Below are 71,541 nucleotides of genomic sequence, written 5' to 3' on the forward strand. Positions count from 1 at the left end.
GCCCTCGGGTAGCTGGACAATCCCAAGGTTCCCGCGGCGGGACCTGTTCTCCTGATCTTCCACCTTCCCCTTGAGCTCGGTTGTTACCAACCTCGCCCTCAAATGAGGTGGTCCGATCGCTCGAGTCGCTGGCTGCTTTCTCCAGGTCCCGCACTGTCGCTTCCTGGTCTCCAGTCTCCTCTCCGTTCTTCGTGATGGGGGCCGGAGTGGTCTCTGTGGCTGACATGACGTCTTCCTTCACAGAGTCCCTGTGTTTTTGGAGCTCCATTAAGAGAAGCTCCAGCCACTGCTCCGTCAGTGGGTGGGCCGGCATTTGAGTTGGCGATCCTGCTCCGTCTGCCATGTTCTGCTCCACTTCACTCCGCACGTGTCCTCGCTCGGAATCCTCCTGCCTCCGCCACTGGTCCGAACGCATTTCCTTGGATGGTTGTTAGTTTGGGGGGGGGTGAGAGTGCAGAAGATTTTTTTTTGTTACTTTGGTGTCTGATTTCTGGCTTAAAAAGGGCCTAAATAGGGGGGGGGGGGGGACAGTGGTTAGCACTGCTGCCTCACACCGCCGAGGACCCGGGTCACGGTCCGTGTGGAGTTTGCACATTCTCCCCGTGTCTGCGTGGGTTTCGCCCTCACAACCCAAAGATGTGCAGGGTGGGTGGATTGGCCACGCTAAGTTGCCCCTTAATTGGAAAAAAATAATTGGGTACTCTAAATTTATTTTTTTAAAAGATCCTAAATCGAAATTCCCAAGGGAGAGGCACCTTTCGTGTAACCGCTCGCCCCATCGCCACGACCAAAAGTCCTTGATTGAAGTATTTAATAAGCGTTTGTTAGAGGTCGTGGGTTTAGAAGGTGCTATGGAGACTTGGTGAGTTTCTGCAGTGCAGCTTGTAGATGGGACACACGGCTGCCACCGTGCACCCGACGGAGTGGTGAATGGACTGCCAATCAAGTGGGCTGCTTTGTCCTTGACTGAGCTTCAGTTTCTGCTGGGATGGAGAGAGGGAAGTGAGCGGCGAGAACATGACAAACACATTGGAAAGAAATAAGAGAAACAGGATTCCAGCATTGGTTAGTGTCGCTCCATACATACTGAACAATTTTATTTAAAATGAAATTTTAAAAATTGAAGGAAGATTTAACCATCTACTTCCAAGCTCTTAAAACAGTACTTTGATTCATAATTAACTTTCTGTATTGCTTCTGTAAGGCATTTGTGAGGCCCAATAAAGTCAGCCATTCACACCCTTGGTTTTGTTCCCTAACCCATAATATTGTCAATGGAGTTAGTTATCCAGAATCAACAACATAGCAGGGAGAGAGAGAGACAGGCAGAGAGAGAGAGAGAGAGAGAGACCGAGAGGATGGGGAGGCAGACAGAGAGAGAGAGGGAGGCAGACCGAGAGAGAGGGAGGCAGACCGAGAGAGAGGGAGGCAGACCGAGAGAGAGGGAGGCAGACCGAGAGAGAGGGAGGCAGACCGAGAGAGAGGGAGGCAGACCGAGAGAGAGGGAGGCAGACCGAGAGAGAGGGAGGCAGACCGAGAGAGAGGGAGGCAGACCGAGAGAGAGGGAGGCAGACCGAGAGAGAGGGAGGCAGACAGAGAGAGAGGGAGGCAGACAGAGAGAGAGGGAGGCAGACAGAGAGAGAGGGAGGCAGACAGAGTGTGAGGGAGGCTGACCGAGTGTGAGGGAGGCAGACCGAGTGTGAGGGAGGCAGACCGAGTGTGAGGGAGGCAGACCGAGTGTGAGGGAGGCAGACCGAGTGTGAGGGAGGCAGACCGAGTGTGAGGGAGGCAGACCGAGTGTGAGGGAGGCAGACCGAGTGTGAGGGAGGCAGACCGAGTGTGAGGGAGGCAGACCGAGAGAGAGAGGGAGGCAGACCGAGAGAGAGAGGGAGGCAGACCGAGAGAGAGAGGGAGGCAGACCGAGAGAGAGGGAGGCAGACCGAGAGAGAGAGGGAGGCAGACCGAGAGAGAGAGGGAGGCAGACCGAGAGAGAGAGGGAGGCAGACCGAGAGAGAGAGGGAGGCAGACCGAGAGAGAGAGGGAGGCAGACCGAGAGAGAGAGGGAGGCAGACCGAGAGAGAGAGGGAGGCAGACCGAGAGAGAGAGGGAGGCAGACCGAGAGAGAGAGGGAGGCAGACCGAGAGAGAGAGGGAGGCAGACCGAGAGAGAGAGGGAGGCAGACCGAGAGAGAGAGGGAGGCAGACCGAGAGAGAGAGGGAGGCAGACCGAGAGAGAGAGGGAGGCAGACCGAGAGAGAGAGGGAGGCAGACCGAGAGAGAGAGGGAGGCAGACCGAGAGAGAGAGGGAGGCAGACCGAGAGAGAGAGGGAGGCAGACCGAGAGAGAGAGGGAGGCAGACCGAGAGAGAGAGGGAGGCAGACCGAGAGAGAGAGGGAGGCAGACCGAGAGAGAGAGGGAGGCAGACCGAGAGAGAGAGGGAGGCAGACCGAGAGAGAGAGGGGGGCAGACCGAGAGAGAGAGGGGGGCAGACCGAGAGAGAGAGGCGGGCAGACCGAGAGAGAGAGGCGGGCAGACCGAGAGAGAGAGGGGGGCAGACCGAGAGAGAGAGGGGGGCAGACCGAGAGAGAGAGGGAGGCAGACCGAGAGAGAGAGGGAGGCAGACCGAGAGAGAGAGGGAGGCAGACCGAGAGAGAGGGAGGCAGACCGAGAGAGAGGGAGGCAGACCGAGAGAGAGGGAGGCAGACAGAGAGAGAGGGAGGCAGACAGAGAGAGAGGGAGGCAGACAGAGAGAGAGGGAGGCAGACAGAGAGAGAGGGAGGCAGACAGAGAGAGAGGGAGGCAGACAGAGAGAGAGGGAGGCAGAGAGAGAGAAGGAGGCTGACAGAGAGAGAGAGAGGGAGGCAGACCGAGAGAGAGAGAGGGAGGCAGACCGAGAGAGAGAGGGAGGCAGACCGAGAGAGAGAGGGAGGCAGACCGAGAGAGAGAGGGAGGCAGACCGAGAGAGAGGGAGGCAGACCGAGAGAGAGGGAGGCAGACCGAGAGAGAGAGAGGGTGGCTGACAGAGAGGGAGGCTGAAGAGAGAGAGGCAGACAGAGAGAGAGAGAGAGAGAGAGACAGGCAGACAGACAGAGAGAGAGGCAGAGACAGAGAGAGACAGGCAGAAGACAGGCAGACAGACAGGCAGACAGACAGGCAGAAGACAGTGAGAGAGACAGGCAGAGAGAGACAAGCAGACAGAGATAGAGATGGAGAGAGAGAGATAGAGAGAGAGAGATAGAGAGAGAGAGATAGAGAGAGGTAGACAGAGATAGAGAGAGGTAGACAGAGAGAGAGAGAGACAGACAGAGAGAGAGATAGACAGAGAGAGAGAGATAGACAGAGAGAGAGAGAGACAGACAGAGAGAGAGACAGACAGAGAGAGAGACAGACAGAGAGAGAGACAGACAGAGAGAGAGACAGACAGAGAGAGAGACAGACAGAGAGAGAGACAGACAGAGAGAGAGACAGAGAGAGAGATAGGCAGAGAGAGAGATAGGCAGAGAGAGAGGGATAGGCAGAGAGAGAGAGATAAGATAGACAGAGAGAGCATGGAAGGTGTACCCTGAAGCCAAACTGGACTGATTCTGACTGTAACCCTGGCAATCCCAGCGATGCCCTGCGCGTACTCACTGCGGTATTTGTAAACCACGACTCTCCAGACACAGCATGTCTGTGAGGACCGTGCTCCCCCCCACCCCCCACCCTGCATGGGGCAATCAGAAACAACATGAGAGTGGTACCCAGTGGAGCTAGTTTCCATTCTCGACCTGCCTGGCTGAAAACTGTACATTCAGCTATCGATCCCTTTACTTATTCTTTTACGATCTGTTCAGTTGGTGTGGATATTTATTATCAGTTACTAGCACAGGACCTTCGGCCCATTGTGTCCACATTGAAAGAGTGATCCAATTAGTCCTCCTTCCGCTCTCACTCTGTCTCCATAACCCTGAAAACGCCCTCCTTCCGCTGCAGAAAACTCTCACTGACCCCCAGGCCTCTGGTTCTTGACCCCCGGCCACTGAGCCCCCCCCACACCCTGGAAACAGTTTCTATTAGTCATCTTGAACAACTCTCTCAAATCTGCTGTGACCTTCTCTGCTCAGAGGACGACAACTCTGCCTTCCCTACTCAGTGTGTCGGGCTGCTGACGTGCCTCCGTTAAGTGTCGCCCTGAGTATTCACCAACAATTTCTTGGACAGTATAACGGGGCCACTCACTGAGAAAATACGTCAGAGCTGGGAAAAGGTGGAAATCATTAAAACACCACAATTGCATTTGGACATGCATGTGCAAAATGTAACTTCCCAATGAAACAGAGAAAGCACCATCCGGCTCTTTGCCTCACTGTGTAACTGAGGAGATACACTTGCAAAGTCTGAAGGTTTACAGTTTGCAATAGAAGTCACCGGCGCCAGTTCCTCCCAGCAAGTCAGTGGTCAAATAGGTGTGGTACTGAGCCAAGCCGTCCCATAATATCCTGAGCGAGCCGGAGCCATGGCTTGCAGGGGGGGGGGGCGGACCCGGGTCAGGGGTTATTGTGTGTGTTTGCGGGGCGGGGGGGTCAGGGGTTATGGTGTGTGTTTGTGAGGGGGGGGCAGGGGTTATTGTGTGTGTTTGCGGGGCAGGGGGGTCAGGGGTAACTGTGTGTGTTTGTGAGGGGGTCAGGGGTTATTGTGTGTGTTTGCGGGGGGGTCAGGGGTTATTGTGTGTGTTTGCGGGGGGGTCAGGGGTTATTGTGTGTGTTTGCGGGGGGGTCGGGGTTATTGTGTGTGTTTGCGGGGGGGTCAGGGGTTGTGTGTGTTTGCGGGGCGGGGGGGTCAGGGGTTATGGTGTGTGTTTGTGAGGGGGGGCAGGGGTTATTGTGTGTGTTTGCGGGGCAGGGAGGGTCAGGGGTTATTGTGTGTGTTTGTGAGGGGGGGCAGGGGTTATTGTGTGTGTTTGCGGGGCGGGGGGGTCAGGGGTTACGGTGTGTGTTTGTGAGGGGGGGCAGGGGTTATTGTGGGTGTTTGTGAGGGGGTCAGGGGTTATTATGTGTGTTTGCAGGAGTGGTCAGGGGTTAGTGTGTGTGTGTTTGAAGGGTGGGGGAGGGTCAGGAGTTATTGTGTGTGTTTGCGGGCCAGGGGGGTCAGGGGTTACTGGGTGTGTTTGCGGGGCAAGGGGGTCAGGGGTTATTGTGTGTGTTTGCGGGGGGGTCAGGGGTTATTGTGTGTATTTGCGGGCCAGATGGGTCAGGGGTTATTGTGTGTGTTTGCGGGCCAGGGGGGTCAGGGGTTACTGGGTGTGTTTGCGGGGCAAGGGGGTCAGGGGTTATTGTGTGTGTTTGCGGGGGGTCAAGGGTTATTGTGTGTTTGCGAGGCGGGGGGGGGGTCAGGGGTTATTGCGTGTGTTTGAGGGGGGGGTCAGGGGCTATTGTGTGTGTTTGAGGGGTGGGGTTCAGGGGTTATTGTATGTGTTTGCGGGGGGGGGGGGTCAGGGGGTTGTGTCTGTTTGCGGAGTGGGGGGGTCAGGGGTTGTGTCTGTTTGCAGGGGGGTCAGGGGTTAGTGTGTGTGTTTGCGGGGGGGGTCAGGGGTTATTGTGTGTGTTTGCGGGGGGGGAGGTCAGGGGTTATTGTGTGTGTTTGCGGGGGGGTCAGGGGTTATTGTGTGTGTTTGCGGGGGGGTCAGGGGTTATTGTGTATGTTTGCGGGGGGGGGGTCAGGGGTTATTGTGTTTGTTTGCGGGCGGGGTCAGGGGTTATTGTGTGTGTTTGCGGGGGGGTCAGGGGTTAGTGTGTGTGTGTTTGAAGGGTGGGGGAGGGTCAGGAGTTATTGTGTGTGTTTGCGGGCCAGGGGGGTCAGGGGTTACTGGGTGTGTTTGCGGGGCAAGGGGGTCAGGGGTTATTGTGTGTGTTTGCGGGGAGGTCAGGGGTTATTGTGTGTATTTGCGGGCCAGATGGGTCAGGGGTTATTGTGTGTGTTTGCGGGCCAGGGGGGTCAGGGGTTACTGGGTGTGTTTGCGGGGCAAGGGGGTCAGGGGTTATTGTGTGTGTTTGCGGGGGGTCAAGGGTTATTGTGTGTTTGCGGGGCGGGGGGGGGGTCAAGGGTTATTCTGTGTGTTTGCGGGGTGGGGGGGTCAGGGGTTATTGTGTGTGTTTGAGGGGGGGTCAGGGGCTATTGTGTGTGTTTGAGGGGTGGGGTTCAGGGGTTATTGTATGTGTTTGCGGGGGGGGTCAGGGGGTTGTGTCTGTTTGCGGAGTGGGGGGGTCAGGGGTTGTGTCTGTTTGCAGGGGGGTCAGGGGTTAGTGTGTGTGTTTGCGGGGGGGTCAGGGGTTATTGTGTGTGTTTGCGGGGGGGAGGTCAGGGGTTATTGTGTGTGTTTGCGGGGGGGTGGTCAGGGGTTATTGTGTGTGTTTGCGGGGGGGTCAGGGGTTATTGTGTATGTTTGCGGGGGGGGGGGGTCAGGGGTTATTGTGTTTGTTTGCGGGCGGGGTCAGGGGTTATTGTGTGTGTTTGCGGGGGGGGTCAGGGGTTATTGTGCGTGTTTGCGGGGGGGGGGTCAGGTGTTATTGTGCGTGTTTGCGGGGGGGTCAGGGGTTATTGTGTGTGTTTGCGGGGGGGGTCAGGGGTTATTGTGTGTGTTTGCGGGGGGTCAGGGGTTAGTGTGTGTGTTTGCGGGGGGGTCAGGGGTTATTGTGTGTGTTTGCGGGGGGGGGTCAGGGGTTATTGTGTGTGTTTGCGGGGGGGGGGGGGTCAGGGGACACTCACATTTTCTTGGTGTGGCTGGTCAGGTGGTGCATGGTCAGATCTTTCTTCAGTTTGAACTTGTCACCACACAGGGTGCAAGCATGGAGGTGAACATCAGTGTGACGCTCCAGCGACTCCCCGTCTCCAAACACCTGGAAACACACCTCACAGATCACCTCTCTGCCCACCAGGTGAGACACCATGTGCCGCAGGTGGTCATGCTTCCGGTAGCTGCCCTGGCCGCACCTGGGGCAGACGTAGCGGGCATCGCCTCGGTGCATGTCGAGGTGGAGGCGGAGAAGGCGCTCCCGCAGGAATTCTTTGCCGCAGATCTGGCAGGCAAACTCCTTCTCCTTGGTGTGGGTGCTGAAGTGTTCTCGAAGGTGGCACCGCTGGTAAAAGGCCTTGCCACAGAGGTTGCAGACGTGCTTCCGCCTGTCGACCCGCTCTGACGAGGCCTCGCGGGCAGGCTGGCCGAACATGCAGCGGGAGACGTGCTCGACCCACAGCTTCTCCTGGTCGAAGGCGCGGGCACACTGCGGGCACTGGAAGCTGCGGCCCGCGTGCCGGTACATGTGCTCCTGGAGTTGCCACCTCTGCTTGAAGCTTCCTCCGCACACCTGGCAGGTGAACCTACTCGCTTCATGCCCTGGGACCGAGGGCGAGGGATCCTCAGCGTGCGCCGTAGCCGAAGAGGGGAGCAGCTCCCCTCCAGCCTGCCAGGTGTACAGCGTGTCGTGCGATCCCAGGCATCGCTCAGCGTGTTCCTGCAGGCGACCCCCTTTCACCAGGATCCGGCCACACTTGCCACAGGCGCACACGCTCTCCACGTGATGCGCCACATAGTGTGCAGAACGCTCACTCTCGGGTAGTGCCACCCCACACAGCTCACAAGCTGGTCCCAGGGGACTGCCCCCTTCCCCCTGTGGCTCCATCTTCAAGGCACCTTCCAGCCGGTCCTCCTCCTCCTCTTCCTCCTCCTCCTCCTCCTCCTCCTCTTTCTCCTCCTCTTTCTCATCCACTGTCCAGCCGGAGAGACCCTTGATCTGCTCCGCAGCCCGCTGGTGGCTGCTGCCCACAGCTGCCCTTCTCTGGGTGGGGAAGCTGCTGTAGAGTTTGCCAGCTTCCTCAAAAGCCATTCGGTCTTCCTTCTCCTCGTCAGACAGCTCGCCATCATCCACCACCTGGACCACAGTAATGTCACGCAGGTCGACAGCTGCGGTGTCCTCGGGCTCCGTCTTCACCAGGTTGGTCGTCGGGTCCCGGACGTCCCCTTTAGAGTCGGTGTCGTTTTCAGAGCTCTCCTCAGTTGGGACCTCAGAGGAATCTGCCTGTCCCCCGGGGCCTTCCTCGCCTATCTGCTCAACCTTGTCGGAGCCGCTCTCCTCCGCCCCGCCGTCAGTTCGGGGAGGTGCGCACCTGCTGTTGCAGGTCAGCGCATGCTCGTTGAGGAGCTTCTCACAGCTGAAAACAAAGCCACAACAGTCACAGGTGTAACGCTTCCCAAAGCGCTGGTGCAGCCTGCCCTTCAGGTTGCTCCGGCCCTGCTTGCGGGGAGGGCTGGGGGGCTGACTCCTGGGCTGGTGCTCCACGCTGGAGGGCAGCAGCGGGAGAGGGGGCAGGGAGGGCGGGGGGACAGCACAGACTCTGGGTACCTCGGGACTTGGTTCCCTCCGAGGCCTCTTGGTTGCCTCCAGCGGGTCATGGTACATACGGACCCCGAACATCATGGAGTCTTTGGGGTGGGCAAAACCCAACGGCGGCGAGTGGGCGGGCGCTCTGTGGCTCTCCTGAAGCTCGTCCAAGCTCTTTGGCACGTGGTAGAACTGCAGGAAAGTCATGGCTGATCGCAGCTCCTCAAAGTCAGAGGGGACGCCGACTAGCCTGCCCAGGTACATGATCTGCAGGATGAGGTCGAAGCACTCAGCGCTGATGTTGACATTGCTCAGACTGAGGTTCCCCGTCAGTTGCTGCTGGCTGATGAACATCATTCGGAAATAGGAGCTGCAGGCAGTCAAGACCGCCCTGTGGGCTCGGAAGTAAATGTCGTTGATAATGATGCAGCAGTCGCACAGGAAGCCCCATTCCCTCTGGTTGTTCAGTTGCTGGAGGACATATTCACTGTGGCTCAACCTTGGCATCCTGGATCACCAACCCCAATCAGACTCCTAGGAGGAAACAGAAATGTGGATCAGTGAATAGTAAAGCGCAGGAAGAGTCCATTCAGCCCATCGAGTCTATACTGGCTCTTTCAAAGAGTCTCACTCCCCTGCTCTTTACCCATTCCTTTACAACATTTAACATTTAGGGCGGCACAGTGGTTAGCACTGTTGCTTCAGAGCAGGGTCCCAGGTTCTATTTCCGGCTTGGGTCACTGTCTGTGCGGAGTCTGCACGTTCTCCCCGTGTCTGTGTGGGTTTCCTCCGGGTGCTCCGGTTTCCTCCCTCAAGTTCCGAAAGACGTGCTTGTTAGGTGAATTGGACATTCTGAATTCTCCCTCAGTGTACCCGAACAGGCGCCGGAGTGTGGCGACTAGGGGATTTTCACAGTAACTTCATTGCAGTGTTAATTTAAGCCTACTTGTGACACCAATAAAGATTATTATTATGACCTTCAAGTGTTTATCCAATTTCCCTTCAACGGCGATGATTTAATCCGAATTCGTAATCCTAAACTCGAGCTCTCAAACCTGCCACTCCGGCTCCATATCAAACTTCCTCAACATCTCATCTGTGGATCCCAACCTTTTCCAGTAAAAGCACATCAACATGCAAAAGGTTTCTGAAGTTACCGGCCATGTAATTTAAGGTTAACAGTCACCGTTTCACAAATCAGGACGAATAGCCCAATCCCCTTTGTAAAGTTCACAAAAAGGATGTCAGTGGTTGAGAATTGAATAAACTCAACCTGACAGCATCGGATCGGTGAACTTCAACAGAAAATGCATCTGCCCGTCAACTTTCATTCTGCAAATTAACAAATTAAACTTTGCAATGTATTGTAATCATTGGTACACTGAAATGTTCAATCCCTTTATTATTTTATCCCCTATTTTTACTTTTAATGATTGTCTACAACGGATTAGGATTAATTGCATAATTGCATCTTCATTATTCAGCATTGCTACCCATGATAAGTTTCAATAAACCAAATTATCCAACAAATTCTGTTGAGATGAGCTTCGTTTTGCTGGTGGGGCTAGAAGGCTGCACTTTCCAACAAAAAATAAAAAACACTGTGCTCTAAATAAACCAGTTGCCGAGGTGCAGTCACGGCATGGTGCCGATAATACTTTCGATCGAGGAACAGGTTTTTGTGATTGTGACTATGATCGATCCTAAAACAGCATCGCGAGAATGATTAACGCATTCAGAATAATGTTTCATGAGAATCAATAACCTCAACTGTCTTAATTCTACCCAACTCAGGGTAAAGTTGGTGTGAAAGATGACTTCACCGACAACATTATGGTAAGTGAAAAATTCCATTTATCACAATATTTGGTTTTATTTATTTATTTTTAAATTTAGAGTATCCAATTATTATTTTTCAATTAAGGGGTAATTTAGCGTGGCCAATCCACCTACCCTGCACATCTTTGGGTTGCGAGGGTGAGACCCACGCAGACACGGGGAGAATGTGCAAATTCCACACGGACATTGACCCCGGGCCGGGATCGAACCCGAGTCCTCAGAGCCGTGAGGCAGCAGTGCTAACCACTGCGCCACCATGCCGTCCCTAATATTGGTTTTAAATCAAAGAGCATTCTTTCAGCTTTGTCTAAATTTCGTACGACCTTTTCCCACAATATTAATATGGTTCCTCATTCTTACATTTTCTTTTTGGAAACGCTAATCCATAGTTGGTACAAATTGATGCAAAAACATGAATATTCATACACCGAAAATACATAGGAGAAAAAATGTTTTAAAAATGCAATAATTCTCAATTCGGACTAATTGAACTTGGATTTTTTTTCTATTGATTTAACAATTTGTATTATATATGCAAATTATACATTCGCCCAGAAACACTCATCATTTAATAACATTTGGTTTCAAAATGCCAAATTCCCATCTGGTCACTCCCAATATTTTCAGCACTGACTGTCCTCCTACTCTACTGCTGAATATATTAACACCGAGACAGTCAGACTTTGGGGCTCTTTGAGGAAATCAAGGGATAAGAGGAGTGGTTGGGAAAACGGCGGTATGGCTGAAGATTAGTCACGATCGTACTGAATGGTGGAGAAAGCTCGAGGGGCCGATGGTCTAAAGCTGCTCCTATTGCTTATGTTATTTATATCCCAAAAGTCTGATTAATGCTTTTGAAGTCCAGCATTTTCCCTCTTATGACGCGGCGCTCCCTCAGCACTGATACTCCGAGGGCGCGGTGCTCCCCCAGCACTGACCCTCCGACTGCACGGCGCTCCCTCAGCACTGACCCTCCGAGGACGCATCTCTTCGACAGCACTGACGCTCCGACAGTGCGGCGCTCCCTCAGTATTGACCCTCTGACAGTGCGGCGCTCCCACAGCACTGACCCTCCGACAGTGCGGCGCTCCCTCAGTATTGACCCTCTGACAGTGCGGCGCTCCCACAGCACTGACCCTCCGACAGCACGGCGTTCCCTCAGCACTGACCCTCTGACAGTGCAGCACTCCCTCAGCACTGACCCTCCGACAGTGCGGCATTCCCTCAGCACTGACCCTCCGACAGCGCGGCACTCCCTCAGCACTGACCCTCCGACAGCGCGGCGTTCCCTCAGCACTGACCCTCTGACAGCGCGGCGCTCCCTCAGCACTGCCCCTCCGACAGCACGGCGCTCCCTCAGTATTGACCCTTCGACAGCGCGGCACTCCCTCAGCACTGACCCTCCGACAGCGCGGCGTTCCCTCAGCACTGACCCTCTGACAGCGCGGCGCTCCCTCAGCACTGCCCCTCCGACAGCACGGCGCTCCCTCAGTATTGACCCTCCGACAGCACGGCGCTCCCTCAGCACTGCCCCTCCGACAGCACGGCGCTCCCTCAGTATTGACCCTTCGACAGCATGGCGCTCCTTCAGTATTGACCCTCCGGCAGCGCGGCGCTCCCTCAGCACTGCCCCTCCGACAGCATGGCGCTCCTTCAGTATTGACCCTCTGGCAGTGCGGCGCTCCTTCAGTATTGACCCTCTGACAGCGCGGCGCTCCCTCAGCACTGCCCCTCCGACAGCACGGCGCTCCCTCAGTATTGACCCTCCGACAGCGCGGCGCTCCCTCAGCACTGCCCCTCCGACAGCACAGCGCTCCCACGGCACTGACTGTTCGACAGCGCGGCGCTCCCTCAGCACCGACCCTCCGACAGTGCAGCGTTCCCTCAGCACCGACCCTCCGACAGCACGGCGCTCCCTCAGTATTGACCCTCCGACAGCAGGGCGCTCCCTCAGTATTGACCCTCCGACAGTGCGGCGCTCCTTCAGCACTGACTCTCCGACAGTGCAGCGTTCCCTCAGCACCGACCCTCCAACAGCACAGCGCTCCCACGGCACTGACTCTCCGACAGTGCAGCGTTCCCACAGCACTGCCCCTCCGACAGCACGGCGCTCCCTCAGTATTGACCCTCCGACAGCAGGGCGCTCCCTCAGTATTGACCCTCCGACAGTGCGGCGCTCCTTCAGCACTGACTCTCCGACAGTGCAGCGTTCCCTCAGCACCGACCCTCCAACAGCACAGCGCTCCCACGGCACTGACTCTCCGACAGTGCAGCGTTCCCACAGCACTGCCCCTCCGACAGCACAGCGCTCCCACGGCACTGACTGTTCGACAGTGCGGCGCTCCCTCAGCACTGACTCTCCGACAGTGCGGCGTTCCCACAGCATTGCCCCTCCGACAGCACAGCGCTCCCACGGCACTGACTGTTCGACAGCGCGGCGCTCCCTCAGCACTGACTCTCCGACAGTGCAGCGTTCCCTCAGCACCGACCCTCCGACAGCACGGCGCTCCCTCAGTATTGACCCTCCGACAGCAGGGCGCTCCCTCAGTATTGACCCTCCGACAGTGCGGCGCTCCTTCAGCACTGACTCTCCAAATGCGCGGCGCTCCCACAGCACTGACTCTCCAACAGCGCGGCGCTCCCACAGCACTGACTCTCCAACAGCGCGGCGCTCCCACAGCACTGACTCTCCAACAGCGCGGCGCTCCCACAGCACTGACTGTTCGACAGTACGGCGCTCCCACAGCACTGACTCTCCAACAGCGCGGCGCTCCCACAGCACTGACTGTTCGACAGTACGGCGCTCCCACAGCACTGACTGTTCGACAGCGCGGCGCTCCCACAGCACTGACTGTTCGACAGTACGGTGCTCCCACAGCACTGACTGTTCGACAGTGCGGTGCTCCCACAGCACTGACTGTTCGACAGTGCGGTGCTCCCACAGCACTGACTGTTCGACAGTGCGGTGCTCCCACAGCACTGACTGTTCGACAGTACGGTGCTCCCACGGCACTGACTGTTCGACAGCACGACGCTCCCTCAGCACTGACCCTCTAACAGTGCAGCGCTCCCACAGCACTGACCCTCCGAGGGCGTGACGCTCCCTCAGCACTTACCCTCCGACAGCGCGGCGCTCCCTCAGCACTGACCCTCCGAGGGCACGGCGCTTCCTCAGTACTGACCCTCCGAGGGCACGGCGCTTCCTCAGTACTGACCCTCCGGCAGCGCGGCGCCTCCACAGCACTGACCCTCCGACAGTGCGGCGCTCCCTCAGCACTGACCCTACGAGAGCAATTCTGATTTTGCTCCCCATTTAAACCAGAGTGAACTGCACTCTTATATACTTGCTCCTTCCCGACGTGCTGGTTTTCAAGCTCACTGCCCTCCCTGCCTCTGGCTTTAGATAATAAAAGGGTGATGTCAGCCTGGATCAAGAGTCTAACTAAAAAAACGACAGCAGTATTCTTGTACTCCAGTGACTTGTTTAATTGTCCACCACCATTCACGGCTGGATGTGGCAGGACTGCAGGGCTTAGATCTGATGCGTTTGTTGTGGAATCGCTTCGCTCTGTCTATTACTTGCTGCTTATCCTGTTGGTACACAAGTAGTCCAGGTTGATACCTCATTTTTCGCTCTGCCTGGTATTGCCCCTGGCATGCTCTCCTGCTCTCTTCATTGCACCAGGTTGGTGCCCAGGCTGGGTGGTAATGGTAGAGTGGGGGATATGCCCGGCTATGAGGTTACAGATTGCGGTTGATACAATTCTGCTGCTGCTGATGGCCCACAGCGCCTCATAGATGCCCAATCTTGTTCGAAGTCAATCCCATTTAGCATGGTGGTAGTGCCACACAACACGATGGAGGGTACTCGCAATGTGAAGATGGGATTTTGTCTTCACAAGGACTGTGCGAAGGTCACTTCTACCGATACTGTCATGGACAGATTCATCTGCTTCAGGCAGATTGGTGAGGATGAGGTCAAGAATGTTTTTCCCAATCACAGTCTCGGACCATGCCCCGCACTGGGTGGACCTGCGGCTTAGTGAGGAGAGAGGGCAGCGCCCGCTCTGGAGACTGGATGTGGGGCTGCTGGCGGACGAAGAGGTTTGCGGGCAGATTAACAGGAACATCCAGGATACCAGGAAATAAACGATACGGGTGAGGTAGCAGCGGCAACGGTTTGGGAGGCTCTGAAGGCAGTTGTCAGAGGGGAGCTCATCTCAATTCGATCCCATAGGGAAAAGAGAGAAAGAGCAGAGAGGGAGAGACTGGTGAAGGAGATACTCCGAGTGGACAGGAGATACGCGGAGGCCCCCCGAAGCGGGGCTACTGAGGGAGTGGCGGAGTCTGCAGGCGGAGTTTGAACTGTTGACCACGGGGAAAGCAGTAGCATAGCTGAGGAACGCAATGGGGGGGGGCAGTCTGTAAGTACGGGGAGAAAGTGAGCAGAATGCTGGCACCCCAACTGCGAAGGAGGGAGGCGGCCAGGGAAATCGGGGGAGTAAAGAATAAGGAGGGTAACATGGTCTTGGATCCGGGGGGGGGGGGGGGGGGGGGTGAACGGAGTCTTTAAAGTGTTCGAAAGTAAACTATACGAGTCGGAGCCCCCGACGGGAGCGGAAGGGGTGAGGCAATTTTTCGACCAGTTGAGGTTTCCAAAGGTGGAAGAGGACCTGGTGGAGGGGCTGGGGGCCCCGATTGAATTGGAGGAGATTGTCAAGGGTATAGGGGCATGCAATTGGGTAAAGCCCCGGGGCCGGACGGTTGCCAGGTAGAATTTTATAAGAAATTTTCGGAAATACTGAGCCCACTCCTGATGAGGACCTTCAATGAGGCTAGAGAGAAAGGAACCCCCCCCCCCCCCCCCCCCCACAATGTCACAGGCCTTGATCTCACTCATTCTTAAACGAGAGAAGGACCCGGAACAATGCGGGTCATACAGGCCGATTTCGCTCTTAAACGTGGATGCCAAATTGCTAGCTAAGATTCTGGCCACAAGAATTGAGGATTGCGTCCCAGGGGTGATAGAGGAAGACCAGACTGGGTTTGTTAAAGGCAGGCAACTTAATACCAATGTTCGGAGACTTTTGAATATTATTGTGATGCCCTCAGAGGGAGGGGAGGCGGAGGTGGTAACAGCGATGGACGCAGAGAAAGCCTTTGACCGGGTGGAGTGGGAGTATCTGTGGGAAATGCTGGGGAGGTTCGGGTCTGGTGAGGGCTTTATTGGCTGGGTGAAATTGCTGTACCAGGCGCCTGTAGCAAGTGTATGTACAAACCGGCTGAGGTCGGGGTACTTCAAGCTTTACCAGGGAATGAGGCAGGAGTGTCCCCTCTCTCCTGCCCTAGCTATAGAACCGCTAGCTATGGCGCTGAGAGTCTCGAGGAACTGGCGGGGACTGGTTCGGGGGGGTCTCGCTATACGCGGATGATTTGCTCCTGTACATTTCGGACCCTGTGGAGGGGATGGGGGAGGTTCTGCGGATTCTGAGGGATTTTGGTAGTTTTTCAGGGTACAAACTGAACATGGGAAATAGCGAGTTGTTTGTGATCCAGACCAAGGAGCAGGAGAGACTGAAAGAGCTGCCGGTCAGGATGGTAGAGAAAATATTTTGTTACCTGGGTATACAGGTGGCCAGGAATTGGGATGCCCTGCACAGGCTCAATCTGACCCGGTTGGTTGAGAAAATGGAAGGGGACTTTAAAAGGTGGGACATGCTCCCACTGTCATTGGCGGGGAGGGTACAGACCGTGAAAATGACGGTCCTCCCCAGATTTTTGCCTCCCCATCTTCATCCCTAAGGCCTTTTTTAAGCGGGCGAGTAGGATCATTTTGGGCTTTGTGTGGGCGAATAAGACCCCGCGAGTAAGGAGATCGCTGTGGAGCGCAGTTGGTTGGCACTGCCGAACTTTCATAACTACTGCTGGGCAGCCAATATAGCCATGATTAGGAAGTGGGCCATGGGGGGGGTGGGGTCAGCATGGGAGCGGCGTCATGTAAAGGTACTAGTCTGGGAGCTTTGATAATGGCTCCTTTGTCGTTCTCGCCGACCCGCTACTCCACAAGTCCGGTGGTGGTGGCGACACTGCAGATCTGGGGACAGTGGAGGAGGTACAAGAAGGTGGAGGGAGCGTCGGTCTGGACCCCGATATGTAACAACCACAGGTTTGTCCTGGGTAGGATGGATGGTGGGTTCCAGAGCTGGCAGAGGGCAGGCATCAGAAGGATGGGGGATCTGTTCATAGACGGAAGCTTTCCCAGTTTGAAGGCGCTAGAGGACAAATTTAATCTGCCACCATGAAACGCCTTTAAATATCTGCAAGTATGAGCCTTCCTGAAAAAACAGGTAGCGGCCTTTCCGACACTACCGCCACTGAGGATACAGGACAGGGTGGTCTCCGGCACCTGGGTGGGAGAGGGGAAGGTGTTGGATATCTACCAGGAACTACAGGAGGCGGAGGAAACCCCCGGTGGTGGAGCTCAAGGGCAAGTGGGAGGAGGAGCTAGGTGAGGAGTGGGAAGTGGGTCTGTGGGCAGAGGTCCTGGGCAGGGTTAATTCCTCCTCATCATGTGCCAGGCTCAGTCTAATTCAATTTAAGGTGGTCCACCGGGCACACATGACGGCAGCGTGAATGAGCAAGTCTTTTGGGGTAGAAGACAGGTGTACGAGGTGCAAATGTTTTGGGCATGCCTGGAGCTTAGAGAGTTCTGGCAGGGGTTCGCGAGAGCAATGTCCAAGGTGCTTAGCACAAGGGTGGTGCCGAGTCCAGAGATAGCGATCTTTGGAGTGTCAGAAGGCCCGGGAGTTCAGGGGGCGAAAGAGGCCGACGTCTTGGCCTTTGCCTCCCTGGTAGCCCGGAGACGGATCTTATTAATGCGGAGGGACTCGAAGCCCCCGAGTGTAGAGACTTGGGTTAACGACATGGCTGGGTTTCTCAGCCTCGAGAAAATAAAGTTTGCCTTAAGAGGGTCTACGCTAGGGCTCTCTCGGAGGTGGCAGCCGTTCGTCGACTTTCTCGGGGAAAATTAAAATGTCAGCAGCAGCAATCTGTATGGGGGGGGGGGGGGGGGGTGTGAGTGCTTCATTGGGATGGTGTGGGAAGACTGAGTCGCGTGGGGAAATGTCTATTTAATTCTTATTGTATATTCCCTTTTTGCACTATGTTAATGTTCGCTCTATTTTGTTTTGTTATTATTGTTACTACTGTTTTATTATGAAAAATTCTGCAAAACCTTATTGAAAACATTTTTTTAAAAAAGAATGTTTTTCCCTCTTGTTGGTTCCCTCACCTCCTACTGCAGTCCCAGTCTAGCAGCTCTGTCCTTTAGGACCCGGCCAGCTCGGTGTGTGGTGGTACGACCGAGCCACTCTTGGTGATGGACATTGAAGTCCCGGCACCCAGAGCACATTCTGTGCCCTTGCCACCCTCTGTGCTTCCTCCAAGTGAAGTTCAACATGGAGGAGAACGGATTCCTCAGCTGAGATGGGGAGGGGCATGCGGTAACCAGCAAGTGTGTTCCTGAGATGGGGAGGGGCATGTGGTAACCAGCAAGTGTGTTCCTGAGATGGGGAGGGGCATGTGGTAACCAGCAAATGTGTTCCTGAGATGGGGAGGGGCATGTGGTAACCAGCAAGTGTGTTCCTGAGATGGGGAGGGGCATGTGGTAACCAGCAAGTGTGTTCCTGAGATGGGGAGGGGCATGTGGTAACCAGCAAGTGTGTTCCTGAGATGGGGAGGGGCATGTGGTAACCAGCAAGTGTGTTCCTGAGATGGGGAGGGGCATGTGGTAACCAGCAAGTGTGTTCCTGAGATGGGGAGGGGCATGTGGTAACCAGCAAGTGTGTTCCTGAGATGGGGAGGGGCATGTGGTAACCAGCAAGTGTGTTCCTTGTCCCCGTTTGACCTGGTGCTGTGAGATTTGCCGGTATTTATATATTGCCTTCCATGTATGAAAATGGCCAATAGTCATTTACTGGAGCATGATCAGACAAAATCTGACACCAATCTACATTTAAGGAGTTATTTGAACAAGGTTAGAGCATCATGGGAACAGGAGGAGGCCATTCAGCCCTTCGAGCCTGCTCTCCCATTTAACGTAATCATGGCCGATCTCACACTCACCAAGTCCACTTTCCTGCCTTCTCTCCATAACCCTTAATTCCCGACTGATTAAGAACCTATCGATCACGGCCTCGGAAATGTTCAAAGACTCGGCCTCCGGAGCTTCCTGGGGTAAAGAATTCCAAAGGTCGATCAAAGGGATAACTTTTAAGGACTATAATAAAGGCAAAGGTTTACGGAGGGAATTCCAAATTTCTTTGGTCGAGGCAGCTAAAGACACGGCCACCAATGGTAGAGGAGGTAAAATTGTGGATGTTCAAGGGGAGCGCAAATATTTTGATGCTTTGAGGTTGGAGGAGAAGACAGAAATCGCAAAGGGCGAGACCGTGGAAGGGTTTGAAAGGCTGAGTCCAAAAAATCAAGGTGTTGCTTAAGCAAGTGCCAATGTGGGTGAACGTGCACAAGGAATTTGGGTAACTGAGACTTGGTGCAAGGTAGGACACAGGCTCAGGGGTTCTAGATGTATCTGTCGCTGCATGATAAGCCTCGCTTGGGGGAGCGATGTTGGGGGTGGGGGGGGGGGGGGAACAAGAGCATGTGGGTTATTTGCTGATATTTCTCAAAGAGCATGTCCACCTGCGTGACCTCCTGTTCCAAACCTGCACCTCATTTTAGCTACACACAAAGCCCAACCAACCACCACGGTCACAGGCAGCTACAGTCAACATTGGGGGAATGGAGTGTCGCTGGGTTAAACATTCCCGGCTCACATCAACCTGCCCAATGTTAGCCAAGGGCAGTAGGATTAAACTCTAAACCTCAACCAGCAAGAGACGGAGTGTGGCCAAGACACCTCTGACAGAATCATTATACTACAGAGTCAATCTGGAGAATTCAAGCCACAGCTTGGTGTCCAGAAATTAACAAAATATTCCAGCCAAGACTGAACTGGTGATTTATCAAGGGTTCGCATCACTACCTTGTTTTTGCATTCAATCCCGCTGACCTTTTACAATCTGCCCTACTCCCAGAGACAGATAATTGCTTCACAGAACATGCAAATCAAATGGGATCGAACCCAACGCCTGGGGGCTGTAACAACTGGAGCAACTTTGTCATCTCCCAAATGCTCCCTAACACACAAGATTTCCTCCGATCACAAGGGTATGAGATGCAACCCTGTAGAGGGGGGACACCCAATACCCTTGCTGGATGAGACACCATCCAGGGAAAGGCATCCCACTCTATAAGCACCCCATCCATCACCGTCAACATTCAATCCCTCCAACCGACACAAAGTGTCAACCGTGTGTACCATCCAAAAGATGCACTGCGGGAATTCACCAAGGTTCCGATAGCACACGGACATACAAATTAGGAGTCAACCACGTGGCTACTCGAGTCTGCTCGACCATGGGTGGTCTGATTCGAACCTCAACCTCACATTTCTGCCGACCTCCCGATAACCTTTCACCCACTTGCTTATCAGGAATCCATTTAACTCTGCCTTGAGGATATTCAAGCAATCTCCTTTTGAGGAAGAAAATTCTAACGTCTCTCAGCCTCAAGAGAAAAACTGTTTTCCTCACCTGTGTTTTAAATGGATGACCTCTTACTTTTACACGGTGACCCCACCAGAGGAAACAGCCTCTCCACATCCACCCTGTCAATACCCCTCAGGATCTTGCACGTTTCAATCAAGTCCCCTCTCACTCTTCTAAACTTCAGCCGATACAAGCCGAGTCTGTCCGACCTTTCCTCATTAAAAAACCCACCCATTCCTGGTATTAATCTAGTAAACCCTCTCTGAACTGCTTCTTTCGGATGCACTTCTTTCCTTAAATAAGGAGGCCAATACTGTACACAATACTCCAGATGTGCTAAAGAGGAACATAGGAATTAGGAGAAGTCAGCAATTCACCCGTTCAAGCCTGCTCCGCCATTCAATCAGATCATGGCTGATCTCTTCCTGGTCTCAAATCCACCTCCCACCTGTTCCCCATATATCTTTCACCAGTTTAAAAAAAAAATCAGAAATATATCAATCTCCTTCTTGAAACCATTTGATGACTCCGATCCCACCGCACGCTGGGGCAGTGAGTTCCAGAAATTCACCACCCTCTGCAAGAAGTAGTTCCTCCTCAACTCAGTTCTAAATCTACCGCCTCTCAACCTATACCTGTGACCTCTCGTTCTAGATTGCCACACAAGGGGGAACATTTGGTGTAAGTTGACTTTACCAATCCCTTTTTAGTATTTTATATACCTCGATCAGATCCCCTCTCATCCTTCTAAACCCCAGCGAATACAAGCCCAAAACTGTTTAATCTCTCCTCGTACGCCAACCGCTTCCCCGGAATCAATTTGGTGAACCTCCTCTGAACTTCCTCCAATGTCACCACATCCTTCCTTAAATAAGGAGACCACAACTGGTCTCATCAATGCCCTGTATAACTGAACTCAATACTTTTGTGATCAATTCCCCTCGCAATAAACAATAACATTCTATCAGCTTTCCTAATTACTTGCTGTACCTGTGTCCCGGCCTTTTGTGATTGATGCACTGGGACACCCAGATCCCTCTGCATCTCAGAGCTCTGCAATCTCTCACCATTTAGATAAGAAGCTTCTCTTTTATTCTTCCTGCTAAATGGACAATTTCACATTTTCCCACACTATACTCCATTTTCCAGATCTTTACCCACTCATTTAACCGATCTGTGTCCCTTTGTAACCTCCTTATGTCTTCTTCACAATTTACTTTCCTACCTATCTTTGTGCTGTCAGCAAATTTAACAACCATACCTTCAGTCCCTTCATCCAAGTCATTTCTATAAATGGTAAACTGTTGAGGCCCCAGCACTGATCGGTATGGCTCACCACCTGTCACATCCTGCCAAGCAGGCAGTGACCCATTAATGCCAACTGTTTCCTGTTAGCCAGCCAATCTTCAATCCATGTCAATATCTTGTCCCTACACCATGAGCTTTTATTTTCCACAATAACCTTTGATGTGGCATTTTATCAAATGCCTTTTGGAAATCTAAGTACAGTGCATCCACCGGTTCCCTTTATCCACAGCACATGTGACTCCTTCAAAGAACTCCAGTAAATTGGTTAGACACTATTTCCCTTTCACCAAACCATGTTGACTCTGCCCGATAGCCTTGAATTTTTCCAAGTGCCTGGCTATAAAATCCTTAATAATGGCTTCTAACATTTTCCCTATGGCAGATGTTTGGCTAACTGGCCTGTAGCTTCCTGCTTTCTGTCTCTCTCACTTTGTGAATAAAATATGAGTTACATTTGCTATTTTCCAATCTAATAGAATCTCTCCTGAATCAAGGGAATTTTGGAAAATTAATGCATCAACTATCTCATTGGCCACTCCGGTTTCCTCCCACAGTCCAAAGATGTGCAGGTTAGGTGGATTGGCCATGATAAATTGCCCTTAGTGTCCAAAATTGCCCTTAGTGTTGGGTGGGGTTACTGGGTTATGGGGATAGGGTGGAGGTGTTGACCTTGGGTTGGGTGCTCTTCCCAAGAGCCGGTGCAGACTCGATGGGCCGAATGGCCTCCTTCTGCACTGTAAATTCTATGATAATCTAACCCTACACCTCCACCCTATCCCTGCAACCCCGCAACCCCATCTAACCCAAGGGCAATTTATCATGGCCAATCCACCTAACCTGCACATCTTTGGACCGTGGGAGGAAACCGGAGCACCCGGAGGAAACCCACGCAGACACGGGGAGGACGTGCAGACTCCGCACAGAAGTGACCCAAGCCAGGAACCGAACCTGGGACCCTGGCGCTGTGAAGCAACTGTGCTAACCACTGTGCTACCCTGCTGCATGCGGACAAGAAATGCTTGAAAATAAAGATCACCAAACGTGCCCAGTCAGGTTTCACGAGGTGCCTCAGCCATCGCTCAGATGTGGTGTGGGCAAACCATTGACTGCCGACCATCCCACTGGGTTTCCTCTTACTGGTTAGGTACCATAGTGAACTTACTGAAATATCCAAAATGGAGATTTTCCCCAGCAGGAAACCTGCTCCATTCTCTCTTTTAAAGAAATATTTCACCAAACCATTACGGTGCAGAAGGAGGCCATTCGGCCCATCGTGAATGCACCGGCTCTCCAAACGAGCATTATAACTTAGTCCCATTCCCCTGCCTTTTCCCTCAACCCCTGCAAATATTCAAATAATCATCTAATGCCCTCTTGAAAGCCTCGACTGAACCCGCCTCTACCCCATTTCCAGGCCGTGCATTCCAGACCCCGACCACTCGCTGGGTGAAAACGCTCTTTTTCTCACATCACATTTGTTTCTTTTGTAAATCATCTGCATCCTTGTTCTTGATCGTTTTACGAGTGGGAACAGTTTCTCCACGTCTACTCTGTCCACCCCCGTCATGAATTTGAGCACCTCGATCAAGTATCCTCTTAGTCGAAGACTTCCGGTGACGGCGGGCGGGAGGCGGCCGCACAATGGAGGGCTCCCGTTCGGGAACGGCATTTTCGGGGCTTTAAGCCCGGTCCCAGGGTCCACGGAGGCAGCCGAAGCAGGGAGAAGGCACAGAGGAGGCACAGTGAAGGCACAGTAAGAAAATAAAAATGTCGAGGGTGAGTAAAAAAAACAGCTGAAGGTCTGTCGGGGGGTGGAAAGGTCACCACGGGGTTACCAAGGAAAATGGAGGCTGGAGCACCAGGGAAGGCCGCATTGCTTACGGCTGAAGAAATAACTAAGGTGATGGCTGCGGAATTTGAAAAGCAGTTGGCGCAGATTGTGAAATGCATGGAGACGGTGAGGAAGGAGATGAGGGAGGTTTTGAGTGCGCTGGTGGAGGAGGCGGTTTCCCCGGTGAGGACGGAGGTGGCGAGCGCAGTGGCGGAGGTGCGAGAGCAAGGGGAGGCGCTGAAGGAAGTGGAGGAGACGTTATTGCAGCACGGTGATCAACTTGCCTCGATGGGGAAAGAGATGCGGAAGGTGATGGACACTAACAAGGATCTGCAAGGAAAAATGGGAGACCTGGAAAACAGATCCAGGCGACAGAATTTGAGGATTGTGGGGCTGCCCGAAGGAGTTGAAGGACTGAAGCCGACTGAGTATTTTGCCGCGATGCTGGCAAAACTATTGGGGGAGGGGGAGGATCCCTCCCGATATGAACTGGATCAGGATCATCGGTCGTGGAGGCCTGTACCAAAGGCGAGTGAGTCGCCAAGCGTAGTGACTCTGTGCTTCCGTAGGTACAGGGTGAAGGAGAAGGTCCTGAGCTGGGCCAAGCAGAAGCGGGTGGTGCAGTGGGCTGGAGCTGGTATACGTGTATACCAGGACTTTATGGTGGAGCTGGCAAGGAGGCGGGCTGCCTTCAACCGGGTGAAGAGGGCACTGTACATTAGCAAGGTGACGAATGTGATATAAAATAGTTACTTTAAAGATATTAGTTAATGTAATGTAGAAATAAGCCACTTTGATTCTGGCAGGTAGAGACAAAGGGATTTGAGACCGCATGGAAAAAGCAGGAAGAGGTGTGTCTATGAGAGCGATGCTGCATTGATAGAGGCCGGAGAAAGGGATTGGAAGTGAGCCAATCAGAATAGATCAAACAAGTCAGGAGGGACATAGGATGACCTATGGGTGTCGAGTATGTGAAACTTGATGCCATTTGAATGTATGAGTACTGATCTCTTTGTCTGGGACCTTCACTTAGTTCCCGGGACTGCAGACAGCAACATGTTGTCTGTATCACTGTGGACTAGGTAGCTTGCAAGCTGAATAAAATAACTTCTTTTTACTTGCAAATCCATCTCGACTTTTATTGAGGCCAGACTGACAGAGAAAGAAATTTGGGAATCAACAAAGGTGCAGTGCGGCATTGTATATCCAGCGAAGCTGAGGGTGACTTACAAGCTCAGGGACTTTTATTTTGGAACGGCGGAAGCAGCGGAGGAGTTTGCGAAAGCAGAAGGACTGCGGCAGAACTGACAAATTGAGGAATGGCCATGTGCCGATGTAACCTCATGACTGTATTTTCTTCTTTTTTGTATCACTGCGCGCGGGTGTAGAGGATAAAGGAGCCAATGTTGTATACATTTGGACAAGGGAAGGGACGGGACTTTCACTCGAAATGAGGGCTCTTTGGGGTGCAGGTGGATATGCGGGGTGTGTCTGCTAAAAGGGGATCGTTGGGCTTTCCTAGGGCCGGGCAAGGGGAGAGGGACCCGGGTGGGGGCCTCCACGCTGGCCGGTTTAAGCCGGCCAGTGAACGGGAGTGAGGTGGGGGGAGGGGCTGCGGCCATCGGAGCCTGGCAGAACAGGGTCCGAGTGGTCTAGCCGGGGTGGAAAGTTGGGGGGAAGGAACCGAGGTTGGGAGGAGGAGTTTTACAAGAGGCAGTGGACGGAAGGAGCTGGAGACTTTGGGGGGGGGGGGTACAACACTGGGGTATCATGTACGGTACTCTTTCAGAGGCTGGATGGCGTTGGTTGGGGAGGTGGGTGGGGGGGTGGAGAGCTGTGTAAATTAAGCGTGACTACGGGTAATCCCTGATTCCTTTTTGTCATTTGTTTATGTAAACATGCGGGTTGAGGTTTGGGGGTTGGTGGGTAGATGGGATCGTTGTTATTATGGGGATTAACATATCTTGCTCATTATTGTTTATTGTTGATGGATGTAAATGTGGGAGAAAACGTGAAAAAGGAGAAAAACATTTTTTTTTTAAAAAAAAGTTTCCTCTTAGTCTGGGGTGGCACGGTGGCGCAGTGGTTAGCACTGCTGCCTCAAGGCGCCGAGGGTCCGGGTTCGATCCCGGCCCCGGGTCACTCTCTGTGTGGAGTTTCAAATTCTCGGGTCACTGTCTGTGTGGGTCTCACCCCCACAACCCGAAGATGTGCAGGGTAGGTGGATTAGCCACACTAAACTGCCTTCATTGGGAAGAAAAATAATTGGGGCCTCCGAGTTGAAGGTTTAAAAAATGTTAGTATCCTCGCAGCCTTCCTCTCTCCAAGAGAGGAAGTCCCAACCTCCCCAATCTATCCTAACATCCCTAGAACCATTCTTGTAAACCTCCCCTGAACGCTCTCCAATGCGTTCACATCCTCCCTGTAGTGTGGCGCCCAGAACGTTCATGTCATCTGTCAATGGTCTTCTTACCAAAATGCATCATCTCACTTCTCTGGATTGTACTTTATCTGCTTTATATAGATACGCATCCCGAAGGTATGAGCACCACTTGCAAAGGGCACCATTTGTGGCCTATCTCTGGGTGACGTACGGGAGAGGCTGCTGGGTAATTCGAAAATGGTGTTTGTAAATCCCTGCCTGCCCTCGCCTCTCCCTATCCCTATCACTGTAACCTCCTACACCCCCACCACCCTCCGGGCTCCACATCCCTCCCCTTCTAACCTCCTGGAGGCTCCAATTTTAAATCACACTACCACTGGTGGCATCAGCTCCTGGGCCCCTAAATCTGCAACTCTCTCCATTTCTCTATCTCATTTTCTTCTTTTAAGACCAACCTTTTCACCAAGCACGTGGTCTCTGACCTAATGTCTCCCTACGTGGCTCAGTAATAAATTGTCTGATATTCGCTCCAGTGGGGCACCTGGCATTATTTTATACAGCACTGTTAACATAGTACATGCAAGTTGTTGGGGCTGGTTCAGCACAGGGCTAAAGAGCTGGCTTTTAATGCAGACCAAGGCAGGCCAGCAGCACGGTTCAATTCCTGTACCAGCCTCCCCGAACAGGCACCGGAATGTGGCGACTAGGGGCTTTTCACAGTAACTTCATTTGAAGCCTACTTGTGACAATAAGGGATTTTCATTTCATTTTGTTTCATTTCGTTATTGTTGTCTTGAGAATAATCCATATTGTCCAGAACTGGACATACAGGACTAGACCGGCTAAGCATGGCCCGAAAGGACATTAGTGAACAAATTGGATTTTTACAACAATCCAATAACTTCATTAACATTTCGACATGATTCACTTATGAGAAGTGGGCGTCGTTGGTTAGGCCAGCATTTATTGCCCATCCCTAGTTGCCCTTCAGAAGGTGGTGGTGATCTGCCTTCTTGAACCGTTGCAGTCCTTGACGTGTAGGTACACCCACTGTGCTGTTAGGGAGGGAGTTTCAGGATGTTGCCCCAGCGATAGTGAAGGGGCAGCCGATATATTTCAAAGTCAGGGTGGTGAGTGACTTGGGAGGGGAGCCTCCAGGTGATGGGGTTCCCAGGTATCTGTTGTCCTTCTAGATGGTAGTGGTCGTGGATTTGGAAGTTGCTGCCTCAGGAACCTTGGTGAGTTACTGCAGTGCATCTCGTAGATGGTCCACACGGCTGCAACTGTGCGTCGGTGATGAAGGGATTAAATGTTTGTGGAAGGGGGAGCAATCAAGCGGAGCTGCTTTGTCCTGGATGGTGTTGAGCTTCTTGAGTGTTGTCGGAGCTGCGCTCATCCAGGCAAGTGGAGAGTATTCCATCACACTCCTGACTTGTGCCTTGTAGATGGTGGACAGGCTTTGCGGGGTCAGGATTCCTGGTCTTTGACCTGCCCTGGTAACCACAGTATTAATATTCTCTCTTTCTTGTCTTCCTTAATATATATTAACCTCCCCCCCCACCCCCCCCATCTTATCAACCTTTCCTTACCCTTTCTCCTCTTTGCTTCCCCCTTTCCCTCCCCCCACATCTACATCTATCAGTTTACCCTCTGATGTTAGTTTCTCTGCTGTTTGGCCTTTCACATCTTTTGTTCTCTCTGGGGACTGCCATTAGCACTCTGTTCCCTTGGTTTCTGTGGCTATTAGCACAATTGTTCCCTTGGTCTCGGTGTATTAGCACTCTGTTCCCTTGGTTTCGGTGGCTATTAGCACTCTGTTCCCTTGGTTTCTGTGGCTATTAGCACTCTGTTCCCTTGGTTTCTGTGGCTATTAGCACTCTGTTCCCTTGGTTTCTGTGGCTATTAGCACCCCGTTTCCCTGGGTTTCCGTGGCTATGACTCATCTTTCATTCTCACTCCACAGTATAAATATTTCCCACTTTCTCTGTCTGTTACTTTTGACAAAGGGTCATCCAGACTCGAAACGTTAGCTCTTTCCTCTCCCTACCGATGCTGCCAGGCCTGCTGAGACTTTCCAGCATTTTCTCTTTAGTTTCAGATTTCAGCATCCGCCGTAATTTGCTTTTATTAATATGGCTAGTCCAGTTCAGTTTCTGATTAATGTTAACCCCCAGGAGGTTGATTGTGGGGGATTCAGCGATGATAATGCCATTAAATGTGAAGGGGCAATGGTTATATCCTCTCTTGTGGGAGATGGTCATTGCCTGGAACTTGTGTGGCGCGAATGTAACTTGCCCCTTGTCAGCCCCGAGCCTGGATATTGTCCGGGTCTTGCTGCATTTGGACAGGGACTGCTTCATTATCTGAGGAGTCGCGAATGGTGCTGAACATTGTGCAGTCACCCGCAAACATCCCCACTTCTGACCTTATGATGGAAGGGGGTCATTGATGAAGCAGCTGAAGATGGTTGGGCCTCGGACACTACCCTGAGGAACTCCTGCAGTGATGTTTGTACTGCCTCTATGCAGGGTCACTTGCAAGGCTGCCATCAAGACCATTATTCTGAGAAACAGGATCTACAAGCATTTAGAGAGGCAAGGACTGATTCGGGGCAGTCAGCATGGCTTTGTGCGTGGAAAATCATGTCTCACAAATTTGATTGAGTTTTTTGAGGGGGTGACCAAGAAGGTAGATGAGGGCAGTGCAGTAGACGTTGTCTACATGGACTTTAGCAAAGCCTTTGACAAGGTACCGCATGGTAGGTTGTTGCAGAAGGTTAAAGCTCACGGGATCCAGGGTGAGGTTGCCAATTGGAATCAAAATTGGCTGGACGACAGAAGACTCACTACCCTCTGAGTGAAGAAATTGCCCCTCTGGGCCCTTCTGAATCTCTCCCCTCTCACCTTAAACCTATGCCCTCTAGTTTTAGACTCCCCTACCTTTGGGAAAAGATGTTGACTATCTACCTTATCTATGCCGCTCATTATTTTATAGACCTCTATAAGATCACCCCTAAGCCTCCTACGCTCCAGGGAAAAAAGTCTCAGTCTATCCAGCCTCTCCTAATAATTTGAACCATCAAGTCCCGGTAACATCCTAGTAAATCTTTTCTGCACTCTTTCTAGTTTAATAATATCCTTTCTATAATAGGGTGACCTTGAGGGTGGTTGTAGAGGGTTGTTTTTCAAACTGGAGGCCTGTGACCAGTGGTGTGCCTCAGGGATCGGTGCTGGGTCCACTGTTATTTGTGATTTATATTAATGATTTGGATGAGAATTTAGGAGGCATGGTTAGTAAGTTTGCAGATGACACCAAGATTGGTGGCACAGTGGATAGTGAAGAAGGTTATCTAGGATTGCAACGGGATCTTGATCAATTAGGCCAGTGGGCCGACGAATGGCAGATGGAGTTTAATTTAGATAAATGTGAGGTGATGCATTTTGGCAGATCGAATCAGGCCAGGACCTACTCAGTTAATGGTATGGCGTTGGGGAGAGTTATAGAACAAAGAGATCTAGGAGTACAGGTTCATAGCTCCTTGAAGGTGGAGTCGCAGGTGGACAGGGTGGTGAAGAAGGCATTCGGCATGCTTGGTTTCATTGGTCAGAACATTGAATACAGGAGTTGGGACGTCTTGTTGAAGTTGTACAAGACATTGGTACGGCCACACTTGGAATACTGTGTGCAGTTCTGGTCACCCTATTATAGAAAGGATATTATTAAACTAGAAAGAGTGCAGAAAAGGTTTACTAGGATGCTACCGGGACTTGATGGTTCGAGTTATAAGGAGAGGCTGGATAGACTGGGACTTTTTTCCCTGGAGCGTAGGAGGCTTAGGGGTGATCTTATAGAGGTTTATAAAATAATGAGGGGCATAGATAAGGTAGATAGTCAACATCTTTTCCCAAAGGTAGGGGAGTCTAAAACTAGAGGGCATAGGTTTAAGGTGAGAGGGGAGAGATTCAGAAGGGCCCAGAGGGGCAATTTCTTCACTCAGAGGGTAGTGAGTGTCTGGAATGTGCTGCCAGAGGTAGTAGTAGAGGCGGGTACAATTGTGTCTTTTAAAAAGCATTTAGATAGTTACATGGGTAAGATGGGTATAGAGGGTTATGGGCCAAGTGCGGGCAACTGGGACTAGCTTAATGGTAAAAACTGGGCGGCATGGACTGGTTGGGCCGAAGGGCCTGTTTCCATGCTGTAAACTTCTATGATTCTATGATTCTATAAGACATAGGAACAGAATTAGGCCACTCGGCCCATCGAGTCTGCTCCGCCATTCAATAATTTTTCTCATCCCCATTCTCCTGCCTTCTCCCCATAACCCCTGATCCCCTCATTAATCAAGAACCTATCTATCTCTGTCTTAAAGACACTCGGTGATTTGGCCTCCACAGCCTTCTGCGGCCAAGAGTTCCACAGATTCACCACCCTTTGGCTGAACAAATTCCTCCTCATCTCGGTGTTAAAGGATCATCCTTTCAGTCTGAGATGGTGTCCTCTGGTTCTAGTTTTTCCTACAAGTGGAAACATCCTCTCCACGTCCACTCTATCCAGGCCTTTCAGTACCCTGTAAGTTTCAATAAGATCCCCCTCATCCTTCTAAACTCCAATGAGTACAGACCCAGAGCCCTCAACCGTTCCTCATACGACAAGCTGTTCATTCTTGTGAACCTCCTCTGGACCCTTTCCAAGGCCAGCACATCCTTCCTTAGATACGGGGCCCAAAACCGCTCGCAATACTCCAAATGGGGTCTGACCAGAGCCTTACACAGCCTCAGAAGTATATCCCTGGTCTTGTATTCTAGCTCTCTCGACATGAATGCTAACATTGCATTTGCCTTCCTAACTGCCGACTGAACCTGCACTTTAACCTTAAGAGAATCTTGAACAAGGACTTCCAAGTCCCTTTGTGCTTCTGATTTCCTAAGCATTTCCCCATTTAGAAAATAGTCTATGCCCCCATTCCTCCTTCCGAAGTGCATAACCTCACACTTTTCCACATTGTATTCCCTCTTCAACTTCTTGCGCACCGTGCCAGGGCCGGCTCCAACGTTGCCTCCTGTGCCAGGGCCGGCTGCAATATTGCCTCCAGTACTAGGGCCGGCTGCAATGTTGCCTGTGCCAGGGCCGGATGCAATGCTGCCGCCTGTGCCAGGGCCAGCTGCAATGTTGCTGCCTGTGCCATGGCCGGCTACAATGTTGCCTGTGCCATGGCCGGGTGCAATGCTGCCTCCTGTGCCATGGCCGGGTGCAATGCTGCCTCCTGTGCCATGGCCGGGTGCAATGCTGCCTCCTGTGCCAGGGCTGGCTGCAATGTTGCCGCTAGGACCGGGTGCAATTTTGCCGCCAGGGCCGGGTGCAATGTTGCCGCCAGGACCGGGTGCAATTTTGCCGCCAGGGCCGGCTGCAATGATGCCTGTGCCAGGGATGGATGAAATGTTGCCTCCTGTGCCAGGGCCGGCTGCGAATGTTGCCGCTTGTGCCAGGGCCGGCTGCAATGTTGCCTGTGCCAGAGCCGGCTGTAATGTTGCTGCCTGTGCCAGGGCTGGCTGCAATGTTGCCTCCTGTGCCTGCTGCAAATTTGCCTGCGTCAGGGATGGCTGCAATGTTTCTGCCAGTGCCAGGGCCGGCTGCAAAGTTGCCGCCAGTGCCAAGGACGGATGCAATGTTGCTTCCTGTGCCAGGACTGGCTGCAATGTTGCCTGTGCCAGGGTCGGCTCCAATGTTGCCACCTGTGCCAGGGCCTGCTGCAACATTGCCTGTGCCAAGGCCCGCTGCATTGTTGCCTCTGCCAGGGCTGGCTGCAATGTTGCCGCCAGGGCTGGCTGCAATGATGCCTATGCCAGGGCCAGCTGCGAATGTTGCCACTTGTGCCAGGGCCGGCTGCAATGTTGCCGCTTATGCCAGGGCCAGCTGCAACGTTGCCTGTGCCCGGGCCCGCTGCAGTGTTGCCTCTGCCAGGGCCGGATACAATGCTGACTCCTGTGCCAGGGCTGGCTGCAATGTTGCCTCCTATGCCTGCGCCTGCTGCAGTTTTGCCTGCGTCAGGGATGCCTGCAATGTTTCTGCCAGGGCCGGCTGCAATGTTGCTGCCAGTGCCAGGGAAGGATGCAATGTTGCTTTGTGCCAGGGCTGGCTGCAACGTTGCCTGTGCCAGGGTCGGCTCCAATGTTGCCACCTGTGCCAGGGCCTGCTGCAACATTGCCTGTGCCAAGGCCCGCTGCAATGTTGCCTCTGCCAGGGCCGGCTGCAATGTTGCCTCTGCCAGGGCCGGCTGCAATGTTGCCTCTGCCAGGGCCGGCTGCAATGTTGCCTGTGCCAGGGCCGGCTGTATTGCCTGAGTCCCCGGGCTCGGGTGCAATCACTCGCCCCGGTTGCATTGCCTCCAGTTCCCGGGCTCTGGTGCAATCTCTTCCCGGTTGCAATGCCCGAGTCCCCGGGCTCGGGTGCAATCTTCCCCCGGTTGCATTGCCCCAGTCCCCGGGCTCAATCTCTCCCCCCGGTTGCATTGCCCCAGTCCCCGGGTGCAGCTCCTACCTTGGTTGCCGCTCCTGCTGCCGGTGCTGGGATCCGGGACTGGCTGCTGGGATCCGGGACTCTCTGCTCTCTCCCCGGGAGAAGCTACTCTTTCCCCGGGAGAAGCTGCAGCTTCTGCTGGGCTCCGGGCTCCGAACACAGGAAACGAGCCCAGCGTCTCCCCCTCCTTAAAGGGGAAATGTCCTGAGTCCAACACACTGGCTGCTGCTTCCTCCCAACGCAACTCCCCTGGGGTCAGACCGCACAGCGAGAGGCCACTCGGCCCATTGCCCCTGTGCCAGCCCTCTGTTGGAGCGAGCTGGTAAATGCCATTCCCTTGCCATTTCCCCCTAGCCACACAAACCTTCCTCCTCAACCATTCATCTCATTTCCTTTTTGATCTTTACCCTTGACTCTGTTCCCACTGCCTTCAAACATATTCCTGATTATTTTATACATTCTAAAATGATTTTGCAAGATTGACACCCATTCCTCTTGAAACTAGGTGGGATGGTGCCAGTCTCTCTGTCGACAAGAAAGCACAACAGCGCCTATACTGCCTCAGGAAACTAAGGAAACTCGGCATATCCACATTAACTCTTACCAACTTTTACAGATGCACCATAGAGAGCATCCTATCGGGCTGCATCACAGCCTGGTATGGCAACTGCTCGGCCCAGGACCGCAAGAAACTTCAGAGAGTCGTGAACACCGCCCAGTCCATCACACGAACCTGCCTCCCATCCATTGACTCCATCTACACCTCCCGCTGCCTGGGGAAAGCGGGCAGCATAATCAAAGATCCCTCCCACCCAGCTTACTCACTCTTCCAACTTCTTCCATCGGGCAGGAGATACAGAAGTTTGAGAACAAGCACGAACAGACTCAAAAACAGCTTCTTCCCCGCTGTCACCAGACTCCTAAACGACTGTCTTTTGGACTGACCTGGGGCTGAATTCTCTGTCCCACCGCGCCAGATTTCTGGTTCAGCACGCCGGCGGGATTCTCCGTTTCGCCGGCTGGTGATTGGGGCTTCCCATTGTGGGGCAGCTCCACGCCGTCGGGAAACAGCCGGGCTGCCGGCAAAACTGAGCTTCCCGACGGCGGAGAATCCAGCCCTCGATCTCTTCACACATCTTCCCTACTGAGTAGTACTACACTCTGTACGTTCACCCGATGTCTGTGCCTATGTATTTATATTGTGTATTTTATGTACATTGTGTATTTTATGTTTGCCCTATTATGTATTTTCCTTTCATGTATGGAATGATCTGTCTGAACTTTACGCAGAATAATATTTTTCACTGTACCTCGGTACACGTGACAATAAACAAATCCAATCCAATGCACAAGGTGCTGTCGACTCTGAAGGGGTTTTGATGGAATAGATAATGCTAAACCGTTTCCACTGGCAGGACAGTCTGTAACCAGGGGGTTGAACGTCATTGAACCAGAGAGCAAGGCCAGCACGGTGGCGCAGTGGGTTAGCCCTGCTGCCTCACGGCACCGAGGTCCCAGGTTCGATGTGGAGTTTGCATGTTTCCCCGTGTTTGCGTGGGTTTCGCCCCCACAACCCAAAGATGTGCGTGGTAGGTGGATTTGCCACGCTAAATTGCCCCTTAATTGGGAAAAATGAATTGGGTACTCTGAATTTATTTTAATAAATTTTTTTTAATTGAAGCAGAGAGCGGGGGGATGAAGAGACTTTCTTTGAACCCAGTGGGTTGTTCCCACCTGGAATGCAATGCCTCAATTCAATAAAACTTTCAAAACAACTTGAAGGGGAGAAGTTTCTGTTCTTTATTCTTTCAGGGGATGTGGGCGTCGCTGGGCCGGGCCAGCATTTGTTGCCCAACCCTAATTACCCCCGAACTGAGTGACCTGTTCGGCCATTTCAGAGGGGGGCAGTTAAGAATCAGCCACATTGCTGTGGGTCTGGGGGTCACGTGGGCCAGACCGGGTAATGAGAGCAGATTTCCTTCCCTAAAGGACATTCGTGACCCCAATGGGTATTTAACCGCAATGGTTTCAGGGTCACCATTACTGATATTATTCCAGACATGGAATTCCAGATGTTATGAACGGAATTCAAATTCCACCAGCTGCCGAGGCGGGATTTGAACCTGTGTCTTCACATCCCCAGAACATTCGGCTGGGTCTCCGAATTACTGGTCTAGTGACATTGACACGACCCAACCCTCTTCCTGAATTGCAGGGCAATGGGGAAAGACAGGGATATGGGACTAATCAGATAGTGTAATCATGTTATATTCATCCAGTCTGATTTAGGAACTATATGATTTTGATTTGATTTATTATTGTCACATGTATTAGTATACAGAGAAAAGTATTGTTTCTTGCATGTTGTACAAACAATGCATACCGTACATAGGGAAGGAAGGAGAGACTGCAGAGTATAATGTTACAGTTATAGCAAGGTGTAGAGAAAAGATCTTCTTAATACGAGGTAGGTCCATTCAAAAGTCTGATGGCAGCAGGGAAGAAGCTGTTCTTGAGTCGGTTGGTATGTGACCTCAAACTTTGGTATCTTTTTCCTGACGGAAGAAGGTGGAAGAGAGAATGTCCGGGGTGCGTGCGGTCCTTAATTATGCTGGCTGCCTTTCCGAGGCAGCGGGAATTGTAGACAGAGTCGATGGATGGGAGGCTGGTTTGTGTGATGGACTGGGCTACATTCACCACCTTTTGTAGTTTCCTGCGGTCTTGGGCAGAGCAGGCTCCATACCAAGCTGCGATACAACCAGAAAGAATGCTTTCTGTGGTGCATCTGTAAACGTTGGTGAGGGTCGTAGCTGACATGCCAAATTTCCTTAGTCTTCTGAGAAAGTAGAGTCGTTGGTGGGCTTTCTTAACAATAGTGTCGGCCTGGGGGGGACCAGGACAGGTTGTTGGTGATCTGGACACCTAAAAACCTGAAGCTCTCGACCCTTTGTTCATGTGCTTACACGGATACAGATGAACATACTAACATACAAGCATACATTATGTATGGAAAACAAAGTAACTAAGGTGCTGCCACATCATTCACTACAGCTGTACCATCAGTGTATCAAGCTAGCAATCTGTCAGTCCACAGCACATTCTGTGTTCTGAGACATACAATGAAGTTCTGGCATTTGAGTTTAAATTGCGATCATTTTCAACTTCTGGGAAACACAAGAGCTGACACTGGCACAAATGGACTGAATGGCCTCTTTCTGTGCTGTATCATACTATGATTTTACTGAGGAGACAATTCCACGGGTCAAGTGGGGATTACCGAAGAAGGGGCACCATCAAGCTTCTCTTCCACGATCTTCCGGTTGCGGTGATGCCCTGCTAGCCGCACGTTTCGGCGGCTCCAGCTCCAACGGACCTTCGGGCTTTTTTAAGAGCCCCAACGGGGCATTTTTGGGCGACGCAACCCGGTGTGGGGTGAGTGAATAGGGAGTCCCCCCCCCCGCAATGAAAGAGGAAAATATCGGCAGCGGCGGCTGCAGCGCGAGGAATCGTTGACGAAAGGGACAGAAAGGGAGAAGACACAAGATGGCGGCGGAGAAAGCCCAGGCGACATGGGTGCCCGAGCAAGACGAATTTCTGAGACGGTGTGTGGAGCTACTAAAGGGGGAGGTGCTGACCCCGATGCTACAGGCAATTGAGGGGCTCAAGGAGGCACAAAGGACCCAGGAGACAGAGCTCCGCGTGGTGGAGCAGAAGGTGACGATAATGAGGACGAGATCCTGGGCCTGGCGGTCAAAACACAGACGGACAAGGCACTCCATAAAAAATGTATTGAAAGGATCGAGGCCCTAGAAAACAGAGTGCGAAGGAAGAACCTTCGGATACTGGGTCTCCCTGAGGGAGTGGAAGGAGCGGACTGTGGAGCTTATGTAAGTACGATGCTAAGCTCATTGATGGGAGCTGAGGCCCCTGCGGGCCCCTTGGAGGTGGAGTGGGCACATCGGATCCCGGCGAGAAGACCAAAAGCGGGAGAACCACCCAGGGCGACAATCGTGCGATTTCACCGCCTTAAAGATAGAGAAGAGGTCCTGAGATGGGCTAAAAAGGTGCGGAGTAGCAGATGGGAGAATGCAGTGGTACGGGTGTACCAGGATTGGAGTGCGGCGGTGGCGAGAAGGAGGGCGAGTTTTAACCGAGCCAAGGAGGTGTTACACAAAAAGAAGGTGAAGTTCGGGATGCTGCAGCCGGCACGACTATGGGTCACGTACCAGGAGAGACACCATTATTTCGATACGGCGGAAGAAGCATGGACCTTTATTAAAGAGGAGAAATTGGATCGGAACTGAGGGACTGATACTGCAGGGAATGTTATTGTTATTGTTATGGTTGATGTAAATAGAGAAGTAAATTGGGATGGGGGGAGACACTAGGAAATGTGGGCGCCGGTGAGGGGGGAAAGAAGGGACATAGGCGGAGAATGAGGAATGGGAGGGGGAGAGGAAAGGGAGGTGCGCCACAAGAGGCGGGTCAGATAAAGGGATGCTCCCGCGCCAGAAAGATTATGGCGGGAAGACAGGCGCAAGGCGGATGGGATTTCCCCACACGGGGGGGTCAAGGAGTGAGCAGGAGTAGCCGGGGTCAGTTGAAGTCAGCTGACTTGCGGAAGTAATATGGGGGGAGCAATCACGCTAGAAAGGGGGGGGGGGGCGGGGGGGGAGGGGGGGGACAACTGGGTTGCTGCTGTGGAAATCAAAAAGGAAATGGCTAAAGAGTGGGTGGACGGGGATGGAATGCGACGCCTGGGGAGCGAGTGGGAGCGCGGAGGCGGGATATGGGACTGGCCTAGAGAAGGTGATGGCTAGCCAACATGGGAGGGGGGCAGGTAGCCCCCTAGTGAGGCTGATCACGTGGAACGTGAGAGGCCTGAATGGACCGATTAAAAGGGCCCGAGTGCTCGCGCACTTGAAAGGACTAAGGGCAGATGTGGCTATGCTCCAAGAGACACACCTGAAGGTGGCGGACCAAGTTAGGTTAAGGAAAGGATGGGTGGGACAGGTGTTCCACTCAGGACTAGATGCAAAGAATAGAGGGTGGCCATATTGGCGGGGAAACGGGTAGCATTTGAAGCAAAGAACATCGTAGCAGATAGCGGAGGTAGATATGTAATGGTGAGTGGCAGGCTGGTGGGAATGGAGGTTGTGTTGGGTAATGTATATGCCCCGAATTGGGACGATGCGGGACTTATGAGACGGATGCTGGGTCGTATACCGGACCTGGAGGTAGGAAACTTGATATTGGGAGGGGACTTCAATACCGTGCTGGACCCAGGGCTAGATAGATCCAGATCAAAGACCGGAAGAAGGCCGGCAGCGGCCAAGGTGCTCAAGGGGTTTATGGACCAAATGGGGGGAGTGGATCCATGGCGATTTCTTAGACCGAGGGCCAGGGAGTTCTCCTTCTTCTCCCATGTCCATAAAGTGTACTCCCGGATAGATTTTTTTGTTCTGGGAAGGTCGTTGATCTCAAGGGTGGAAGAAGCTGAGTATTCAGCCATAGCGGTTTCGGACCATGCCCCACACTGGGTGGACCTGGAATTAGGAGAGGAAAGGGAGCAGAGAGCACTCTGGCGATTAGATGTGGGATTGATGGCGGACGAGGGAGTGTGTGGAAGAGTGCGGGGGTGTATTGAGAGATACCTGGAGGTTAATGACGACGGGGAGGTCCGTGTGGGAGTGGTATGGGAAGCACTAAAAGCGGTGGTCAGAGGAGAGCTGATCTCCATTGGGGCCCACAAAGGGAAAACAGAGGCCAAGGAAAGGGAAAGATTACTGGGGGAGATTTTAAGGGTGGACAGGGAATTTGCAGAGACCCCGGAGGAGGGACTGTACAGGGAGAGGAGACGACTCCAGACGGAGTTTGACCTCCTGACCACCAGAAAGGCGGAGGTGCTGTGGAGGAAGGCACAGGGGAGGAGGTATGAATATGGGGAAAAGGCTAGTCGCCTGCTGGCTCATCAGTTGCGAAAGAGGACAGCGGCGAGGGAGATAGGGGGAATTAGAGACGAAAAGGGAGCCTCGGTGCGAAGAGCAGGGAAGATAAACGAGGTGTTCAAGATCTTTTATGAGGGACTGTATAGGTCTCAACCCCCAGAGGGAGAGGAGGGGATGCGGCAGTTCCTGGATCAATTGAGGTTCCCGAGGATGGAGGAGCAGGAGGTGGAAGACCTGGGGGCACCGATTGGGGTGGACGAGGTTATTAAGGGGCTGGGGAACATGCAAGCAGGGAAGGCTCCGGGACCAGACGGGTTCCCGGTGGAATTTTATAGAAAATACGTGGACCTGTTGGCCCCGTTGTTGGTGAGGACGTTCAATGAGGCCAGGGAAGGAGGGACTTTACCCCCGACAATGTCGGAGGCGACGATATCGCTAATTCTGAAGAGGGATAAAGATCCGTTGCAGTGCGGGTCCTATAGACCTATTTCATTATTGAATGTGGACGTCAAATTGCTGGCAAAGGTACTGGCATCGAGGATAGAGGACTGTGTCCCGGGGGTGGTGCACGAAGACCAGACAGGGTTCGTAAAGGGGAGACAACTGAATGTCAACGTGCGACGACTATTAGGGGTGATAATGATGCCCCCAGTGGAGGGGGAGGCAGAGATAGTGGCGGCAATGGATGCAGAGAAGGCATTTGATAGGGTGGAGTGGGAGTATTTATGGGAGGTGTTAAGGAGGTTTGGGTTCGGGAACGGGTTTATTAGCTGGGTCAAACTTCTTTATGGGGCCCCAACGGCAAGTGTAGTCACGGGTTGGCAAAGATCGGAGTATTTCCGATTATATAGGGGAACAAGACAGGGACGCCCGCTGTCTCCACTGTTGTTCGCGTTGGCAATTGAACCTCTGGCCATGGTGTTGAGAGACTCCAGGAAATGGAGAGGGGTGATTAGAGGGGGAGAAGAACACCGAGTCTCGCTATACGCGGATGACCTACTGTTGTATGTGCCGGACCCAGCGGGGGGGATGATAGAGGTTATGCAGATGTTCAGGGAGTTCGGAGATTTCTCGGGATATAGGCTTAACATGGGGAAGAGTGAACTATTCGTGATACACCCAGGGGACCAGAGTAGAGAGATAGAAGGCCTGCCTCTAAGGAAAGTGGAAAGAAACTTCCGATACCTGGGGATTCAGATCGCTAGGAGCTGGGCAACCTTGCACAGACTTAATCTGACACGATTGGTAGAACAAATGGAGGAGGACTTCAAGAGGTGGGACATGCAGCCTCTGTCGTTGGCGGGCAGAGTGCAGGCAATTAAGATGATGGTCCTCCCGAGGTTCTTATTTGTATTTCAATGTCTCCCTATACTAATCACTAAGACCTTTTTAAAAAAAATAGACAGGAGCATCACGAGCTTCGTGTGGGCTGGGAAAGTCCCGAGGGTAAGGAGGGGGTTCCTACAACGTAGCAGGGACAGAGGAGGATTGGCGCTACCGAATTTGGGCGACTACTATTGGGCCACCAATGTGGCGATGATTCATAAATGGATGATGGAGGGAGAGGGAGCGGCGTGGAAAAGACTGGAGAGAAAGTCCTGTAAAGGGACGAGCTTAGAGGCGCTGGTGACGGCGCCGCTACCGCTCTCACCAAAAAAGTTTACCACGAACCCTGTGGTGGCGGCAACATTGAATATCTGGGGACAGTGGAGGCGACAGAGAGGTGTGCGGCGAGCCCTGGTGGGGTCCCCAGTCAGGAACAACCATAGGTTTGCCCCAGGAAGAATGGATGGAGGATTTCAGAGCTGGCACCAGTTGGGAATTAGGAGGGTGGGAGATTTATTTATAGATGGGACGTTTGCAAGCTTGGGAGCATTGGAGGAAAAGTATAAGTTGCCCCGGGGAAACTTTCTTAGATATATGCAGGTGAGGGTGTTCACAAGACAACAGGTGAGGGAATTTCCGCTGCTCCCGGTACAGGGGATTCAGGGCAGAGTGCTTTCGGGGGGGTGGGTCGGAGAGGGCAAGGTGTCAGAGATACAGCGAGAGATGAGGGAAGAGGGGGAGGAGTTGGTGGGCGAATTAAAAGGAAAGTGGGAAGAAGAGCTAGGGGAGGAGATAGAGGAGGGTATGTGGGCTGATGCCCTAAGCAGGGTAAATTCCTCTTCCTCGTGCGCCAGGCTTAGCCTGATTCAATTCAAGGTGCTACATAGAGCACACATAACGGGAGAAAGACTGAGCAGGTTCTTCGGAGTGGAGGACAAGTGTGGGAGGTGCGGCGGAAGCCCGGCAAACCACGCACATATGTTTTGGTCGTGCCCGGCACTGGAGGGGTATTGGAAGGGAGTGATCTCGAAGGTGGTGAAGGCCCGGGTCAAACCAGGCTGGGGGTTAGCTCTATTTGGAGTTGCGGATGAGCCGGGAGTGCAGGAGGCGAAAGAGGCCGACGTTGTGGCCTTTGCGTCCCTAGTAGCCCGGCGTAGGATTCTACTCATGTGGAAAGAGGCAAAACCCCCCGGACTGGAGGCCTGGGTAAACGATATGGCGGGGTTCATAAAACTGGAGCGGATAAAGTTTGCCCTGAGAGGATCGGCTCAAGGGTTCACCAGGCGGTGGCAACCATTCCTCGACTACCTAGGGGAACGTTAGAGGGAAGACAGATGACCAGCAGCAGCAACCCAGGGGGGGGGGGGGGTGGAAGTTTTAGTTTATGTTAAACGATTAGATTATCATGTTGATTAGCCATTTGTTTATTGTTAAACTTTCTTTACTGTCATGTTTGATCTGTAAAGGGAAAAAATTTGGATCGAAAAATTTTTCAATAAAACATATTTTTTAAAAAAAAGCTTCTCTTCCACCACCAATCATTTTCATAAAGCTAGCCTACTCACTTGCCCTTTCAATTCTTATATAGAAGCTGAAGGAGGCCATTCAGCCCCTTGAGCATATTCCATCATTGATTTATGGCTGACCTGTACTACAACTCCATCTTGCTTTATATCCCTAGATAAACAATTATCAGTTTCAGTTTTGAGAACTCCAATGAACACAAAGCATCCACATCCCTTCGCGGGAACATGCTTCCTGTTAGGATACTGGACAATAAGCAATTTTCATTTTCATTTCATTCATGTCAAACCCTTTATCATTTAAAATCTTTCAACCTAATCACCCTTCAACCTCGTAAAGTCAAGGGAATTAATCCAATTTAGTTCCTTCCCTTTGATAATATTCAGCTTCCCAATTACAGCTGGAACCCTCTTTATTCAATGGGAAAACAGACTCAACGCATTTATTTTAACTCATCTATCATTTTCTCCGCTTGTTTCTGTCCGTATTCTCATTTTTCAGTCTTGGGGTAACTCATGTTCTCTAGTTTTGGAAGAACAGAAAAGCTAAATATTATTTGAATGGAGAGAGACTGGAGAATGCTGCACTACAGAGGGATCTGGGAGTCCCGATAAATGAAATGCTGGTCTGCAGGACAGCAATTAGGAAGGCAAATGGAATGTTGACTTTTATTGCAAGGGGGTGGACTATAAAAGTAGGAAAACCTTTCTGTGGCATGATAGCACAATGGTTAGCACTGTTGCTTCATAACGCCAGGGTCCCAGGTTCGATTCGCGGCTTGGGTCACTTACTGTGCGGAAGTCTGCACATTCTCCCCGTGTCTGCGTGGGTTTTCTCCGGGTGCTCCCACAAGTCCCGAAAGACGTGCTTGTTAGGTGAATTTGACATTCTGAATTCTCCCTCCGTGTACGCGAACAGGCGCATAAGTGTGGCGACGAGGAGATTTTCACAGTAACTTCATTTTTTAAAAAATATATTTTTATTAGGGTACTTGCAAGTTTTTATAATAATAAAAATAACACAACATAAACATGGTACAATAAACATTTCCACCCCCATCCCAATCTTCACACACCCCAACCATAAAACAACAATCCGGCCCTCTTCTCCCCGCCCCCCTCTTTGGAATTCTGCTTCTGCTGACATTTTTAAATTTTCCCCGTGAAAGTCGATGAACGGCTGCCACCTCCGGGTGAACCCTAACATTGACCCTCTTAAGGCGAACTTTATTGTCTCGAGTCTGAAAAACCCAGCCATGTCACTAACCCAGGTCTCCACCCTCGGGGGGCTTCATAATAAAACAGGAGTAACAATAATAACAAAACAAAATAGAGTGAACATTAACAGAGTGCAAAAAGGGAATATACAATAACAATTAAATAGACATTACCCCACGCGACTCAGTATTCCCACACCATCCCAATGAAGCACTCACCCCCCCCCCCCATACGGATTGCTGCTGCTGACATTTTAATTTTCCCCGAGAAAGTCGACGAACGGCTGCCACCTCCGAGAGAGCCCTAGCGTAGACCCTCTTAAGGCAAACTTTATTTTCTTGAGACTGAGAAACCCAGCCATGTCACTAATCCAGGTCTCTACACTCGGGGGCTTTGAGTCCCTCCGCATTAATACAATCCGTCTCCGGGCTACCAGGGAGGCAAAGGCCAAGTCGTCGGCCTCTTTCGCCCCCTGAACTCCCGGCACAGTAACTTCATTGCAGTGTTAATGTAAGCCTACTTGTGACACTAATAAAGATTATTATTATTGTAGAATATTATGAAACCACACTCCGAATACTGAGTACAGATTTGCTCACCTTATTAAGGAGGGATAACAGATAACTGTTATTTGTAAACATATTTATTTGTTACTAATATGGTTAAGTCTGTGTTTACATTAAAGTTTGTTTTAACATAAAAGATACATATTGGTCAGGGTTATCACTCGTGTGGAGCATACACCATTGCTCACATTTTTAAAAATTGCAAATAGTTGGGTTCTCATCTGGGATCCTAACAAAATTGGGGCTTGTCCAGGATTTAAAAGTATAATTCATTGTTTGCTTGAGATTCTTGGGTTAAAAGAAATTTGCAACTTTTATTTTGTCGGCTCATAGTGTCTATTGGTTACTTTCAATATTCAAGTATAAAATTTGGGATGTTCCGACTAGCCTTGCAGCAAGCTAATCAGAATGATTGTCTTTCGCAAATACAGATTGTTGAATTCAAAATACAATGGCTCGTGGTAATTTCTCCAAATCAAGATACACAGTACAAAAGGATTGCGCAGTTTAAAATAGAATAAAATAGCGGTTTTGCAAAGCAAGCAGATAGGATAGGTTTCAGGGGATAGGTTGAATTGATTCTAGAATGGCTTTCCCATCCCGATACCTGAACTTTTAAGGAGATTACTATCTTTCGTCATTTCTACAGCTCTGATTGGGTTTAACTAATCTATAAGTCATTTAATTCGGCCGAAGTGTCTGTCTGTCAAATTAAGAGATAAAAGATTTCTGTATTTTTCCACTTGAAGAAAACCTTTCCCACCAAAGATTCTTACTATGGGGTGACTTGTTGTTACCATGGACACAGAACAGGATCTTAGCCCAGCCCACTAACACACAGAGTCTTTCTGCCAGTTTGTCCTTGCAAATTCTAGCATTTTGCTTATCTGACTAATTCACAAGCAGTCAGCCTTTTCTTACTGTTATAGTTAATATATATTGATTTAAAATTTTAGTTAATGTGATTTCTTTAAATAATTTCTTCCTTTAACCCTTTTTACCTATAATAAAAGGTTTGTTTCTATCAGGGAGAAAGGAGGAGACAATTGAAGTGAGAGCTCAGCATTTAAATTTGGAAAAGATTCCAGAGACCCGATCTGAATCATTGGAATTAGTTAAGATCCTGTTGCAAATTAAACAATTACAACATGATAAAGAAATACGACAGCTGGAATTATCAACCACGGAAGGAGGGAAATAAAAGGAAAGAGAGGCAATGGCAGAACGAAAGGAAAAAAAGAGGGGGCAGAGAGAGAAAGACAAGGAGAGAGATTTTGAACTTCAGAAAGTGGACCTGAAGCAGAGGGATTCGGAAAGGCATAGAGTATGTCAACTTCAAAGGTTGGAGTTAAAGGAAGTCGCTGAGGGTAGTCTAGAGGAAGGAGTAGCCCCTCTGAGTCAAAAGATTAGTAGGGATATGTTTGAATATAATCAAGCACTGCCAAGGTTTGACGAGAAAGATGTGGACGATTTTTAAAAATCTCATTTGACAAATTAGCTAAACAATTGAATCGGCCAAAAAAAACAGGTGGGCATTATTGATTCAATCAAAATTAGTAGGCAGAGTTAATTAAGTGTTTGCATGACTATCAGAGGAGGTATCTAAGGATTATGACGAGGTGAGAAAAGTCATCCTAAGTGCATATCAACTCGTGCCAGAAATCCACAGAGAGAAGTTTAGAAATCTAAGAAAAGAACCAGGTCAGACATATATAGAATTTACAAGAATCCCAAAAAATTATTTTGCTAGATGGGTAAGAGCTTTAAAAATATGGCTAATGTATGAATCTCTAAGGGAAATGATTATTCTGGAGGAATTTAAAGATTCACTTCCCGCAGTAGTGAGAAGGTGCAAAGATAGGGAGGCTGAGGATCAGTTATCAGAAATAATCTTTGGCCAGATTGTTGCTAAAGAACAAGAGCAGGTGGAGGATGAAGCGGATAGCTTCAGTTCAGGAAAGTTGGTAGAATTACAGCAGAAAGATTCAGAGATAAGGCAGCTGTATCAGAAAGTATATACGGAAATAGAATCTGAGTGTATACCGGAGTGTTATTACAATTACGCATTAATGAAAAAATGGAGACATTTACATATTCAGGCAGATGAGAAATGGGCAGAAGTTCATCATTGTATCATCAGTGGGTTATAGAAAGGAGGTTTTGCAGGTAGTGTATGAGTTTCCAGTAGGGGAACTTCCACCATATCCTCTGGCAGCACATTCCAGGCACCCACCCTCTCTGCATGAAAAACGTACCCCCCACACATCTCCCTGGGGGAATGGCGGAGCAGGATCGAGGGGCCGAGTGGCCTACTCCCACTTTGTATGTTTGTTTGTACGTGTGTAAACGTTTAGTGGAGTAAGTCCGAACACGGCAACGCCAGCCTTAGATGATACTGACAGACCTCATTGCTGTATGGGGCTGGTTTAACACAGTGGGCTAAACAGCTGGCTTGCAATGTAGAACAAGGCCAGCAGCACGGGTTCAATTCCCATACCGGGCTCCCCAAACAGGCGCCGGAATGTGGCAACTAGGGGCTTCTCACAGTAACTTCATTGAAGCCTACTTGTGACGATAAGTGGTTATTATTATTAATGCATCAGTCAGGAGTGTAATGGAATATTCTCCAGTTGTCCGGATAAGTGCAGCTCCAACAACACTCAAGAAGCTCAACACCATCCAGGACAAAGCAGTCCCGCTTGATTGCTCCCCCTTCCACAAACATTCGCTCCCTCCACCACCGACGCACAGTAGCAGCCGTGTGTACCATCTACAAGATGCACTGCAGTAACTCACCAAGGTTCCTTCGGCAGCACCTTCCAAACCCACAACCCACAATACCGGTAAACATAGAACAGTACAGCACAGTACAGGCTATTCGGCCCACAATGTTGCGCCAACCATTTATCCTAATCTAAGATCACACTAACCTAACCTACGGCCCTTCAATTTACTGCTGTCCATGTGCCTGGCCAAGAGTCGCTTAAATGTCCCTAATGACTCAGACTCCACCACCTCTGCTGGCAGTGCAGTCCACACCCCCACCACACTCTGTGTAAAAATCCTACCTCTGACATCTCCCCTATACCTTCCTCCAACACCGGTGAGAACTGGAGCAGCAGACCAGGAAGTGTAGAGACTGGGGAAGAGCTTGAGACTAAGACAAATATAGCAAAGAGGGAGAGCAGGCAGAGGGAAGTCGTGGATCTCAGTGGGTCTGGAGGTTTGGAGTGCGTTTGCCTCAACGCAAGAAATATAACAGGTAAAACGGATGAATTTATAGCTTGGATTAATGTGGGGAATTATTTATTTATTCTAAATTTAGTGTACCCAATTCATTTTTTAAAATTAAGGGACAATTTAGCGTGGCCAATCCACCTACCCTGCACATTTTTGGGTTGTGGGGGCGAAACCCACGCAAACACGGGGAGAATGTGCAAACTCCACACAGACAGTGACCCAGAGCCGGGATCGAACCTGGGACCTCGGCGCCGTGAGGCAGCAGTGCTAACCCACTGCACTACCGTGCTGCCCTTAATGTGGGGAATTATGATATTGTTGCTATTAACGGAGGCATGGATAAAGGAGGGATAGGACTGGCAGCTTTACAATCCTGGTTTTCGATGTTTTAGGTGAGACAGAAGGGCTTGCAAAAAGGGTGGGGGTGTTGCATTACTGGGTAGGGAACATATCACAGCTGTGATGAGGGAGGATATCTTGGAGAGATATTATGCAGCATTATGGGTAGAGCTCACGAATATGAAGGGTGCAGTCACAATGTTGGGGTACTATAGGCCTCCCAATAGCCAGCAGGATACAGAGAAACAGAAATGCAGTCAGACTCTGGACAGATGTGAAAATAGCAGTGTTGCTGTGGTGGATGATTTTAATTTCCCCCATATTAACTGGGACTCCCTTCGTGCCAGAGGTTCGGATGGAGAGCAATTTGTTAGGTGTGTCCAAGAGGGTTTTTTGAAGCAGTTGATAGTCCAACCAGGGAGGGGGCCTTACTGGACCTAGTATTGGGGAATGAGCCCGGCCAGGTGACCAAAGTTTCAGTAGGGGAGCATTTGGGAAACAGTGATCATAATTCCTTAAGTTTTTGAATACTTATGGATAAGGACAAAACTGGTCCTCGAGTGAGGGTGCTAAATTGGGGAAAGGTAACTACAACAGAATTCGGCAAGAGCTGGAGAATGTGGATTGGGAGCGGCTCTTTGAGGGTAAATCCACATTTGATATGTGGGAATCTTTTAAAGATCAGTTGATTAGAGTGCTGGACAGGCAGGTCCCTGCAAAAATGAAGGACAGAAATGGCAGGATTAGGGAACCATGGGTGATCGGAGAAATTGTGAGACTTGTCAAAAAGAAAAAGGAAGCTTACAGAAGGTCTAGGCAACTAAAAACAGACAAAGCTTTTGAAGAATATAGGGAGAGCAGGAACAAACTCAAACGAGGTGTTAGGAGGGCTAAAAGAGGCCATGAAACGTCATTGGCAAGTAGGGTCAAGGAAAATCCCACAGTGTTTTATACATACATAAGGAGCAAGAGGGTAGCTAGGGAAAGAGTAGGCCCACTCAGGAATAAAGGAGGGAAGTTATGCCTGGAGTCAGAGTACGTGAGTGAGATCCTCAATGAGTACTTTGCATCACCAAGGAGAGGGACATGATGGATGTTGAGGTTAGGGATGAGTGTGTGAATACTCTAGGACATGTCAGCATAATGAAGGAGGAAGTGTTGGATATCTTAAAATGCATTAAAGTAGAGAAGATCCCTGGGCCGGATGAGATAGATCCCAGGTTACTGTGGGAGGCAAGAGAGGAAGTAGCTGGGGTTTTAACAGATATCTTTGTATCATCTTTGACCACAGACGAGGTTCCAGAGGACTGGAGAATAGCCAATGTTGTCCCTTTGTTTAAGAAGGGAAGCAAGGATAAGCCAGGCAATTATAGGCTGGCGAGCCTGATGTCAGTGGTGGGGAAGCTGTTGGAGGAGATAGTGAGGGACAGGATTTATTCACATTTGGAAGCGAATGGACTTGTTAGTGATGGGCAACATGGCTTTGTGCAGGGAAGGTCATATCTTACCAACTTTATAGAATGTTCTGAGGAGGTGACAAAATTAATTGGTGAGGGATATTATACGTTTTAGTTACCGTTGTATGAAGAGTCAGAAGTCCTGTTTGTTTTCACCAAACACCAATTATTTCACTTCCACAGCCTCTGCTCAAAACTCCAACAACACACCACCTGACACAAAGGCCACCTGAAGCACGTATACATATCAGTGTCAATAATTGGATACTTAACATAAATGAGACCACTAATTGCAATGTCTCTTAATGAATTACTTAACTCTTAACCCATTACTTAACAGTCTCCCCTTCCTTGGAGAAAAAAAAATTAGGTGAAAACAAAATTTAAAGAAACTCAAAAACACATACGCAATTTTCACATTTTTTAAAAAAAATCACAGAAACAGGCACCCTTCATTAACAATATCCAAAAGTTACATTTCTGTCAATATCTGAGATATACAAAAGGCCATATCCACCGCCTCTACAAAGCTTAACGTCTCAGCAGCCAAAGTGCTTTCGACCACTTTCCTTATTTTCTTTGTTTCCCACACAAGAGGACAACATTTACCATTGTTCCCCAAAGGAAAATTATAAAACCTCCTGTGCTTGATTTGCATAGGACGCATCACTATAAACTATGAATTTCAAGTGCCTAAGGTCACCTAAAACCTGGAACCACAAAACACACTCCTGCATTTTTAGTTTGGCTAAACGCTTTATTTGCTCTTTGTAGCGCACAAAGACTCACGAGAGATGAATAGAGATGAAGTCGATGAGGCTTTATTAAGCGTGACTTGTTCCCCGCAGTTCAGTAGCTGACTGGCCTGCGGGGGAGAACTCCAGGTTCTTATACTCCGCCTTCAGGGCGGAGCTAGAGGTCAACAGCCAACCAGGACCCGGGATCTGTCAGCCAATGACATCACGGCTTCACAGTCCCACATGACCCCTAATGCATACTACCACATTCACCCCTTGTTAAAAATGAACCCGGCGGGGTGGTGCTTCGTATGGTGGTAAGGGTTTACAAGGCTGGTCCTGGGAGGAAAACTTTTGCATGTACAGAGGTTTTTTTTGTTTTGAACTATTTACATTAAAAGGGGGAAAAGGAAAACGTTCTCGTTACAGTCCACAATATAGTAGTGTTACATTGATGCCACCAGTCGGTCGGGCGGTCTGGTCGTCCTCGTCGATCGCCTCGGCCCCGGTGGTGGTGCTTGTTCCCGTGTTGTCGTCTCCGGGAGCCTTACGGTTTCTGCTTCCGCTTCACTTCTGGTCGGACCTGGGAGGAGGACCGATCCCCCCGGGAAGGGGGCGCTCGCGGGGTGCGCCGGTGGCAGGGAGGGGGTGATTGGTGTCGGGGGGGGTGTGTGTTGCCGGCGGGCGCCAGATCTCGCAGGGAGACCGTGTCCTGTCGGCCGTCGGGGTACTCCACGTAAGCGTACTGCGGGTTCGCGTGGAGGAGGCGAACCCTCTCGACCAACGGGTCCGACTTGTGCGCCCGCACATGTTTTCGGAGCAGGATGGGTCCTGGGACCGCCAGCCAGGTCGGCAGTGACGTTCCAGAGGAGGACTTCCTGGGGAAGACAAGGAGGCGCTCATGAGGCGTTTGGTTAGTGCTAGTACACAGTAGCGACCGGATGGAGTGGAGAGCGTCCGGGAGGACCTCCTGCCACCGTGAAACTGGGAGGTCCCTGGACTGTAGGGCCAGTAGGACGGTCTTCCAGACCGTGCCGTTCTCCCTCTCTACTTGCCCGTTCCCCCGGGGGTGTAGCTGGTCGTCCTGCTCGAGGCTATACCGTTGCTGAGCAGGAACTGGCACAGCTCGTCACTCATAAAGGAGGACCCCCTGTCGCTGTGGACGTATGCGGGGCAACCGAACAGTGTGAATATGGTGTTAAGGGCTTTAATGACTGTGGCCGCTGTCATGTCAGGGCAGGGGATGGCGAAGGGGAAACGGAAGTACTCGTCCACCACGTTCAGGAAGTATATGTTGCGGTCGGTGGAGGGGAGGGGCCCTTTGAAATCCAGCCCAAGGCGTTCAAAGGGACGGGAAGCCTTGATCAGGTGCGTACCATCCGGCCTGAAAAAGTGCGGTTTGCACTCTGCGCAGATGTGGCAGTTCCTTGTGACTGTACGGACCTCCTCCACAGAGTAGGGGAGGTTGCGGGACTTTATAAAGTGGTAGAACCGAGTGACCCCCGGGTGGCAGAGGTCCTCGTGGAGGGTTTGGAGGCGGTTAATTTGTGCGTTGGCACATGTGCCGCGGGATAGGGTGTCGGACGGCTCGTTCAGCTTTCCGGGACGATACATGATCTCATAGTTGAAGGTGGAGAGCTCGATCCTCCACCGCAGGATCTTGTCGTTCTTAATTTTGCCCCGCTGTGCATTATCGAACATGAAGGCTACCGACCGTTGGTCCGTGAGGAGAGTGAATCTCCTGCCGGCCAGGTAATGCCTCCAATGTCGCACAGCTTCCACTATGGCTTGGGCTTCCTTTTCCACTGAGGAGTGGCGGATTTCTGAAGCGTGGAGGGTTCGGGAGAAAAAGGCCACGGGTCTGCCCACTTGGTTAAGGGTGGCCGCTAGAGCTACATCGGAGGCGTCGCTCTCGACCTGGAAGGGGAGGGACTCGTCGATGGCGCGCATCGTGGCCTTTGCGATATCCGCTTTGATGCGGCTGAAGGCCTGGCGAGCCTCTGTCGACAGGGGGAAGGTAGTGGTCTGTATTAGCGGGCGGGCCTTGTCTGCATACTGGGGGACCCACTGGGCGTAATATGAAAAAAACCCCAGGCAGCGTTTTAGGGCTTTTGAGCAGTGAGGGCGGGGAAATTCCATGAGGGGGCGCATACGTTCGGGGTCGGGGCCTATTATCCCATTGCGCACTACATATCCCAAGATGGCTAGCCGGTTTGTGCTAAACACGCACTTGTCCTCGTTGTATGTGAGGTTCAAGGCTTTAGCGGTCTGGAGGAATTTTTGGAGGTCGGCGTCGTGGTCCTGTTGATCGTGGCCGCAGATGGTCACGTTGTCGAGGTACGGGAACGTGGCCTGCAACCCGTGTTGATCAACCATTCGGTCCATCTCTCGTTGGAAGACCGAGACCCCGTTTGTGACGCCAAATGGGACCCTTAGGAAGTGGTATAATCGCCCGTCTGCCTCGAAGGCTGTGTACTTGCGGTCACTTGGGCGGATGGGGAGCTGATGGTAGGCGGACTTGAGGTCCACGGTGGAGAAGACCTTATATTGGGCAATCCGATTGACCATGTCGGATATGCGGGGGAGAGGGTACGCATCTAGTTGTGTGTACCTGTTGATGGTCTGGCTATAGTCTATGACCATCCTTTGCTTCTCCCCTGTCTTTACTACTACCACCTGTGCTCTCCAGGGACTGTTGCTGGCCTGGATTATGCCTTCCTTCAGTAGCCGCTGGACTTCGGACCGAATGAATGTCCGGTCCTGGGCGCTGTACCGTCTGCTCCTAGTGGCGACGGGTTTGCAATCCGGGGTGAGGTTTGCAAACAAGGATGGGGGCTCAACCTTGAGGGTTGCGAGGCCGCAGATAGTGAGTAGGGGTATTGGGCCGCCGAATTGAAACGTTAGGCTCTGCAGGTTGCACTGGAAATCTAATCCCAGTAATGTGGGCGCGCAGAGTTGGGGAAGGACGTAGAGCCTGTAGTTTTTAAACTCCCTCCCTTGCACCATTAGGGTCACTATGCAGAAGCCTTTAATCTGTATGGAGTGGGATCCTGCAGCTAGGGAAATCTTTTGCGCACTGGGACGGATGGTCAAAAAACAGCATCTTACCGTGTCGGGGTGGATGAAGCTTTCCGTGCTCCCGGAGTCGACCAGGCATGGTGTCTCGTGCCCGTTTATCAGCACCGTTGTTGGCGTCGTCTGGAGCGTCCGGGGCCGTGCTTGGTCCAGCGTCATTGAGGCCGACGTGATCGTAGTGTTTGAGCTTCTTCCTCGAACCCCGTGGAGCCGTCGACACTGGGGTCCGTTGTTGTCGTCCAAGATGGCGGCGGGGGTGAACAAAATGGCCGCCCCCATGCATCGCACATGGCTGGGGGGTCACAAAATGGCGGCGGGGGTGGACAAAATGGCCGTCCCAATGCGTCGCACAGGTCTGGGGGATCCCAAGATGGCGGCACCCCTCCTCCCCTCGTGGTGGCCGGGACCCAAAATGGCGGCGCCTGCGGGTCGCACATGGGGCGCTGGGGGGGTTGGGGAGCGTCAGAAACGCGCAGATCGCCTTGTTCTCCGGGGACAGCGGTAGTCGGGACCCAAACTGGTTGCGCCTGCGGGTCGTACATGGGGCGCTGGACAGCGGTGGCCGGGACCCAAACTGGTTGCGCCTACGGGTCGTACATGGGGCGCTGGGGGGGGTTGGGGAGCGTTAGAAGCGCGCAGGAATCCTTGTTCGCCGGGGACCGCGGCGACCTCCCGGGACCGGCACACAGCCGCGAAATGGCCCTTTTTCCCGCAGCTCTTACAAGTCGCTGCGAGGGCCGGCCAGCGCTGCCGGGGGTGTTTCGCCTGGCCGCAGAAATAGCAGCGGGCTCCCCCGGGACGACTTGGCGTCTGAACCGCGCAAGCCTGTGGGGTGGGGGGGAGGGGGGGGGGGTTTGTCGCGACGGGGGTCCACGGAGCCCAAGGTGCTGCCGCGCGGTCGGGGCCGTAGGCGCGGGCGTTTCGCGCGGCCACATCTAGTGAGGCTGCAAGGGCCCGTGCCTCTGAGAGTCCTAGCGACTCTTTTTCTAAAAGTCTTTGGCGGATTTGGGAAGAGTTCATACCAGCCACAAAAGCATCACGCATCAACATGTCCGTGTGTTCCATCGCGTTTACCGGCGGGCAGCTGCAGGCCCGTCCCAAAATTAGTAGCGCGGCGTAGAAATCATCTATCGATTCTCCGGGACTTTGCCGTCTCGTTGCGAGTTGGTAGCGTGCGTAGATCTGGTTCACTGGGCGAACATAGATGCTCTTTAGTGCTGCGAACGCCGTCTGGTAATCCTCTGCGTCTTCGATGAGAGGGAAAATTTCCGGGCTTACCCTCGAGTGCAGGACCTGTAGTTTCTGGTCTTCTGTGACCCGGCCGGGGGCCGTTCTGAGGTAGGCCTCGAAACAAGTCTGCCAGTGTTTGAAAACTGCTGCTGAGTTCACTGCGTTGGGGCTGATCCTCAGGCATTCCGGGATGATCCTGAGCTCCATAGTTCTTTTAAGCACGCTTAATAAATTGTAGCGCACAAAGACTCACGAGAGACGAATAGAGATGAAGTAGATGAGGCTTTAATAAGCGTGATTTGTTCCCCGCAGTTCAGTAGTTGACTGGCCTGCGGGGGAGAACTCCAGGTTCTTATACTCCGCCTTCAGGGCGGAGCTAGAGGTCAACAGCCAACCAGGACCCGGGATCTGTCAGCCAATGACATCACGGCTTCACAGTCCCACATGACCCCTAATGCATACTACCACACTCTTATTATGTCTTCCACTTTGGGATCATTCATTTTTGTACTCAACTCTAAGACATCAAAACTCATATCCGGTCTAGTCTGTCTACCTAACCAATTCAGTTGCCCAATTAAACTTTGCAGTTGCTCTTTTTCCACCTTTGAAACCTTGCATCTTTTTGTGAAAACCCGGCCACGACTAATTGCTATTGGGCTGATGCTTTCCAAATAAGATTGCTGACGTAAAGTTGCCCCTAACTTAGTCTGTCCGATTTCCAGTCCAATATATTTAAATGCACCGGAAGCCTGACATCCGACCCTGAATTCTTTCCTCAAACCAGAGATTGCAAAAGCTTCAAAATCACGAGTCCCACCCCACAAAAATTATTTGACATGCATCATAAAGATGCCAGAAAGGTTCCCTTTATAGTGCCAGATGTAGCCACCTAAAATGGCTGATTCCCGATTAGAATGGTCAAACCCCGATCTAAAATGGCGAACGAAAGAGGCTGATGGGAAAATCAGCCAACAGGACTCAAACAGACAGCTGCAGGTAAAACAGTGTATTCACCTCTGGGGACCCAACTGGGGGAGCCCGTACACCGTCAGTCTGTTTCGGTCAAGTCCATTTGATCCGAACGGGCGCTAACGCAATGGATGGGCTCTGCCTTTTTCTTCCTCAGAGTGCCTGTTTGTTGGGCTTTCTGTGGCTTTTTGGGGCCATTGCACTCTTTTGCAAAATGTCCCAACTGTCCGCAGTTGTAACATTCTTGTGATTTGGGTGGGGGGCTGTTCTTTCCCTCATTTACCCAGGCGGGGTTGTGATGGGTTGCTTTTACTGCCTGCATGTCTGCGGCGGTTTGCTTTTCCTCGGTGGTTTTAGCTGTGGGTTTATTCTGAACAGACTGCTCCCAAACACGGGACAATCTTTTAACGACCCACTTCTCGTTATGGGCCTCCTCTGAGGGATCATAACTAGTACAGGCATTCTGTCCTGCAACTGTGGCATGGGAGATAAGGGTGCAGGTCCATTTGGCCATATTGTCTGGGGACAAATGGGCACGGTCTACGTCTCCAAAAACGGCTTCGAAGTGAATCCACAGGCGTCCTGCAAACGCTGTGGGGTGCTCAGACTTCTTCTGCCTACACTTATTTAGGCCATCTACGGGGTCACCCCGGTTATACCCGATCGCATCCAGGATCGCGGTATGCATTTCTGCAAGGGTGCCTCCTCCTACGTTCTGTGGGTCGGGAAGGGCTGCTGCTACCGATGGATCCAAACTTAGAACCATGAGCTTTACGTGCTCTCTCTCATCCAGGCCGTACATGGTCGCCTGATGTTTGACGGTGGCAAATAAATGGTGTGGGTCTGAAGCGGGGAGGAACGGTGTGATTTTTGCACACGCGTCCCGTAATTGGGTCACTGTGAGGGGGGTGGAATATAGGAATTCCGCCTCGTCTGATGTGGCTGTACGGTGGGTTGTTACAGGGTTCATCGGAGCCTGAACTACCTGCTGTGTGGGGGGTGGGGGTGCTTTTCTCCTTTGGGGCTTTCCCTGCGCACATGTTCCCTGAACATATCTCTGCGCTGTCTCCTGCAATTCTTCCCAATCAGGGCAGTCTTCCTGGTCTAATTTTTCCCCAAAGGTTTCTTGAAATCCCTTTTGGACAGAAAGCAGTGATTGCAGGTCTGCAATCTGCTTTCGGCACTTTGCATGGTCTAAGGTACTCTGCCTTTGTTCCGTGGTTGCAGCGTGGAGCGCTCTCAAGGCTGCCTTGAGATCACTACATTGCTTCTGTAGCGTCTCCACCTGCTTCTCTGTCTCTTTCTTTACCAGGACTGCACACTGCGTGTCCTGATAAGCCTTTTCATACTGGGACTGGAAACTACTCAAATGCGGCAGACAAGACTGGTGACCCCATTTGGCGTCAGCCACCTCTTCATCCTTTGCTGCTAATTTCCTCCTTAATTCCAGATTCTCTTTCTCAACCTCGCATACATCGACTTTACTCATACGATGTATGCCCTCTACTTCTTTGCGGAGTGTCTTGACGACCTCCTCTGTGCCTCGCAATTGTGCCAAACAGGACACGATTGCCATCGGCTTGCGAGCTTTTCCCAAGCTCTTTTTATGGATCTCACTCATGTTCTCCCACCAAGTATGCCCTATACCTCCGGGACCTGATTCTTCATTATCGCAGAAATCATTCCACATGGGCCATCCTTTGCCCTTGACGTATTTCCGGATTTCCTCTTCCCAAATGGGACACTGTCCCACTCTACTGCTGCTGGTCGCTGCGACCGCAAATTCCTCGGGGTTCATGAGGCGTTGCATTGCCTGCATGGCCATCTCTCCTATCCGCTTGCTTTGTTTAAATTTTGAACAGGGGGCTAAGGCGGTGTCGTAGATGCGGGTACGGCTTGCGCTAATTTCTGAAAATACAGACTTCCGACAGTTTTGACGCAACAAAAATCTATCAGTTTTACCTTATAGCCCTGTTAGTTACGCATGCATACACACTTCCGAATTATGACTATTAATCAGAACTGCTTGAACACTTGTGGTTTTTTTGTTTGTTTGGATTCTAATTCAAAATTTCTTGGGTGCTCCAAGAGTGGTTTTCCACTTCTAGATCGGGTCCCGTCAGGATGTCGCCAAAATGTTGCTCTTATTCGCCTTAGTTTTATTAGCTCTAATTCTGTCACCTTTGCTCATGAGTCGCCAGGTATCTTTCTGATACCGCCACGTGGTTCAAGTCCAAGTAATGATTAATAATTCAGCACACCGCTTAGTAAAAGTTATATCAACGATCAATTATTATATACAGCAATAAATACTTATACAATAATCCTACTTCTAGACTACTACCTACCACTAAAGGCCAATACTTAACTTTGGAAATGGCCCACCAGGTCAGGGAAACGAATGGTCTTTCGAATTGGGTCTGGGCCTGCGGGATTCAATGCTGGTACAAGTCGATAGTCAGGAGCGCCTATCTGGTAGCAATCGCTGGAGTAACACTTACAGTTTTCTTGTCAAAGGGTCTCGAAGGTTGCGAGCAGGAAGAGAAGGGTCGAGTTGAACTTGGCCCCTATTCTTATAGTCCCCAGGGGCTTCCCGCCTCTCGGGGCGGACCTCGGGCGAAATTCTCCGGAAACGGCGCGATGTCCGCCGACTGGCGCCCAAAATGGCGCAAATCAGATGGGCATCGCGCCGCCCCAAAGGTGCGGAATGCTCCGTATCTTTGGGGGCCAAGCCCCAACCTTGAGGGGCTAGGTCGGCGCTGGACGAATTTCCACCCCGCCAGCTGGCGGAAAAGACCTTTGGTGCCCCGCCAGCTGGCGCGGAAATGACATCTCCGGGCGGCGCATGCGCAGGAGCGTCAGCGGCCGCTGACGGCATTCCCGCACATGCGCAGTGGAGAGTCTCTTCTGCCTCCGCCATGGTGGAGACCGTGGCGGAGGCGGAAGGGAAAGAGTGCCCCCACGGCACAGGCCTGCCCGCGGATCGGTGGGCCCCAATCGTGGGCCAGGCCACCGTGGGGGCACCCCCCGGGGCCATATCACCCCGCGCCCCCCCCCCAGGACCCCGGAGCCCGCCCGCGCCGCCTTGTCCCGCCGGTAAGGTAGGTGGTTTAATTTATGCCGGCGGGACAGGCATTTTAGCGGCGGGACTTCGGCCCATCCAGGCCGGAGAATCGAGCGGGGGGGCCCGCCAACTGGCGCAACGCGATTCCCGCCCCCGCCGAATATCCGGTGCCGGAGACTTCGGCAACTGGCTGGGGGCGGGATTCACGTCAGCCCCCGGCGATTCTCCGACCCGTTGGGGGGTCGGAGAATCTCGCCCCTCGTACCTGGTTCCAAGTGATTGGACTTGGTCCCAATCACTTGGTTCGATATGCTCCAATAATGGGCCGATTCCTTGATCGGGGGGTGGTCGTTTACCTTTCTTTGTGTCAGCCCCTGCTGGCGCCGAAAGGTCTGGATCGGCTTTATGTTGCTGATGTGTAGCAATTGTTCCCGGGGTCTGGCTGATTAAAATGCAGGTGGCTGGGTTGTTGTGATGTTGATGGCTGCAGGTATCGGTCTGGACTGACTTCCCCAGAGGTGAATACACTGTTTTACCTGCAGCTGTCCGTTTGAGTCCGGTTGGCTGATTTTCCCATCAGCCTCTTTCGTTCGCCATTTTAGATCGGGGTTTGACCATTCTAATCGGGAATCAGCCATTTTGGGTGGCTACACAGTAAAACATTACCGGATCTACTTTCAACTGGTAACAGCCTAACTTTAACAAAACTGACCTTACCGGAAAATACTAGACTCTAGATGTGTGGTGATACACCACTGTACTTCCCCACCATTGTACATAGTATATAATAGCTGTGTGTAACGTGGCCCTGTAATACTGTGTATTGTACTGTAGCTCTGCAGAGGTTCGGTCACTGGTAGGTAACCCGACCTGGCCACGGAGAGCTCCGCCTTAGCCACTCCCCCGGGAGTTAGTATAAGAACCCTCTTCTGGGACCGGCCCCATTCTGTCCAGGGTCGTCTGTGTCGGGTAAGCCTCCCATGTAGTATATTAAAGCCTGAGTTAAAGTCTCACATGTCTTTGTGGTTCTTGACGCTTAGTGCATCAAGATGCAACATTTAAACCACATACACATTTGTTCAACTTCCAGAATACCCCTTCTGTGTTAGCTGCTTCTTTAGGAGGACGGAGAAAAATGTCTCTCTGGAGCTGATGCCCCTGCAAGAAGGCAGCTGTCATATCTATAGATTTGCATTCCCATGCCTTTGTGGCTAAAAGAAGATCTTTAAAATTAACCTTTCCTGCTGTAGGTGAATCTACCCTTAAATCCTGATCTTCTAAGCTTTCTTCAAATCCCCTTGCCACAAGCCTGGCCTTTGCCTTATAAGTTCCATCTGGAAGAACCTTTTCCGTGCCAATCCATCTATCACAGATAGAGTTCTTTGTCCCCTATCCAGTACTTTAGTGTATACCCCAAATTCACTCCAACTATGCAATTCTTGCTGTTTAGCTTCTTTAATAACTTTTCATATAATTTATTGGAAGCCACCAAAATCTCTCGTGCATGTGGGCTTCTACTCCTATTAGTATTCGTAGTCTTACTCATGTTCCGAGACCTTGATAAACTACGTCCTCTCTCCCGCCTGGTAACTTGTTCTATACTGCTACTGCTTGATCTTTCCTATCTGCTGTGGGATGTCCTTTCAAAATTCTCGACCTTTTCCTGCAGACCTGTTCACTAACCGACGTACTATCTGAACTGGCACTGCGTTTCTGTGACTTCCATTTTTGAACTTCATGTTCCCAATCCATTGTCTTAATTCCCTCCCCTGAATGCTGTACATTCAACCAATGTTTATACTTTCCAGTTGCCTTCCCTGCTCTAATAACAGTTGCATCCTTCCATTGACTAGGCCCTTCAGGCAAGTATGTCACCTTTGTACCAACTTTTGGTAGTTGTCCTTTCGGAAAAATGGCCTTATCCCAGATCTTAATGTCCACAGCCACAATGTTGTTAAAATCCCTGGCCAAAGATAGGGTTACTATCGGTCATGCTGGTGTCCTTCTGTATTTCCTACAAACTTCACAGCAATCACTAACCTGTTCTATCAGTTTAGTATAGTTGTCGTCCCTTACCCCTGCATTCTTTAATACATTTTTCAGCCTCCGAGGAGACGGATGTGCAAATTGCCTATGCAGTTTTAATACCACAAGCTTTTTATCAGCTAAAGTCCCATTTTCAGCTGCCATTAACACATCCTTAACCACTCTACTTGAAATATTATTTGTCAGTAATGGAATACAATAGTGTCCCGACTGTGTAAATTGTAAGCCCACCATCTTTCCAAAAACTGTTGTCTTATCCTGTTCCATATCCAGTTTCATGTGTGCTTTCTTCATCGATGGTCTGCTCAGAAGCAAAGGTATCTCACTTGATACAACATCCGTGCTAATGAAATGATTCACTCCAGCAATATTGCAAGGGGTCACCACTCTTTTCAGCGACTTTAGAGTATTATCATCCCCAAACCTGAAACTTGTGGAACTTTCAAATTCCTTAACCTTGTGACGACTTTCAGCATTCAAAGAGTCCAGGTAACATTTTAACCAGTCAATTCCACACACAGTCGATGTGCAGCCACTGTCCAATACAGCACAGTTGAAGGATTCTGCAACCAACACCCTCATTACCGGCGTAAAACTGCTTGTCAATAGGACAATGCCTTCTTTCTGGTCACTATCTTTTTCCTCTTCTGACTCTTCCGTGTCATGTGTCGCTTCAAACACTCTATCATAACGTTTTGGACAGTTGAAGACATAATGGTATTGAGAGTCACATCGAAAACATCGATTTATCATGCCCCGTGTGTTTATGGGGTTCATCTTCCTATTGTAGGTTCTAACTGGGTTTCTGCCTTCAAACTTTCCTTTTCTCGATCTCCTTCTATAGTCTTGAGCCCTGTTCCGTAGCCATACGATTTCGCCATCCTGTTACTAGTGTATCTTCCATATTCTGCCTTATTGCAGGCTGACCTATTTGGGTCATCAGAGCCATCAGAATCAAATGTTTCCCTAGAAACTTCTTTAAAGCTTTTGTCATCTGTTCGAATAAGGTATCCTCTTCCGTAAACTGAACTCCTGTCAAAACAGGAGTCAAAACCATGTTGCTCACTCTAGCACAGTCAAGTAATTTGAAGGCCAACAGCGACTGTGGAAATTCCAGGTTGTGTTTCTGCAGCCTTTTATATAGTCTGCCAAATTCCATTATATAGTCTTCCATGGAGATATCCTCCATTTTCCGGAACTTATCAAAATCCGACCATGCTTCATACGCACTTAACAAGTCATCTTTCTTGTAAATCTTATCCATATAATGTAATAAAATCTCCAGACCTTCTTCTGAGTCTAACTCTTCCAATTCCAGCTCAGAAAGCACTTTGTTTCGGATTTTACTGCCATATCGTCGAGAAAGAGCCAATGCCATACCTTGTTTTCTCTTTCCCAAAGCAGTTACTTTAGTCCACATAACTACTGCACTTCTCCATTGGTCGTACGATTCCCTTTCAGAAAATAAGGGAGGATAGTCATATCCAGCCATCTTTATCCTGCGTTCAGCCTTGTATCTCTTTTTTTTTTTCTCACTCACTCCTTGGTTTGATCTGGAAAAGTTGTATCTTTCAAACCTTCACATTTGCACAGCAACCATCCTCTGCGACCATTGTTATACGTTTTAGTTGCTGTGATATGAAGAGTCTAAAGTTCTTGTTCCTTTTCACCAAACACCATTTATTTCACTTCCACAGCCTCTGCACAAAACTCTTAACAACACACCACCTGACAGAGGCCACCTGAAGCCCGTTTACATCATTGGATACTTAACATAAATGAGACAACTAATTGCAATGTCTCTTAATGCATTACTTAACTCTTAACCCATTACTTAACAAGGGAAAGGCTGTGGATGTCGTCTACATGGACTTTAGTAAGGCGTTTAACAAGGTCCCCCATAATGTGAAGATGCTGGCATTGGACTGGGGTAAGCACAGTAAGAAGTCTCACAACACAAGGTTAAAGTCCAACAAGTTTGTTTTGAATCACTAGCTTTCGAAGCGCAGCTCCTTCCTCAGGTGAGTGTATCGGTCACTCTGCACCCTGACTGAGGGCGTATCAGTCAGTCTCCACTCTGACCGGGGGGGTGTATCGGTCACTCTGCACTCTGAGCGGGGGGGTGTATCGGTCACTCTGCACCCTGACCGGGGGGTGTATCGGTCACTCTGCACTCTGACCGGGGGGTGTATCGGTCACTCTGCACCCTGACCGGGGGCGTATCGGTCAGTCTGCACTTTCACCAGGGGGTGTATCGGTCACTCAGCACTCTGACCGGGGGGTGTATCGTTCACTCTGCACTCTGACCGGGGGTGTATCGGTCACTCAGCACTCTGACCGCGGGGTGTATCGTTCACTCTGCACTCTGACCGGGGGTGTATCGGTCACTCTGCACTCTGACCGGGGGTGTATCGGTCACTCTGCACCCTGACCGGGGGGTGTATCAGTCACTCTGCACCCTGACCGGGGGCGTATTGGTCACCCTGCACCCTGACCTGGAGGTGTATCGGTCACTCTGCACTCTGACCAGGGGGTGCATTGGTCACTCTGCACTCCGAACGGGGAGTGTATCGGTCACTCTGCACTCTGACCGGGAGGTGTATCGGTCACTCTGGACTCTGAACGTGGGGTATATCAGTCAAACTGCACTCTGACCGGGGGGGTGTATCGTTCACTGTGCACCCTGACCGTGGGTATATCGGTCACTCTGCACATGACCGGGGGTGTATCGGTCACTCTGCACTCTGACTGGGGGGAGTATCGGTCACTCTGCACTCTGACCGGGGGATGTATCGGTCACTCTGCACTCTGACCGGGGAGGTGTATCGGTCACTCTGCACTCTGACCGGGGGTTGGCTCGGTCACTCTGCACTCTGAACGGGTAGTGTATCGGTCACTCTGCACTCTGACTGGGGGGCGTATTGGTCACTCTGCACTCTGACCGGGGGGTGTCTCGGTCACTCTGCACCCTGACCGGGGGGTGTATCGGTCACACTGCACTCTGGCTGGGGGGTGTATCAGTCATTCTGCGCTCTGACCGGGGCGTGTATCGGTCACTCTACAGTCTGACCGGGGGGTGTATCGGTCACTATGCACCGTGACCGGGGGGTGTATCGTTCACTCTGCACCCTGACCGGGGGCGTATTGGTCACTCTGCACCCTGACCAGGGGGTGTATCGGTCACTCTGCACTATGACCGGGGGGTGTATTAGTCACTCTGCACTCTGAACGGGGAGTGTATCGGTCACTCTGCAATCTGACCGGGGGGGGTGTATCGGTCACTCTGCACCCTGACCGGGGCGTGTATCGGTCACTCTGCACCCTGACTGTGGGTGTATCGGTCACTCTGCACTCTGACCGGGGAGTGTATCGGTCACTCTGCACTCTGACCGGATGGTGTATCGGTCACTCTGCACCCTGACCGTGGGTGTATCGGTCACTCTGCACATGACCGGTGGTTGTTCCGGTTACTCTGCACTCTGACCGGGGTGTGCATCGGTCACACTGCACTCTGGCTGGGGGGTGTATCGGTCATTCGGCACTCTGACCGGGGGTGTATCGGTCACTCTGCACTCTGACCATGGCTGTGTATCGGTCACTCTGCACTCTGACTGGGGGGAGTATCGGTCACTCTGCACTCTGACCGGGGGGTGTATCGGTCACTCTGCACTCTGACCGTGGATGTGTATCGGTCACTCTGCACTCTGACTGGGTGGTGTATCGGTCACTCTGCACCCTGACCGGGGGATGTATCGGTCACTCTGCACTCTGACCGGGGGGGTGTATCGGTCACTCTGCACTCTGACCGGGGGGTGTATCGGTCACTCTGCACCCTGACCACGGGGAGTATCGGTCACGCTGCACTCTGACTGGGGGGGTGTATCGGTCACTCTGCTCTCTGACCGTGGGGGGTTGTATTGGCATCTCTGCATCCTGACCGGGAGGTGTATCGGTCACTCCGCACCCTGACTGGGGGGAGTATCGGTCACTCTGCACTCTGACCCGGGGGAGTATCGGTCACTCTGCACTCTGACCGGAGGGAGTATCGGTCACTCTGCACTCTGACCGGATGGTGTATCGGTCACTCTGCACCCTGACCGTGGGTGTATCGGTCACTCTGCACCCTGACAATGGGATGTATCGGTCACTCTGCACTCTGACCGGTGAGGTGTATCGGTCACTCTGCACTCTGACCGGGGGTGTATCGGTCACTCTGCACTCTGACCATGGCTGTGTATCGGTCACTCTGCACCCTGACCGGGGGGTGTACCGGTCACTCTGCACTCTGAACGGGGGGTGTATCGGTCACTCTGCACTCTGGCTGGGGGGTGTATTGGTCATTCTGCGCTCTGACCGGGGGGTGTACCGGTCACTCTGCACTCTGACCGGGGGGTGTCTTGGTCACTCTGCACCCTGACCGGGGGGTGTATCGGTCACACTGCACTCTGGCTGGGGGGTGTATTGGTCATTCTGCGCTCTGACCGGGGCGTGTATCGGTCACTCTACAGTCTGACCATGGCTGTGTATCGGTCACTCTGCACCCTGACCGGGGGGTGTACCGGTCACTCTGCACTCTGAACGGGGGGTGTATCGGTCACTCTGCACTCTGACTGGGGGGCGTATTGGTCACTCTGCACCCTGACCAGGGGGTGTATCGGTCACTCTGCACTATGACCGGGGGGTGTATTGGTCACTCTGCACTATGACCGGGGGGTGTATTGGTCACTCTGCACTCTGAACGGGGAGTGTATCGGTCACTCTGCAATCTGACCGGGGGGGGTGTATCGGTCACTCTGCACCCTGACCGGGGCGTGTATCGGTCACTCTGCACCCTGACTGTGGGTGTATCGGTCACTCTGCACTCTGACCGGGGAGTGTATCGGTCACTCTGCACTCTGACCGGATGGTGTATCGGTCACTCTGCACCCTGACCGTGGGTGTATCGGTCACTCTGCACATGACCGGTGGTTGTTCCGGTTACTCTGCACTCTGACCGGGGTGTGCATCGGTCACACTGCACTCTGGCTGGGGGGTGTATCGGTCATTCGGCACTCTGACCGGGGGTGTATCGGTCACTCTGCACTCTGACCATGGCTGTGTATCGGTCACTCTGCACTCTGACTGGGGGGAGTATCGGTCACTCTGCACTCTGACCGGGGGGTGTATCGGTCACTCTGCACTCTGACCGTGGATGTGTATCGGTCACTCTGCACTCTGACTGGGTGGTGTATCGGTCACTCTGCACCCTGACCGGGGGATGTATCGGTCACTCTGCACTCTGACTGGGGGGGTGTATCGGTCACTCTGCACTCTGACCAGGGGGTGTATCGGTCACTCTGCACCCTGACCGGGGGGTGTATCGGTCACTCTGCACTCTGACCAGGGGGTGTATCGTTCACTCTGCACTCTGACCGGGGGGTGTATCGGTCACACTGCACTCTGGCTGGGGGGTGTATCAGTCATTCTGCGCTCTGACCGGGGCGTGTATCGGTCACTCTACAGTCTGACCGGGGGGTGTATCGGTCACTATGCACCGTGACCGGGGGTGTATCGTTCACTCTGCACCCTGACCGGGGGCGTATTGGTCACTCTGCACCCTGACCAGGGGGTGTATCGGTCACTCTGCACTATGACCGGGGGGTGTATTAGTCACTCTGCACTCTGAACGGGGAGTGTATCGGTCACTCTGCAATCTGACCGGGGGGGGTGTATCGGTCACTCTGCACCCTGACCGGGGCGTGTATCGGTCACTCTGCACCCTGACTGTGGGTGTATCGGTCACTCTGCACTCTGACCGGGGAGTGTATCGGTCACTCTGCACTCTGACCGGATGGTGTATCGGTCACTCTGCACCCTGACCGTGGGTGTATCGGTCACTCTGCACATGACCGGTGGTTGTTCCGGTTACTCTGCACTCTGACCGGGGTGTGCATCGGTCACACTGCACTCTGGCTGGGGGGTGTATCGGTCATTCGGCACTCTGACCGGGGGTGTATCGGTCACTCTGCACTCTGACCATGGCTGTGTATCGGTCACTCTGCACTCTGACTGGGGGGAGTATCGGTCACTCTGCACTCTGACCGGGGGGTGTATCGGTCACTCTGCACTCTGACCGTGGATGTGTATCGGTCACTCTGCACTCTGACTGGGTGGTGTATCGGTCACTCTGCACCCTGAACGGGGGATGTATCGGTCACTCTGCACTCTGACCGGGGGGTGTATCGGTCACTCTGCACTCTGACCGGGGGGTGTATCGGTCACTCTGCACCCTGACCACGGGGAGTATCGGTCACGCTGCACTCTGACTGGGGGTGTGTATCGGTCACTCTGCTCTCTGACCGTGGGGGGTTGTATTGGCATCTCTGCATCCTGACCGGGAGGTGTATCGGTCACTCCGCACCCTGACCGGGGGGAGTATCGGTCACTCTGCACTCTGACCCGGGGGAGTATCGGTCACTCTGCACTCTGACCGGAGGGAGTATCGGTCACTCTGCACTCTGACCGGATGGTGTATCGGTCACTCTGCACCCTGACCGTGGGTGTATCGGTCACTCTGCACCCTGACAATGGGATATATCGGTCACTCTGCACTCTGACCGGTGAGGTGTATCGATCACTCTGCACTCTGACCGGGGGTGTATCGGTCACTCTGCACTCTGACCATGGCTGTGTATCGGTCACTCTGCACCCTGACCGGGGGGTGTACCGGTCACTCTGCACTCTGAACGGGGGGTGTATCGGTCACTCTGCACTCTGACTGGGGGGCGTATTGGTCACTCTGCACTCTGACCGGGGGGTGTCTCGGTCACTCTGCACCCTGACCGGGGGGTGTATCGGTCACACTGCACTCTGGCTGGGGGGTGTATTGGTCATTCTGCGCTCTGACCGGGGCGTGTATCGGTCACTCTACAGTCTGACCATGGCTGTGTATCGGTCACTCTGCACCCTGACCGGGGGGTGTACCGGTCACTCTGCACTCTGAACGGGGGGTGTATCGGTCACTCTGCACTCTGACTGGGGGGCGTATTGGTCACTCTGCACCCTGACCAGGGGGTGTATCGGTCACTCTGCACTATGACCGGGGGGTGTATTGGTCACTCTGCACTATGACCGGGGGGTGTATTGGTCACTCTGCACTCTGAACGGGGAGTGTATCGGTCACTCTGCAATCTGACCGGGGGGGGTGTATCGGTCACTCTGCACCCTAACCGGGGCGTGTATCGGTCACTCTGCACCCTGACTGTGGGTGTATCGGTCACTCTGCACTCTGACCGGGGAGTGTATCGGTCACTCTGCACTCTGACCGGATGGTGTATCGGTCACTCTGCACCCTGACCGTGGGTGTATCGGTCACTCTGCACATGACCGGTGGTTGTTCCGGTTACTCTGCACTCTGACCGGGGTGTGCATCGGTCACACTGCACTCTGGCTGGGGGGTGTATCGGTCATTCGGCACTCTGACCGGGGGTGTATCGGTCACTCTGCACTCTGACCATGGCTGTGTATCGGTCACTCTGCACTCTGACTGGGGGGAGTATCGGTCACTCTGCACTCTGACCGGGGGGTGTATCGGTCACTCTGCACTCTGACCGTGGATGTGTATCGGTCACTCTGCACTTTGACTGGGTGGTGTATCGGTCACTCTGCACCCTGACCGGGGGATGTATCGGTCACTCTGCACTCTGACTGGGGGGGTGTATCGGTCACTCTGCACTCTGACCAGGGGGTGTATCGGTCACTCTGCACCCTGACCGGGGGGTGTATCGGTCACTCTGCACTCTGACCAGGGGGTGTATCGTTCACTCTGCACTCTGACCGGGGGTGTATCGGTCACTCTGCACCCTGACCGGGGGGTGTACCGGTCACTCTGCACTCTGAACGGGGGGTGTATCGGTCACTCTGCACTCTGACTGGGGGGTGTATCGTTCACTCTGCACTCTGACCGGGGGTGTATCGGTCACTCTGCACTCTGACCGGGGGGTGTATCGGTCACTCTGCACCCTGACCGGGGGGTGTATCCGTCACTCGGCACTCTGACCGGGTGTGTATCGGTCACTCTGCACCCTGACCTGTGGGTGTATCGGTCACTCTGCACCCTGACCGGGGGTGTATTGGTCACTCTGCACCCTGACCGGGGGATGTATCGGTCACTCTGCACTCTGACCGGGGGGGTGTATCGGTCACTCTGCACTCTGACCGGGGGGTGTATCGGTCACTCTGCACCCTGACCACGGGGAGTATCGGTCACGCTGCACTCTGACTGGGGGGGTGTATCGGTCACTCTGCTCTCTGACCGTGGGGGGTTGTATTGGCATCTCTGCATCCTGACCGGGAGGTGTATCGGTCACTCCGCACCCTGACTGGGGGGAGTATCGGTCACTCTGCACTCTGACCCGGGGGAGTATCGGTCACTCTGCACTCTGACCGGAGGGAGTATCGGTCACTCTGCACTCTGACCGGATGGTGTATCGGTCACTCTGCACCCTGACCGTGGGTGTATCGGTCACTCTGCACCCTGACAATGGGATGTATCGGTCACTCTGCACTCTGACCGGTGAGGTGTATCGGTCACTCTGCACTCTGACCGGGGGTGTATCGGTCACTCTGCACTCTGACCATGGCTGTGTATCGGTCACTCTGCACCCTGACCGGGGGGTGTACCGGTCACTCTGCACTCTGAACGGGGGGTGTATCGGTCACTCTGCACTCTGGCTGGGGGGTGTATTGGTCATTCTGCGCTCTGACCGGGGGGTGTACCGGTCACTCTGCACTCTGACCGGGGGGTGTCTTGGTCACTCTGCACCCTGACCGGGGGGTGTATCGGTCACACTGCACTCTGGCTGGGGGGTGTATTGGTCATTCTGCGCTCTGACCGGGGCGTGTATCGGTCACTCTACAGTCTGACCATGGCTGTGTATCGGTCACTCTGCACCCTGACCGGGGGGTGTACCGGTCACTCTGCACTCTGAACGGGGGGTGTATCGGTCACTCTGCACTCTGACTGGGGGGCGTATTGGTCACTCTGCACCCTGACCAGGGGGTGTATCGGTCACTCTGCACTATGACCGGGGGGTGTATTGGTCACTCTGCACTATGACCGGGGGGTGTATTGGTCACTCTGCACTCTGAACGGGGAGTGTATCGGTCACTCTGCAATCTGACCGGGGGGGGTGTATCGGTCACTCTGCACCCTGACCGGGGCGTGTATCGGTCACTCTGCACCCTGACTGTGGGTGTATCGGTCACTCTGCACTCTGACCGGGGAGTGTATCGGTCACTCTGCACTCTGACCGGATGGTGTATCGGTCACTCTGCACCCTGACCGTGGGTGTATCGGTCACTCTGCACATGACCGGTGGTTGTTCCGGTTACTCTGCACTCTGACCGGGGTGTGCATCGGTCACACTGCACTCTGGCTGGGGGGTGTATCGGTCATTCGGCACTCTGACCGGGGGTGTATCGGTCACTCTGCACTCTGACCATGGCTGTGTATCGGTCACTCTGCACTCTGACTGGGGGGAGTATCGGTCACTCTGCACTCTGACCGGGGGGTGTATCGGTCACTCTGCACTCTGACCGTGGATGTGTATCGGTCACTCTGCACTCTGACTGGGTGGTGTATCGGTCACTCTGCACCCTGACCGGGGGATGTATCGGTCACTCTGCACTCTGACTGGGGGGGTGTATCGGTCACTCTGCACTCTGACCAGGGGGTGTATCGGTCACTCTGCACCCTGACCGGGGGGTGTATCGGTCACTCTGCACTCTGACCAGGGGGTGTATCGTTCACTCTGCACTCTGACCGGGGGGTGTATCGGTCACACTGCACTCTGGCTGGGGGGTGTATCAGTCATTCTGCGCTCTGACCGGGGCGTGTATCGGTCACTCTACAGTCTGACCGGGGGGTGTATCGGTCACTATGCACCGTGACCGGGGGTGTATCGTTCACTCTGCACCCTGACCGGGGGCGTATTGGTCACTCTGCACCCTGACCAGGGGGTGTATCGGTCACTCTGCACTATGACCGGGGGGTGTATTAGTCACTCTGCACTCTGAACGGGGAGTGTATCGGTCACTCTGCAATCTGACCGGGGGGGGTGTATCGGTCACTCTGCACCCTGACCGGGGCGTGTATCGGTCACTCTGCACCCTGACTGTGGGTGTATCGGTCACTCTGCACTCTGACCGGGGAGTGTATCGGTCACTCTGCACTCTGACCGGATGGTGTATCGGTCACTCTGCACCCTGACCGTGGGTGTATCGGTCACTCTGCACATGACCGGTGGTTGTTCCGGTTACTCTGCACTCTGACCGGGGTGTGCATCGGTCACACTGCACTCTGGCTGGGGGGTGTATCGGTCATTCGGCACTCTGACCGGGGGTGTATCGGTCACTCTGCACTCTGACCATGGCTGTGTATCGGTCACTCTGCACTCTGACTGGGGGGAGTATCGGTCACTCTGCACTCTGACCGGGGGGTGTATCGGTCACTCTGCACTCTGACCGTGGATGTGTATCGGTCACTCTGCACTCTGACTGGGTGGTGTATCGGTCACTCTGCACCCTGAACGGGGGATGTATCGGTCACTCTGCACTCTGACCGGGGGGTGTATCGGTCACTCTGCACTCTGACCGGGGGGTGTATCGGTCACTCTGCACCCTGACCACGGGGAGTATCGGTCACGCTGCACTCTGACTGGGGGTGTGTATCGGTCACTCTGCTCTCTGACCGTGGGGGGTTGTATTGGCATCTCTGCATCCTGACCGGGAGGTGTATCGGTCACTCCGCACCCTGACCGGGGGGAGTATCGGTCACTCTGCACTCTGACCCGGGGGAGTATCGGTCACTCTGCACTCTGACCGGAGGGAGTATCGGTCACTCTGCACTCTGACCGGATGGTGTATCGGTCACTCTGCACCCTGACCGTGGGTGTATCGGTCACTCTGCACCCTGACAATGGGATATATCGGTCACTCTGCACTCTGACCGGTGAGGTGTATCGATCACTCTGCACTCTGACCGGGGGTGTATCGGTCACTCTGCACTCTGACCATGGCTGTGTATCGGTCACTCTGCACCCTGACCGGGGGGTGTACCGGTCACTCTGCACTCTGAACGGGGGGTGTATCGGTCACTCTGCACTCTGACTGGGGGGCGTATTGGTCACTCTGCACTCTGACCGGGGGGTGTCTCGGTCACTCTGCACCCTGACCGGGGGGTGTATCGGTCACACTGCACTCTGGCTGGGGGGTGTATTGGTCATTCTGCGCTCTGACCGGGGCGTGTATCGGTCACTCTACAGTCTGACCATGGCTGTGTATCGGTCACTCTGCACCCTGACCGGGGGGTGTACCGGTCACTCTGCACTCTGAACGGGGGGTGTATCGGTCACTCTGCACTCTGACTGGGGGGCGTATTGGTCACTCTGCACCCTGACCAGGGGGTGTATCGGTCACTCTGCACTATGACCGGGGGGTGTATTGGTCACTCTGCACTATGACCGGGGGGTGTATTGGTCACTCTGCACTCTGAACGGGGAGTGTATCGGTCACTCTGCAATCTGACCGGGGGGGGTGTATCGGTCACTCTGCACCCTAACCGGGGCGTGTATCGGTCACTCTGCACCCTGACTGTGGGTGTATCGGTCACTCTGCACTCTGACCGGGGAGTGTATCGGTCACTCTGCACTCTGACCGGATGGTGTATCGGTCACTCTGCACCCTGACCGTGGGTGTATCGGTCACTCTGCACATGACCGGTGGTTGTTCCGGTTACTCTGCACTCTGACCGGGGTGTGCATCGGTCACACTGCACTCTGGCTGGGGGGTGTATCGGTCATTCGGCACTCTGACCGGGGGTGTATCGGTCACTCTGCACTCTGACCATGGCTGTGTATCGGTCACTCTGCACTCTGACTGGGGGGAGTATCGGTCACTCTGCACTCTGACCGGGGGGTGTATCGGTCACTCTGCACTCTGACCGTGGATGTGTATCGGTCACTCTGCACTTTGACTGGGTGGTGTATCGGTCACTCTGCACCCTGACCGGGGGATGTATCGGTCACTCTGCACTCTGACTGGGGGGGTGTATCGGTCACTCTGCACTCTGACCAGGGGGTGTATCGGTCACTCTGCACCCTGACCGGGGGGTGTATCGGTCACTCTGCACTCTGACCAGGGGGTGTATCGTTCACTCTGCACTCTGACCGGGGGTGTATCGGTCACTCTGCACCCTGACCGGGGGGTGTACCGGTCACTCTGCACTCTGAACGGGGGGTGTATCGGTCACTCTGCACTCTGACTGGGGGGTGTATCGTTCACTCTGCACTCTGACCGGGGGTGTATCGGTCACTCTGCACTCTGACCGGGGGGTGTATCGGTCACTCTGCACCCTGACCGGGGGGTGTATCCGTCACTCGGCACTCTGACCGGGTGTGTATCGGTCACTCTGCACCCTGACCTGTGGGTGTATCGGTCACTCTGCACCCTGACCGGGGGTGTATTGGTCACTCTGCAACCTGACCGGGGTGTGTATCGTTCACTCTGCACTCTGACCAGGGGTGTATCGGTCACTCTGCACTCTGACCGTGGGGTGTATCCGTCACTCTGCAACATTACCGGGGTGTGTATCGGTCACTCTGCACTCTGACCGGGGGTGTATCGGTCACTCTGCTCTCTAACCGGGGGGTCTATCGGTCACTCTGCACACTGACCGGGGTGTGTATCATTCACTCTGCACTCTGACCGGGGGTGTATCGGTCACTCTGCACTCTGACCGGGGGGTGTATCGGTCACTCTGTACCCTGACCGGGGGTGTATCGGTCACTCTGCACTCTGACCGGGGGGTGTATCGGTCACTCTGCACCCTGACCGGGGGGTCTATCGGGCACTCTGACCGGGGTGTGTATCGGTCACTCTGCACTCTGACCGGGGGGTGTATCGGTTACTCTGCACCCTGA

General features: G+C 52.5%; 1 protein-coding gene across 3 annotated transcripts; it reads right to left on the reverse strand.

Annotated features, from left to right (window-relative positions):
• Positions 1 to 750: 750 nt before the first annotated feature.
• Positions 751 to 32,071, reverse strand: zbtb1 (zinc finger and BTB domain containing 1). Of its 3 annotated transcripts, XM_072494254.1 has the most exons (4): positions 31,863 to 32,071; positions 18,320 to 18,425; positions 6,744 to 8,890; positions 751 to 983 (listed from the first exon to the last, which is right to left on the reverse strand). In XM_072494254.1, the coding sequence occupies exons 3-4, from the start codon at positions 8,861 to 8,863 to the stop codon at positions 974 to 976; spliced, it is 2,130 nt and encodes a 709-aa protein (XP_072350355.1). In that variant the 5' UTR covers positions 8,864 to 8,890; positions 18,320 to 18,425; positions 31,863 to 32,071; the 3' UTR covers positions 751 to 973. The 3 variants fall into 3 exon arrangements, with proteins under 3 accessions (XP_072350355.1, XP_072350356.1, XP_072350354.1); XM_072494255.1 differs by lacking the exon at positions 18,320 to 18,425 and having other exon boundaries at positions 752 to 980; positions 31,863 to 32,070; XM_072494253.1 differs by lacking the exon at positions 18,320 to 18,425 and having other exon boundaries at positions 752 to 983; positions 31,863 to 32,070.
• Positions 32,072 to 71,541: the final 39,470 nt, after the last annotated feature.

Source organism: Scyliorhinus torazame, chromosome 2, assembly GCF_047496885.1.
Source record: "Scyliorhinus torazame isolate Kashiwa2021f chromosome 2, sScyTor2.1, whole genome shotgun sequence".
NCBI classification, from domain to species: Eukaryota; Metazoa; Chordata; class Chondrichthyes; order Carcharhiniformes; family Scyliorhinidae; genus Scyliorhinus; species Scyliorhinus torazame.

Excerpts from the sequence above, each read along its gene's own strand:
- zbtb1 (XM_072494254.1), bottom strand. The coding sequence starts at position 8,863 with ATGCCAAGGTTGAGCCACAGTGAATATGTCCTCCAGCAACTGAACAAC.